Below are 72,089 nucleotides of genomic sequence, written 5' to 3' on the forward strand. Positions count from 1 at the left end.
CCAGACCCTCTTTCAAAAGGGACCCTTGTTGCCCCTGAGGGTTGAGAGTTGAAAAGGAAAGATTTGGAAAGCCATCAGAAAGTGAAAAGCAACCTAAGTGCATCCATGGTAGTGCAAGAGTGTCAGAATTCATAATTAGGGCTCATAAATCTTTTTGCAACGGAGCAAAAATAAATAAACTCTCGCGAGCACAAATCTAAAGGCGGCGGGCGTACACACGCTCCAAGCGTCAGCTTTAATTTATTTCTCCACTTGGAAAGGGGAGACTCTGAAAGCTGGCTGCCACTCTGGAGGGAGCCTCCTCGACTCTTCTTCTGGCCCAGACGAAGGTTTGAATGTTGGAGGGAGAAACCCAAAGAATAACACAGGAAGCTTTTGACTTCTTACGTTGAAAAGGAGTTCTTTGCGGGCGGGAGGGTTGGGGGGAGAGAAGAGACGGAGAACAAACCTTTTCTATAGTCATCGCTTTTGTATAATATAAAATGCCTGGCACGTTCAAACCAAATACCGACCAACAAACAAAAGAAAAGTCTGACTTTACAGTATGCTGGTGACACATCTGGAGGGGGTTTAGGAAAGATATTCACAAACCACTTTAACTGCATGGAGAACTTTGCTAGGGCAACAAAGATACGTATATAAATATGTACATATGTATTCACAACTCAGAGTGTACATAATCATTTCCCTTGTGAATGGAAACAGCATCATTACAGCATTAAAACTGGAGGGGATCAATAGTAATGGAATTTCCTGAGAGCACCATGTGGAAAAAAGGTCAATGAAAAAGGTACCTGCGGAACTGATTACTTGTCATTAGACGCAGCAGCATGGAAATAAACTTTTCCCCCTCTCTGCGGTCGCTCACTTTAAGGCCTCCGAACAGAAAGCTTCCAATTAGCTAAGTAAAAGAGGCGCTACGGGAAGATTCTGGTGCTCTGGGGAGATGTCATCCGCCGCAATCTCCCAACAGTAGAGCCAAGTGAAGAAGTTTAGGATCTGAGTCAACATCGCATGTACAAGCTGTCTGTCTGTGGGTCATACAGGAATCGGGCTGGGTGTTAGTCACCAGACTCCTGAGGTCACCCCTGAGATTCTGCGTCTCAGTTTCCCAAGTCTGTAGAGTATGAAAAGACCTTTGTTTTCCTAGTGAATCATTTTGATGTTTAAGATAAAATGAGTTAAGATACGAAAGCACGTTTAAAGCATGAAGTGCCCTAAGCATATAAGAAATGTCTTGTTCCCAAACTATGTTAGGCAGCCCAAGCAGAGGGTAGAGGGCGGAGGGCACTGGAGAGTAGGCTTCTCCAGTTTCTCTTGAAGGCCAGTATGGGAGGGAAGGTGGCAGGTGAAAAGAGGGGCTGATGACCCTGTTCTGCATTTTGCATGCGCCTAGCTGCTCTGAAAGGACTGGAGATGGGGGGGGGGGTGTCAGTGGGCTTGCCCCATAGCAGCCTGCCCCCTCCACGGAGGACACTCAGAAAAAGCCTGACTTGCTAGAATGGCAGTCTCAGTGTTCAGACCCATGTATCTTCCATTGTCAAGAAAAGCTAGAGAAATTGGAATAATTCTTTGTGGAAGAAAATACCTGATCTTTTTGCCACTTTCCGTCATTTCAGAAGCCAGATCCCATCGCCTTATAGGAGACCGGTGCCCATAAAGAAGGAGGCACTTGTGACCTTCCGTGACCATGCTAAGGTGTGGCTCCCCTGAAGAGGCTCCCAGGTGCTGAGCGTCAGTGGAAAGAACCCTCTTGGCCTCTCGTGACGCACCTGTTGGCGACGGAACAGGGACTCTGCACACGGGCTTCGGGTTTAGCCGGTCCTCCCGCCCGCCACCACCCTTCGCACCTGCAGCCTGTCAGGAAACCAGCAGATTGGCCGCCGTGGAATAAATACTCTGCTATTCCAGCAGTGTATCGTTATTAGCCAGTTGAGGGGCATGATCGAACTAACGAATTCACTTCTTTTCCGCCCCTGTCCTCCTTTGCAGGCTAGTCCCCACAGCCACCCAACGCCACCAGGAAGTGAAGACGGTTCCCTCGGTTCCGCAGGCTCATTTCTTAACCGAGCCCCACCACGGCTTCCAGATCCCTCCAGTGCACGAAGCCACAGCGTCATAGAATAATGGGCATTTTGCTCCTGAGTTCTATGGGTTCCCCTGGGCAGTTCTGCCAACCTGGGCAGGCTCGGCTGATTTCGGCCAGGTTCTTGGGGTCTGCTGGCCGGGCAGCTGGGGGGTAGCAGGGAGGAGCCACTACTGCCCCCGCCCCCCCCGGCGGTCTCCGCCCCCCGCCTCTCCGCCCAACCCACACCCCCGGGCGGGCCGAGGCAGGGCTCGCTCCGTGGCCCGCGGGGCAGGGTCCCGAAGGACCGCGGAAGCACACAAAGCCTCGTTAGGCTTAGATTCATAAACCGCACGGTATTCTTCGAGAGCGTTCTCTTGGCCAAAACAGATCACATGGTTGGCCCAGATTTGAAAGGTGGAGAAACAGGCTCCACCTCTTGGTGCGAGGAAATTCTTCTAAATCGCAGGACAAAGGGTGTGGATCCAGGGGGAGGTGGAGAACCGGGGGCCATTTTTCACCATCAGCCTACCACAGTTTTTCCCTAAATGGACGGGACAAACAAGTCTTCTGTTCTGCATTAGAAGAGAATGTTGTTTCTACACTTTTAAGCCCAGAGGCTTGTCCTGTCCTTACTCAAAGGTAAGAAGTTATCAGATAAGGAATCCTTGAACAGCAAGGCCCCTAAGGAAAATCACGATTTTTTTTTTTTTTTTTTGAGGAGGGTTTTCTGAGGGGGGGTTAGCTTCCTGGTGACTAAGAATCTTTTCATTAACTGGGAAAGATTGTAGAAGCAAAAAAAAAATTATATATATAAATTCACCTTAATTCGGGTTTAAAGTCTGGGGCCTTTTCCTATCTGGCCCTAATGAAAGCAACATGACCAGAGGAGAGCGGACTTCTCACAACGTCTGTTAACAGAGGCTAAGCTTTCAGGCTTCTTGGTACACGTAAGCTGGTCCGTTCCAACTTCATACAGCTTCCTGACAGACCTGGTGGGGTTTCACATATATAAATATAAATAATATAAATATAAATCCAGCCTATTAATATACTTATTTATCCCTTAGATGTCTGGATTCAATTTGACAGCCTCTGGGATTTTATATAGTATAACCATCCAGTCCCTGACATAATAATTTTAGGAGATTTGAGAGCGAGGGTTAGAAATAGTCTCACCAAAGCCAAGGGAAATCTGGATTGGGGAGACAGCTTCCCATGGGCCCCTCTGTCGGGAGACGAGCCTGTAACAGAGGTCTGGCTCACTTTAAATACTCAGGGAAAGTAACCTTTCTCTTTATTGGAGGTGGAAAAACCAATGGACTGGCCCTATGGTAAAGAGATTATTGACCACCCCCTCTCCGGTCCCTGTGCCATGGGACTTGGTAATTCTTCCCTCTGGTGCAATGTTCTCCTCCTCCCCTTGACTTTGGGCTTCACTGGGTGACTTGCTTTGCCCAACAGGATATTAGCAACATGATGCAAGCAGGGCCTTGCCCTTTTGAGCCTCTCTCGTGAGAAGAGCATGCCCTGGGGAGCTCAACAAGCCCAGGAAAATGAGAAGCACTTAACACACGCCTGAACATGCTGAGATCATCAGAGCTCCCCCAGTCAGCCTGTAGTTTGAAGCTGGCCTGCCCCAGCAGACATGTGAGCCCAAATAAAAGTTTATTTTTTTTATGCCACCACGTTTTGGGAGGGTGTGTTATGCAGCAGTCTGTGGCAAGAGCTGACATTGATATGAGTCCCCACGGAAAGTAGAACAGATTATAAATTACAAGAGAAAGCCTGACATTTGGTGTATAATAAGGGACTTTTTTACAGCTGCAAAATTTGGGGATTGTTTTTTTATCAATGTGACTTCATTGGTCCTCATCGGTATTCAGTTGGCAACCCAGATTCCCTCGATAACAGAGACACCAAATGTAAATGAATAGAAGAGAATTTGATATTTAAATGTTTCCATTTTCTGCTACAGAAAATTTCATACCCAAAAGAAAGTATATTAATGCACCCTGCTACAACCATCACCCAACTTTATTAATAATCAGCATCTTACAGAATTTGCTGTTCTCCAGTGTTTTCTTGAAAAATTAGATACTTTAAATTCCAGATCCCCCAGAATATAGCTGTAGGGAGTTCTTGGAGTCAATTAAAGTAGAAAAGATTTTCTGTCTCTAGTGGGGGTGTTTGAGTTCATAGAGTCCATGTATTTTCAGGAATTTCTGCACAGGTCTGTGTGGGTACGTGTTTCTATGGAGGAGGTGCACAGTTTCCACTAGGTTCAGAAGAGAAGACCTACAGCCCCGCCCAAAGAACATCAGCCGTTCTTGCCTCTTCTTTCCCAGCTTTGCCAGATGCCAGCATCTGGCACCTTCCATAAGCCAAAGGAAGCACGTAAGTATGAAGGATCAAATCACCTCAGCCCAAGGAGCACCAATAACTCTCCAGATGGCCAGAATCACTGATTTGCTTTTGTCAACACAGAAACAAGACAAAGTGTCAGCTTTAATTAGCAGTATCAGAAGTTATAAAATATTAACATACTATATTAGCAGTATTAGAAGTCATCATCCTTTCAATGATCAGGAAGGACAAACTCTCGTCTTTCAGTGGGAATGTCTTGGGGCGCTTACAGGCTCAATTTCTAAATCGTAGCTGTCTCACCATTTCAGGTGCACCTGCCAGCCTGCCTTCTCAGCAGAGAAGCACTGCCCCCAGGTAGGTGGACTGAGCCTAGCCACTGGTTCTTACATCATAGAGAATGTACAAATCGCCGGGAGGACTTTAAAATCCAGATTTCCGGGTCTACTTTCAGACCTGTTGAATTGGAATCTCTGTGAAATTTGCATTTTTTTAAAGATTTTATTTATTTATTTGACAGAGAGAGCATGAGCAGAGGGGAGGAGAAATGGGAGAGGGGAAGCAGGCTCCCTGCTGAGCAAGAGCCCGATGTAGGACTCCACCCCAGGACCCTGGGATCATGACCTGAGCTGAAGGCAGATGCTTAACCATCTGAGCCACTCAGGCGCCTGAAATCTGCATTTTTAACAAGCTCCTGGGAGAATTGGAGCAACTTGTCCACAGACCACACTCCGAGAAGCACTGGCTGAGGGACACCCAGGTCCGGAGCAACTATCTGAAGCTTGAAGTCTTCTTTTCTTGAAATCCAATTTCCTTTCAGTCTGTAAATCGGGGTGGATTTAAACACACACACACACACACACACACACACACACACACACACACACACCCCTCTAAAGTTTCTACCAGTCTAGAAATAATGTAATTTCTAAGATTTCCAATTTCCTTCAGGCCCTGTGCACCTCTACTAATTTGTAGGACTGCTGCTGTTCTTCTGGGCAGATTTTAAAGGTTTAGGCTCTGGGGGGAATTCTCATCAACCCAAACTGAGGAGAGCAGGCCAGAGGCCCCCCCTCCCCCTGCAAAGTTATTCAGGCTGAGCAGGTGGTAATGTCAGGCATGGAACATAGAGTCAAGCATTGCTTGAATTTCTAAGCCAGTTCTTCCCAGGAGAAATGTCAGAGGCCACGGGCACCCCAGAAGTTACCTTCGAGAACAAAAAGGAACATGGACGTAATGAGGAGTGCAGAGGCAAAGGACAGTGAATGCAGTGGCCCGCCCCCACCGTGTGCAACATCAAGGCCCCTGGTGCAATGTGGGTTTCATTAATGGCTCAAAGACAATATTCCAGAGTTATAAGTTCAAGATGTTATTGAAAAACCCATATTGTGTTTTTTATCCCCACCTACCCCCTTCCCCAGGGTTTTCTGAAATCATTTTTAAAAAAACTTTTTTAATGTGGTTCCATCCAAGGGGTCATATTTCTAAGGGTCTGGGGCAATGCACACCGGGCCAGTGAAACCCAAAACGGTTTGGTAGAAGGATGATGCGATTTCCTCTGCCTCTCAGGGGGAGATGGGAGAAAGTTGTGAACCTGTTAAGCACATAAGCAGGATGGTGTGGGTGGCCCCAGAGAGGGACACCTGTTTTGCTACTAAATGCAAGATCACAAACACAATTTTTCCGTAACACTATCTTACCTGAAGCTCAGCCAGAGCTGCAAAGCCTAGAGAATTTCTAGAGAAACTCAGAGCAAGATCTCACAGGGTCTTAAAGATACCATCTTGGGAAAAAGCCACCGCATGAAAAGAAAGTCTATTGCATCCTTTTTCACAGATGCGGACTGTCCCATGATCTGGCTACACTCGTATTTGGTAGACACTCTGAATGTTTCCATTTTTTTCCTGTTATAAACAGTGCTGCAGTAGATGAATAAGATGAATATATGTGAATATATATTAAAATGGTGCTTTGATTTCTAGAGGATGGGTTCCTACACATACTGTTGATGGGTTGAGTATTTACAGGCACGGACATCGGGCATTTAATAAATATTGGTGTATCGTTTTCCAAAAATTATGCTAACAAGTCTTATTTCCAATAGAAGTAGATACAAATGCCTATTTCCCCACAGTTTTTGAGCCCAGTGCTTTCCCACCTTCCCCCCAAACTCTATGGGGGGAAGATGATCTTATTGTTATTTCTGTTGGCACTTCTCTGTTTCACGCTGAGCATATCTGTGTATGTTGATTGGTCACTCGGGGTGGGGGGGCCTCTTCTCTCCTGAGAATGTTCACACACCCTTTGTCATAGTACGTTCCTTTTCTTATGAATTGGTAGAAGCTGAATTACATTAACACTTGGTCTTTCACATGGGTTAATAATGCTTTTTCCCAGGCTTGTTTGTCTTTTAACTTTGTTCTTAATCTTGTCCTTTGACACACAGAGATTTTTAATTTTTAGGTAGTCAACTCTTTATGGATTCTCGGTTTCCTAAAGGCCGATGCCACCCACGGTGATAAAACCCGCGTCTTGAATTTTCTTTAAAATTTCTACAGCTAAAAAGATCAAGAACTATAGCTCATCCATTTGAAATGCATTTTTGGGTATATCATGTGAGGTTCGGGTCTCAGTCTTTTCTTTCAGTATGTAAAGAGAGTCATGACAACGCCAGCTATAAAATATCACCCTATCCTCTAATGAACAGAAATGGCATGTGCTCATTTAGGACAGTGCCGTGGATCTATTTCTAAGTTCTCTCTCTCTCTCTCTCTCTTTTTTTTTACCACTATGCCTGTGCTACACAGTTTTCTTAACAATACTTTCATAGTAAATTTTATATTCTCTATTTTTTCTAAAAACATTTTGGGCAACTCTTACATATCTATTTTTACACAAAAACTTTATAATGCTTTGTCTTAAAAAAAAAATTGGTGCCTGGGTGCCTCATTCAGTTAAGCGTCTGACTCTTGATTTTGGCTCAGGTCATGATCTCAGGGTCATGAAATCAAGCCCTGCATCAGGCTGCGCCCTGGGCATGGAGTCTGCTTAAGTTTCTCTTTTTCCCTCTCCCTCTGTCCCTTCACAACGCCCCCCCACTCATGCGCCCTCTCTCTCTCTCTCAAAAAATTAATAATAATAATAATATAAATAAATAAATAAAAAAAACTACCCAATGTAATTTTGTCTACATCTTATATGATTAAGTCTTCCCATCCAGAAATATAGTGGGTCTAGCCATCTACTCAGGGTATATCATTGTCTAATGCCCTTTAATACTCTCTTACAATTGTCTTCATTTGGGTTCTTAGTCCACAGTTAGAACTGTGTTGCTACTATGAATGCAGTTTTGCCAAGCAGGCAATGCTCAGTATTCACAGATTCTGTATCCTGGCGGAAACGCATCACCAGGCTAACCCATCCCCACCCCCCCTCCCCTCTAGAACCCTCAGTCTGTTTCTCGGAGTCCATAGTCTCTCATGGATCATCTCCCCTCCGATTTCCCCCCCTTCATTTTTCCCTTCCTTCTCCTAATGTCCTCCCTGCTATTCCTTATGTGCCACAAATAAGTGAAACTGTATGATAATTGACTTTCTCTGCTTGACTTATTTCACTTAGCATAATCTCCTCCAGTCCCAACCATGTGGATGTAAAAGTTGGGTATTCATCCCTTCTGATGGCTGAGTAGTATTTCATTGTATATATGGACGACATCTTTACCCATCCATCTGTTGAAAGGCATCTCAGCTCCTTCCACAGCTTGGCTATTGTGGACATTGCTGCTACGAACACTGGGGTGCATATGGCCCTTTTTTCACTACATCTGTGTCTTTGGGGTAAATACCCAGTAGTGCAATTGCTGGGTCATAGGGTAGCTCTATTTTTAATTTTTTGAGGAATCTCCACACTGTTTTCCAAAGTGGCTCTACCAACTTGCATTCCCACCAACAGTGTAAGAGGGTTCCCCTTTCTCCACAACCTCTCCAACATTTGTTGTTTCTTGCCTTGTCAATTTTTGTCATTCTAACTGGCGTAAGATGGTATCTCAATATGGTTTTGATTGGAATTTCCCTCATGGCTAATGATGACGAACATTTTTTCATGTGTCTGTTAGCCATTTGTATGTCTTCTTCAGGAAGTGTCTGTTCATGTCTTCTGCTCATTTTTTGACTTATTTGTTTTTTGGATGTTGAGTTTGAGAAGTTCTCAAACTCATTTCAATTTTCATACTGTAAACAAGTGTCCAGTTTGTGGTGGTGGCTATGTTTTTTGCACTTTTGTGCTTTTTGTTGGTGATTTCAATGTTTAAAATGGCCCATAACCATAGTGCTGAAGTATTGTCCGGGATGCCTATGTGTAAAAAGACTGTGATGTGCCTTTGGGAGAAAATATGTGTCTTAGGAAAGCTTCATTCAGGCATGACTTGTAGGCATGGGTTGGCCATGTGTTCAGTGTTAATAAAGAACAATATATAATAAACAAGGTGTCTCTAAACAGAAACACACATAAAACAAGGTTATGCATTAATTGGTTGATGAAAATATTATGCCCGGAGGCTTACAGGAACCTAACTGTGTATTTGCCCTAAGAGCGATGGGTCAGTGTTCACTAATTCAGGGTCTGTGGCAATTGTATGGAACATAACTCTCAGGAATGACATGAACTAGCTGTACAGTAGTCCCCCTTATTCATGGTTTCACTGTCCACTGTTTCAGTTACCCATGGTCAACCATGGTCCAGAAGTAGATGACCCTCATTCTGAGCGGCATCTGGGTGGCTGAGTCAGTTAGGCATCTACCTTCGGCTCAGGTTATGATCCCAGGTCCTGGGATCGAGTTCCATATCGGGCTCCCTGCTCTGAGGGCAGCCAGCTTCTCCCTCTGCCTGCTGCCCCCCGCCCCGGCTTGTGCTCTCTCTCTCTTTCTGACAAATAAAGTCTTAAAAAAAAAAGAAGATTGACAGCAGCCTAACGCTATATCACATGCCTATATCACTCACCGAACCTCGTCTCGTCACCTAGACATTTCATCATCTCGTATCATCACAATTAGAAGGATGAATGAGTACAGTAGAATTAAGATAACTTGAGAGACCACATTCACATAACTTTTATTACAGTACATTGTTATAATTGCTCTACTTTATTATTGTTGTTGTTAATCTCTGACTGCACCTAATTTATAAATTAAACTTTACCATAGGTACGTATGTGTAGGAAAAAACATAGTATATATAGGGTTAAGTACTATCCAGTTTTAGGCATCCACTGGGGGTCTCAGAACATATCCCCCTGGATAAAGGACCCCTGTATATTTGTATCTGTTATCTTAATATCAGACTTTGATATTAAGATTATGCTAGCTTCATAAAATTAATTAGCAAGCTTTGCATCTTTTAATATGGTCTGGAATAGTGCAAATACATTAATTTCTTTCTTTGGGCCAATCTGTAATCAAGGCTAAACGCTCCCTATTCTATTTTCCAACCTAATTACATCCAGTCATATTGTCAGAGGTTCTTCATGGTATTTAGATAATCCAATAACTGTTTATATCAAATCCTTTATTATTTAAATTAATAATAAAATTTCAATAATATAAAGTTACTTCACATTTGAATGAAAACCTTTTCCCATTATGAACTTCCTCCTGAGAAATTGAAATTTGATGATTAAATTTTAAAGAGATCAAAATCTGATTCCTCAAAAGTTAAAAATAGAACTACTCTATAATCCAGCAATTGCACTACTAGGTATTTACCCAAAGGATACAAAAATACAGATTTGAAGGGGCACATGCACCCCAGTGTTTATAGCAGCATTGTCAACAATAGCCAAATTATGGAAAAAGCCCAAATGTCCATTGACTGATGAATGGATAAAGAAGATGTGGTGTGTGTGTGGGTGTGTGTGTGGGTGTGTGTGTGTGTGTATACACACACACAATGGAATATTATGCAGCCATCAAAAAGAATGAAATCTTGGGTGCCTGGGTGGCTCAGTCATTAAGCATCTACCTTCAGCTCAGGTCATGATCCCAGGGTCCTGGGATCGAGCCCCGCATCCAGCTCCCTGCTCCGCGGGGAGTCTGCTTCTCCCTCTCCCACTCTCCCTGCTTGTGTTCCCTCTCTTGCTATCTCTCTCACTGTCTAATAAATAAAATCTTTAAAAAAAAAAAAGAATGAAATCTTACCATTTGCAACAATGTGGATGGAGCTAGAGCGTATTATGCTAAGCGAAATAAGTCAGAGAAAGACAAATACCATATGATCTCACTCATATGTGGAATTTAAGAAAGAAAACAGATGAACATATGGGAAGGGGGCAAAAAGAGAGAGGGAAATAAACCATAAGAGACTTTAATTATAGAGAACACACTGAGGCTTGATGGAAGGAAGAGGCTAAGGGATGCCCTAGATGGGTGATGGGCATTAAAGAGGGCACGTGTTGTGATGAGCACTGGGGGTGATCACTGAATTCTACTTAAGAAACCAGTATTGTACCAATATGTTAACTAACTAGAATTTAAATTAAAAAATAAATATTTAAAAATTTAAAAAAGAATCGGAACTATTCCAACACAACAAATCAATCAATCAATCAATCAAAATCCAAAATTCTTAAGCTACAGTCCAAAGGATATAATATCCAAAAGCTTCCACCCTGGTGAGTTAAAAACCCAAAGAAATTGAGGTTTAATATCCCTCCTCCCCCGTCATGTCTGATTTTGACCAGATTTTGCTCTGATTATGTGCAGTATCTCTAGACATCCCTCGATGCTTGGGTGGAGTGAGTGTCGCTCAGCAGCAGTAGACTGGGCTGATCTCTGGAAAGGTGTAATTCATTCTGGACCAGAGAAGTTGAACTTCCAACCTCTCATACACTCTGCCTTTAACAATTCCAATGTGTTCAAAGAAAGGTAAGAATATCATAACATTGGCTTTACAGCTACCAAATTTAGGAAGCAAGCCAATTGGCAGACCCTATTTGCAATTATCCCAGATAAAATTATGTTCTCAGAACCCAGTGCTTACAGTTGCCAAAGTGCAAGGCAAAAAGTCATTGGTGTCTGAAGGAGAGAATGGAGAAGATCTTGACTCAATTCACCAAGATACTGGTTAGTCTCCATCAGTTGTCCAGAGTCCACAACCTGGGAATTTAAACTCCATTTGGAAGAAATCTTCCACCAAGAGGTTAAATTGGGCACCACGCATTAACACACGGGAGAAAGCTACCTATACGTACTGTAGCCCCCTTCAGAATGCGGCATTCTTAAAAATGCTATGTTCTTGCTAATATTTCTGCAGTGATGCAGTTCCAGGCACTAAGCCTTCATTTCCCATTCGCCATATTCAGTCAGCTGAATTACTCTTTTCCTTTGGGTCTCGTGTTTCTGGCAACTCGCTGCGGAGAGTGTGGCTCTGCCCTGGGAAATACGGAGCTCTCTTGCATGAACCGGCATTTTCAATGCCGTGGGTGGTGGCTTCTCTGTGGAGAAACTTACCTGCCAGGGATGCATTCTCTTTCATTCTCCAAGTCTGTTTCCGCTGGAAGATCAAAGCTGCTCTTGCTAATTGTGAAGTTTGCGCTCCTAGAGCCCTAGCGGAAACCATTCTTCTACCACGGGGCTGCTCCATAATACAACATACACTGTACAATTTGGATCCTGGGCACCGGGAGCTATGTTCAAGGTAATTCATCGATCTAGTAGAGGGTAGCCAGATACAATTCAGCATACTCGGTGAAATACGAATTGCAGATAAACAACAAATACCTTTTAGTATATCCTAAATATTGCAGAGAATATACTTCAGTACTAAAATTTGTTTTGTAGGGGCGCCTGGGTGGCTCAGTCAGTTGAGCCCTGCCTTCCACTCCGGTGGTGATCCCCCAAGTCCCCAGATGGAGCCCCATGTCGGACTCCCTGCTCAGCGGGGAGTCTGCTTCTACCTCTCCCTCTGCCTCTCCCCTTGCTCATGCTCTGTCTCTCTCAAATAAATAAAATCTTTAAAAAATTTTTGTTTTGTTTATCTGAAATTCAAATTTAATGGGGCATATTATGTATTTATTCGCTCAGTCTGGCAACCCTTTTCTGGAGCTAACTGGAAGCCACATGAGGGCGGTGGCTTAATTCAAGGGCAGCCACTTAAATTCAAGATCAGCCCCTGCACAATTCCTTCCTCGCCCTGAACGAAAAATGACATTTGGAGCCAATTGATCTGGTGCCGCCTATCTACGCCTGGCAGCCACATTAAGCTGGAGCCTTACTAGGGTAGGGCTCTCTTGAGCAGGCAGAACTCAGCTTCCTTGCAGTTCAGAGCAGTAAATACTATTCTCACCACCAATGGCCAAAGAGGTCTAATCCCACCCCGATCTTTCCTGAAGACTCTGAAAATCAAGGTCATGCAGCAAAACCTTAGTCTTAAACCCTTCCCCTCATTGCAGCCTGCACACCCGCTGTCTGGGCCAGGCCCTCTGGCCACACTCCAGTTGCACTAAGTAATCTCAGCCCCCACACACATTGTGCAATTGCTCATCTATAGAAAAAGTATCCCTTGTCAGTAGATAACTCCACACTAAGTACAGTTACCTGCCAGGAGGTAATGCCACGACAGGCTCTTGAAAAGCTTGAGCTTTACCCATCCTGTGCAGTCTATACTAACATTGACCTAATGGCTGTCCATAGTCAAAGCTAAAAGATAGGAGAATATAAAGTATCAATTCGCTATAGAAGAAATAAAAGTTAAATAAGTTGAAAAGTTAATACACATAGGTAAAAATGTTCAATTTCACATAACATATTTTTTCAAACTAAAGGAAGGAGATACAGTTTAGAGCCTATATATTTGACAAAAATTAAAAAGATTTATTGCACCTGCTCTTATCAAGGGTGTATGGGTATTGTCATACAGTCTTGGTGAGTGTAAATTTGTATGACCCGGTTGGACAGTAAAATCACATAAAAGAAGTATGTTTATGGGGCACCTGGGTGGCTTAGTCGTTAAGTGTCTGCCTTCAGCTCAGGTCATGATCCCAGGGTCCTGGAATCGAGCCCTGTATCAGGCTCCCTGCTCCGCAGGAAGCCTGCTTCTCCCTCTCCCACTCCCTCTGCTTGTGTTCCCTCTCTCGCTGTGTCTCTCTCTGTCAAATAAATAAATAAAATCTTTAAAAAAAAGTATGTTTATAATAAGGAAAAATTAGAATAATCTAAATGTCAATTAATTGGGACAAAAATTATCATACACTATGAGATAGATTTATACAGAGAGACAAGGAAATGCCTATAATATATTAAGAAGAAAATTGAAGAATTATGTGTATGCTTCCACTTCATTTTTTTAAAGTATCTATGTTGATAGACCAGGTAGATTGACAGAGATATGTGTCCCATTGGCCACGGAGTTACCTAGAATAATGAGGGCAAAACACACTTCCGCAAATTTTAACTTAATATATGTCCCAATCAATTGGAGCCCTGAAAGCCAGTTTCTTAAAATAAGACAAACTGGGGGGTCAGGGCCTACCCATCGCATTTTATTCTCCTACCTTTGGTGTTCCTTAAATAGTCAGAGAGAAGTTTCTCCCAGGAGATGGGATAACCGGGTTTTGTGGGACTTAAGTATATACAATTGGAAGGCTCCCTTTAATTTAAAAAAAAAAAAATTAAAATCTATTACCTGAGCAAATGTTGAAAATCAGATGACCAGGCGGACTGACTGCGGGGGCGTCTCCCAGGCCTGGGCAGAGAACAAAGCAGTGAGAGGCCCCAGCTCCAGTTCAGCAGGGTGTGGCTGGTGCTTAGTCAAAGGGGAAAGGTGGCGGGGCGGGGGGGGGGGCGCCACGGGGGGGGGGGGGGCCGCCGGCTTCCCAGCTGGAAGAATCTGAGGGCAGGAGGCGCTCTCGAGCTGCCCTCAGGGCGCTAGAGAACAGAGGCTGCAGGGGGCAGTCGTCCAGCCATCTGTACTTGCACCGTTTGAGAAGGAGGGGGCCCGTGAGCCCGCGCTCCATGGGCTAAGGGTGCTGTGGCAGGTGACTGAGCATGAGCGAGCTTCAAAGGACCCCCCCACCCCCGCCACCAAGGGGGCTCCCAGTCAGGATGAAGAGACCGTGAAGAAAGAGTGGGGGGAGAGTTATGACAGGCGAGCAGGAAGTAGGGTGAAGGTGGGAGGGGTCAGGAGAGTGCGGGGCGGAGCTCCCCATTGGGCTTCTCTGAAGGATCCGCTAATATGCCCCCCAAAAGAGCCAGCATTTGGAGGTCCGTATGACAGAGGGCGATTTGACGCTGCGGAGAGGACTATAAACAGCGCCACCCCTCTGAAGAGAACTTTGCCCCTTTTCCTCTCTCCCCTTCTTCCCGCTCCTTGTCCCACCTCCACCTAGGAAAACAGTAGTTAATGGAGAAGTGTGAGATCAAGGTGGAGCATTCATGAAAGCACAGAGCTGTTGGAGGAGGTCATCAAGAAGATGTGACCGTGTACATCCTGGCAATACAGTCGATAACACTGTATTAACTTTGTAAGGTGACAGAGGGTAACTTTGTAAAGTGACAGACACTACGGTGACCACTTTGCAATGTATACAAATATCAAATCACGATGTTGTACACCTGAAACTAATATAATATTGTATGTCAATTATCTCTCAATAAGTTAAAAAAAGAATAAAACATTCTGTAATATGCCCCTCCACTCCCCCCCCCAAAAAAAGATGCGATGCCAGTTGACCCTTGAGCTGGACCCAGGCAATCGGAGGCTCCCCAGCCCCTGTCCCGTCTGCTGCTCCAAAGATACAGCGTTGAGACAGAAATGTGGTGTTGAGACAGAAGTCCGGACTGGACACCCGACTGAACCCAGTTATAGGTTCCATATAAACTTAAGATTCTGGCAGGCAGGTGCGGAGATCTACTCCACTTGCCACCGCCAAGACAAGCCTCCTAAGTTCCCTTGCTTACTAATACGGAGTGGCTTTCCTTTTTCTTCCGTCTCTCTCTCTGCCTTCCCCTGCCTCCCATGTCCGGGGCCAGTTTCAGGATACTGAAATGTCAATTAATTGGGACAAAATTATAGGTTCCAAAGAGATTGCAAACTCACCTGACCCCACAGCAGATCCGTGAACCACAGCTTCCAGGCAGAAGGGGGAGGAGAGGAGTGGCTGGTATTGGAGCCGAGGGGCTGTTTTGGGTGGACTTGTAACATCTGAAAACCTGACAGCTCTCACCACTGAAAGTAGACATGCTGCCAGTGGGGACCAGGGAAAGGGACACCAGAAAGAGCTTGTCTAAAGGCAGCGCGAGAGAAAAACAGTGCCTTTTCGGATGGTACCCTGACTCTGTTCAGCCCACTCAATAAGCCAGTCACACAGAATATATTTCTCACCTGATTTTTTTTTTTTTAAGTTTGTAAGACTGCTCACAGGGGAGAACTACCTGCTTTATCATGGCGACACGATGCAGTGAGACATGGTGATTTGTAATCGAATCTGCAGGTCACAGACATGACGCATGAGCCCCTCAGCTCACATCCATCAGCAATGGTTTCTATACCTTCCATGGCTTCCTAACAGAGGCAACTGAGATTTGTAATCATGACTGACACTGATCTCTTTGCACTTTGCTTTCAGCTGAATGACATGGTCAAGACTCAGGATCTCTGGGGCAACAGAACCATCTGATTAGAGATTCCAGAGCTAGCCAAAACTTAGGGATAAGAGTCTCATTTTTCTTTATCAACCTATATAATTTCCAAATCTCTACAAACAAAATTTAAAACTCATGAATAGATTACCCCTGCCTTTTAGCTGAATTTACATAAACTTCCCCTTTGAGTAATAATACGCTTTGACTCTTAAAAATTCTCTTCCGTTTTACTTTTTGCAACAACAGGACATGTTTCACCACTCACCCAAGTAGAGGCTGCTTTCTTGAGCTAACATGTGTCCCCTTCAGTGCCATCCCACAAACCTAAAGGCAACACGGCTCCCCCAGCGAGATACTTTCACTCAGCAAATATCGTTTGTATAATTTTTAAGGGCCTGCCTGACCACCAGGGATATAATAACAAACGAAACAAAGCCCTTCCCTTTATGGAACGTTCGTAATAGTAGGGAGTTTGTCAACAATAAATTGAGAGATATAGTAGTCAGGATGCTCCAGAGAAATGGAACCAGTTGGACAGATAGATGACAGATTCATCGATAGAGTCGATGAAAGAGAGATGATAGATTTGTTATAAGGAACTGATTCACATAATTAAGTCCAAAATCTGCAGGGCCCATGTCCCAGTTTGAATCTGAAGACCGGTAGGCTGCCATAGAACCAGGGAGAGCCGGTGTTACAGTTTGAAGGTCATCAGACAGGAGAAGGTTGGGGAAGTTTCGTCCTTATTCAGGCCTTCACCTGATTAGATGGGGCCCACCCATGTTATGGAGAACAATCTTCTTTACTCAGCCTACCAATTAAAATGTTAATCTCATCCAAAAATTTCACAGAGACGGGACACAGTCATGTTTGACCAAATATCTGGGCACGTCATGGCTCAGTCAGATTGATACATAAAACTAACCATCACCAGAGATTTTAAAAAAACAAACTGAAAAATAAATATTTAGGATAATTAGGCTCTAAAGAAAATAAGCCTGATGGTCTTATGACATGGTGCTATGAGAAAAAGTGACCAGGGGAGGGAAGAGGTTGAGACAAGCATGTGTTTAAGTCACAATACGGTCCCAAACTTTAAATACATCAGTATTCAAATGCCATCTTGTGGCTGATTATTTACATTAGGTTTCATTTATCTGGTGCCATTCATCACACATCTGTAAAATCTGTTAAAACGTATTTTTAGCGTCAACAGTGTTGCCTTCTTAAGGCTCCAGCGTTTTATGCCCCTATTTCCTTGTATTATTAGTAGTAATTTCATGCCTGTTGGGTTCAGGACACCGGCAGCCATGCCAGCTTCACTCCAAGTTCAAATGCCTTCTTTGATTGTAATGGATTTAATTCAAGCACACCATAAAATATTCATGGTCGGTGGGCATACGGATGCCATAACAGAAATATTTACACATTTAGACCAACACACAGAATCACTTTACAACCCCTATGTTTAGTGCAACAATAACATCATTACACGGAATAAACAGGCCTGAATCATTTCCCAAATTCTGGGCCTCCATAAATAGTAGTCTGCATTCTTAGCCCAGCCTCGTAATCTTTGCTTGGTAACTTTATGCGGTCTACTAAAAGACATCATAAAAAAGGGCCCATGACCCATGATTTATCTGGAAGACATATTGTCATTATCGCATGGGTCAGATTTTTTTTCACAGACCACCCCCCCACCTCGTCAACATCTGCACTGTTGAAGGCACACTGAAGTCAAGAGAATTCATTGCTGACTTTCTCTTTAATATATAAATGTATCAAGTCAACACATTTGTACACCTTCAACTTACACAACGTTATTTGTCAATTACATCTCATTAAAAATAAATTTCAAAAATATTCTGCAAACAACAAAAAAGTTTATTAAATAATGAAATCACCCCAAAGACTATCTACAGCATATATAAAAATGTACAACTACAACAATATAAATAACCCATGTATATCAGTTTCCTATTGCTCCGGAACACATTACCACAAACCTAGCTGCTTAAGACAACATCCATTCATTAGTTCACGGCTCCGTGTGCCGGAAGTCCAGCGTGGTGGGACGGGGTTTTCTGCTGAGCTTATAGCACAAGGGTGAAGTGAAGATGATGGCCAGCTTGGGACACCTGGGTGGCTCAGTCAATTAAGCATCTGCCTTCAGCTCAGGTCATGATCCCAGGGTCCTGGGATCAAGTGCTACATTGGGCTCTCTGCTCAGCAGGGAGCCTGCTTCTCCCTCTCCCTCTGCCCTTCCCCCCTGGTCATGCTCTCTCTCTCTCTCAAATAAATGAATAAAATCTTAAAAAAAAAAAAAAGATGATGGCCAGCTTGAATTCTCATTTGACGCTCTAGGGAAGAATCAGCATCCAAGCTAGTCTTGCTGGCAGAATTCAGTTCCTTGCCATTGAAGAATTTAAGTCCTGAGTTTTTGACATACACGGCCCCTCTATCTTCAAGCCAGCAATGGCATGCCAGTCACAGCCTTCTCCTGCTTTGAATCTCTGGCTTCCTATTCTGCAACTAGCTGGAAAAAAGTCTGCTTTTAAAGAGTTTCTCTGATCAGGTTAGACCCACCCAGACAACCTCCCTTTGGATTAACTGGAAATCAACTGATAAATTACCTTGATTACATCTGTAAAACCCCTTTTGCAATATTAAGTGACATAGTTGCAGGCGTAACACTAGGGGACGGAGATCATTGGGTCCATGTTAGAATTCTTACTACACCCTGTAGCCTGCCCCCAGGTAAAAAGATGGAAATAGGGACACCTGGGTAGCTCAGTTGGTTAAGCATCTGCTTTTGGCTCAGGTCATGATCCCAGGGGATCATGGGATCAAGCCCCCCATCAGGCTCCCTCTCCCTCTGCTGCTCCCCGTGCTTGTGCTCTCTTACTCTGTCAAATAAAAATAAAAATCATTTTTTAAAAAAGATGGAAACATGATTAATCCTCTGATCTCATCCCTTTCCTACAATCCCAAATTCTGGGTCTAGCCCCGCCCCTGCTTTTCTTGACCACTTCCCACATTGTCATGCAATGCGAAGCAGTATATTATTCCATAGTACATAATTTTCAAACTAGTCTAGATGAAATAACATGAAAATTAGCCTTTTGAGATTTGCATCTACATTGATGCATACACGTGTAGATTATAACTGTTTATCGCTGGTTATAAGAATAGACCACAATTGTTTTTAACCTAATTTTTGTAGGTGAACTTCTGTTTCCAGACAAACTGTTTCCAACCATTTTTTTTTTTAACAGACAGAGTTTCTATGACGTTTTTGTACATATTCCCCTGGTTCACACATGCCAGATTTTTTTTGAGGGTGGAAACCCAAGAGTGTAATTACAAAGTTATGGGAGAGCCACATCTTTATAGCTTTATGTTTCCTACAGTTTTAGTTTTGATTTCTAACTTCATAGCACTGTGGTCAGAAAACATTGTCCATGTGATATTAATCCTTAGATTTCATGTGTGTGTTTACTTTAGAGCCCAGCTTATCGTCAGTTTCTTATAAATGTTTTGCATGTGATTTAAAATAATGTTCTGGATGTGTCCATTGGATGAACATTGTTTATTGTGCTGTTCAAATCTTCTCTGTCCTTACTAATTTGAGGATTATTTGATCTAATCTCAGAATCACAGTTCCTTGAGCTTAGGGATTTTTGCCTCTTTTATTCACTGTTGGATTCTCAAAAGGACATGTAGTACATAGTTGGTGCTTGATAAGTGTTCATTGAAGGAATGCACCAATTACTGAGAAATGAGTACCAGAACCTCCACTACCATGTTGGATTTATTCCTATTGTGCTTCTCAATACATGTTTCCCATGTCTGAAACGGTGGTACTAAGTGCGTAAGAGCAGATGGAGTGTTCTGGTTTCCTAGTTAACCGTTCTGGTAGCACCGTGCAGGAACCCTCCTATCACTAATAACGCATCTTCCTTTAAAATATTTTGTATCTGGTATGAACACAGCACCACCACCTTTCTTTTGGTTAGTATAGATTTTTCTCACCGATTTACATTGTTAGGCACGGACCACTCAGTCGTCTGAGGCACACGGGAGGAATGTGGGTCTCGTGGGCAAACCCAGAACAGGAGCTGCGGCTTTGGCAACCTAATTTGTTTTTGACGTATTATTTGTTTGTTACTTCAGTATAGGGTTTTTTTTTTTTAAGATTTTATTTATTTATTTATTTATTTATTTATTTATTTATTTGAGGGAGAGTGAGCGGGAGCTGGGGGTAGGGAGCGGCAGGGGCAGAGGGAGAAGCTGGCCTCCTGCAGAGCAGGGAGCCCGATTCGGGACTTGATCCCAGGACTCTGGGATCATGACCTGAGCCAAGGCAGACGCTTAACCGGCTGAGCCACCCAGGCGCCCCTGTTACTGCAGTATAGTTGACATACAATAGTTTCAGGTGTCGATATTGTTTGTTCTCATTTGTTGGGTTTCCTGTAACCACGTTCCTGGGGGCACAATAGCGTCCTAGAGGTATACATGGCCTTACCAGGGGCTGTTTCTTCTCTGATCTATTTTTTTTTTTTATCTTAATAATTCACAGCCCCTAAAGATTAGGAACATCCCCAAGTTGTAAGGAGTCTGCATCCTTTGAAGAAGCCACCAGATCACAGGAAAATAGTAGGGGAGAGCCTCTTGCTTCTCTATCATCAGCCTCATTTATAGACTCTTTTTTTTTTTTTTTTTTTTACTTCTCCATGATCTGCAGCAGGGAGATGGGGCCACATCATGCCAGGCACTCCTGACCCCCCAGTGCTTTCAGACCTGGTATTTCCAGTGTTGTCCCCACCCCCACCCACCAGAATGTCCTTTTCTTGCCTCCAAAAATGCTGCACTGCTCTCTCAGAAAAAGAAGAGACCCATAACTCCATGGCTTCCTTCCCTGAGTCCGACCTGTAATATATGCGGCAGGAATTCCGTGATATTTGTACAATGTAGTGGGCATTTTCCTAAATTCAAGACTTGTCTTATTTTTTATTTTATTTCTTTAGATTTTCTTTTGAGAGGGGTTTTGGGATCAAGAACAGGAATAAGTAATATGTAAGCTTGTTCTTATATATCCATATTCTTTGGTATCTAAATTTTCTAATGTTCCTAAAATGACCTCATATTGTTTGTGTAATTCAAAAATACATTTCACCTAAATTTATTTTAAAATAAATGTCATTAAATTTCATCTCAGTATATTCCAATCAATCAATTCTTGCAACAAACATTTCAGCTTATATAATGTGCGAGGATAACATGAGCTAAGTTGGAATTGTCTGTTTAAATAGAGCCTCTTTCACTATGAGGATGACAATTATATGAGCCAACCAGGACTCACCTCTGCTCAGGAGGATATAGGTGAAAATAATACCACTAATAAGTTTAATTCTACTCTAAGGCATTCTCTTCAAGTCTTCTCAATCCAAAGCTATTAGAAACAGCATAAAAACATCAGCATTTAGATTAACAGCTGGATTTTGTTTAAAATATTTCCTTAATTATAATCTATTTAATTTTTTTGCAGCTTAAGGGATTTTTGTTGTTATTGTTACTGGTTTCCAGAGAAAATCCCTTACTTGTGTTTCTTACACGACAATCTTGTGTTTCGGGGTTGCAAAGCTGAAAAATGTGGTGGTTTCTCTGAAAAGCTCGCTTTCTTACTTTGCTCTTCGAAATTTTGCACTCCAGCAATAGTTCTCTTTTAGGAATAGGTCTTCCCAAAAAAGTCAAATCTCACGAAATCGTGCAGAAATAGAAGTTGCCAAAAGTGCAAGAAGCTCAGTGAAACTTGGGGGAAAGTTTCAAAACAAGGCAAATACTCACAGGGTGTTTTCTTCCTCTTGACACTTAGAAAGACCTGAGCATTGTAAGAGCTGCATGAACCCAAGATGCTGGTTTTTCTCACTTTTCTGCTTTTTGAGAGACTCGAGACAGAACCCACCTACTACTGCATAGCAGCAAGAATCAGGGAGGTAGGGTGGAGCTCCATCATTGTAATACAGACCAATTTTGATTTTAGACTTGTGGAACTGAGCCCTTAACCTGTGGGTTCTGTTGCTAACTCCAGGTAGTGCCAGAACTGGATGATAGGATGCCCCACTGGAGTCACAGAATTGCTTGATGCGGGAAAATCACGCTGGCATCTATCTAGTCACAGAAGTGTTGAGTGTGACTAGGCTTGAGAAGAGACACAGGGGAATTTTCCCCACACAAAGGGCAAGGACAAGATAGATAGAGTAAATTTTTCAAAATAGGCAAAAACAGCAGAAATTAATAAACTAGAAAACAAACACACATACAAACATACACAAAAACAAGAAAAGCAAAACCTGTGGTTGTTGCAGCCCCCGCGCCTTTTTTTGAAATAACAAAACAGTGGAACAATTTCATTATGTGTCAATAAGAGAAGAGGCAGATAAAATGTGGTGTGTTAATACAGTGGGACAGAATGACATCATTTAAATGCAGTTACTAGAGCCACATGTATCTTTGGGAATAAATCTCAAAAGCGATGTTGAAGGATCAAGTTGCAAAATGATAGGTGTGCTATACCACTTATATAAAGTTTCAAACACATCAAACAAAAATGTGTATTTTATGACTACCTCTTACAAGAAACCTTGTAAGAACCAAAAGGCTGAATGAGAAAGGTATTTACCAACCTGAGGAGAGTGGCTAGCTTCGTGGAGGCAGGAAGGAAAGAGGAAGAATGAGGTCAGGGAAAGGCTTGAAATGGGGTTTTGACTATATCTGTTCTATATATTTTTTAAAATATTTATTTATTTATTTATTTATTTATTTATTAAGATTTTATTTATTTATTTGAGAGAGAGAGAGCATGAGCAGGGGGAGGAGCAGGGGAAGGAGGAGGGGGAGAAGCAGACTCCCCCGCTGACTTGGGGCTCGATCCAGGGACTCTGGGATCATGACTTGAGCCAAAGGCAGATGCTTAACTGACTGAGCCCCCAGGTACCCCTCTATTTTTTTCACTATCTAAAAGAGTAAATGAAGTAAATGTTACTGGATCTTAAATGCATATTTTGTTCTCTGTTTTCTGTGTGTCTGAAGTATTTCATGATTTAAAAAATACTTGTAAGGGAAAAAATTATGTTTCAACCAGGAGTTTTGTGAAATAATGTTTATTCTGTTAAATTGTTTATTATATACTATCTTCTTAAGTATCACAAAATTGAACTTTAGATGGCCTCCAGGTCCTCATTAATTGTGATTAATGACTTTGCTAGGTCTTGACACCACTTCCTACTGCCCTGTGCTTTATCTGTTCTTTTGCTTGTCTGCCCTTTCTTGGGAGCACAGCGTTCAACAATAACAAATACTCTGTTTCAGACAAAGAGAAAGAATGGCATCCTCAGCCGAAAAGTGTTTAGTTCTACCAACAGCTCAAGTCCAATATATTAAATATGGGCTCTATTATCAAATTTCACTGTTTCAGAAAGATGCATCTGTTACATACACGGAAGAGCGGGCCATCCATCAAACACGAAAGCTACACAGGATGCATTGTGCGGGCAGAGGGCTTACCCCGTTCTACAGCTTAGCAGGAAATCTCCGCCATGTGGTTCTCATCAAAGGCCTCAAAAGTGCATTTCACATCATAATCTAAAGAGACGATCCGAGATTAAATGCAGGCCCAATACATATACACTTCAGGATTTGGTAGAGGTATTTCAACTATATAACATATGTAGTGATTTCTGGTACATAAATTGGATTTTTACAGGCCCTTACAGAATCCATAAAGAATCCTTCCCTACTTTTTATACCCTTCTGACAATATTTTGTATAAATGTTGACATTTATCCTTTGAATTGTGTTAATTGGGTGGCATGGCTTCCGCATCCCTGTAGGATGACTGAATTATCCATGTTGAGGAGTGGGAAGGAGTAGGAAAGAGAGGAGATGGGGCTTGGTAGGGAGTGGGGGTACTAAGAGGGAAAGGGCAGAAGGGCTGCTAGGGAAGTGACCCCAAACCAAGGATGCCTTCTCCTTATCTTCTCTGAGACCACCCACTGCTATGCCTCACCAAAGAGAGGCACAAACCTCTTAGTCTCTTAAGGGAGGCAGAATAATGGTCCCCCATGTCCACATTCTAATTTCCAGAACCATGAATATATCATCTTACATGGCAAAGAGGACTTGGCAAAATTGATTCATTTAAGGATCTTGGGATGGAAAGATAATCTGAGTGAGTCCGATGTAATCACAAGGGTCTTTATAAGAGAGAGGCAGGAATGTCAGACTCACAGAAGGCAATGTGATGACAGAAGCAGGGTCAGAGAGCAAGAGAGAGAGAGATGGAGGGAGAGAGAGAGAGAGAGATTTGAAGACACGGGACTGTTGGCTCTACAGATGGAAGAGGGGCCATGAGCGAAGGGATGCAGGCAGCCTCTAGAAGCCAGAAAAAAGTGAGGAAATGGATTCCTCTTACAGCCTCCAGAAGGAATGCAGCCCTGTTGACAACTTGATTTTAGGACTTCTGGCCTCTAAAATTGTAAAATAACAAATCTATGTTGTTTTAAGCCACTAAATTTGCAGTAATTTGTTATGGCAATAATAAAAAATCAATACATCTCACTACCCTAGTGAAAACTTACTGGTGGATGACTCTGTTCATTCTGATCTTGATAGCCCTTCCAGTGTTGAAGGCTCGAGTTCCATAGGTGACTATGATGAAAGTCTGTGGCTTTTTTAATATGCTGAGAGTACATTGGACTAAATAAACTATGAATTCTGATATGAAAGGCTCTCTGAGCACCACAGAAATGTAGTAGTATCCCACACACATCAGCTGATAAGAAGGACGGGAGCCCTGCACCTGCAAGACAAGGTAACCACTTACAGTAAGAAAAACCCTCCTACACGTACATCCTCCTTGACTTTCCTGCACAACCTTGGGAATGCGTATTCACTTCCAGGAAAATAATGCTCAACTTGCTGAAGGAATACCTTTCATCTAAAAGTGCTGGAATAAAAATCTCTCCTCATAAATTTAAACATATTTCCAAGAACAACCAGACACCTGAGGAAAATCAACATGAAAAGAACTAACATGAGGAAACAGAATTTGCAAAGAAGACCAGAGGAAACTGCAAAATAACCATTAGTATCCTCAGAGAGATGAGAGGCTATCACAAGCCAAGGTTTGTAGAAAAAAGTGATCAGACTGGTTGAAACAATTGTCATCCCCCGACTCCACAAATAAATTTCAGTATGTGAGTTGGAAATAAGTAATTAAATTGGTAACCTGGAAATGCAAGCTGGGGGATTCTTCTGGAATAGAGTGCAAAACAAAAAGTCATGGATGGTGGGAAAAATATTAAGCAGCAAGGAAAATAAACGTAAGAGCCCACTGAAAGTCTAGGGGGAGTTGTGGGGGCAGAGAGCATACCAGATACAGCTAATTGAAAATTTTGATGAGGATAAAGTTATTTAGGTGTGACAGAAGAAAAAAGAAGGAAGGAAGGGAGGGAGGAAAAGGAAGAAGAGAAGAGGGAGGGAGGGAGGGCAAACAAACAAAGTGCAAAACAGGTTACCTACTAAAATATATAAGTAGGTTTGCCTATGACCATACATCTACAAGAAATCAGTAAAACAATATTATCTCTGTAGTAAAATAATTTTAAATTTAGAATTCAAATACAAAACCAAACCATCATACAATTCTGCAACTACAAGTTCACGGAAAGTAAATTCAGTGGGTAGGCAAAGAGGGGTATTGAACTATGCTAAGATCCCTGACTGTTCAGGCTATAAAAGAGGCAGGTAAAAAAGATGGCTCAACAATGTTGATAGAAAAATATAAGGTTACCAATTTGAAGAAGATATATAACTTTGAAATCACAAAAATATATATATATTTAAAGATTTTATTTATTTGACAGAGAGAGACACAGCGAGAGAGGGAACACAAGCAGGGGGAGTGGGAGAGGGAGAAGCAGGCTTCCGCGGAGCAGGGAGCCCGATGCGGGGCTCGATCCCAGGACCCTGGGATCAAGACCTGAGCCGAAGGCAGACGCTTAACGACTGGGCCACCCAGGCGCCCCCCAATCACAAAAATATTTTAAAAGGAATGGATAAGAGGGATGAAGGGATGGGGGAGAGGGAAAAAGAAGACAGGATAAGAAATCAGAGCACTTGATAGGTTAAAAAGAAAGTACAATAAATGGGAAACATACACCAAGGTTAGAGCTATAAGATTATATCAATTACTGCAGTAAAAATAAATGGGTTAAATCCAGCAAAAAAAAAAAAAAGATTCTTAGACTGACCTAAAAACAGAAACAAATTAAATTCAGCTGTATGCTGTTTACAGAAAGCACACACAAATCAAAATGACACAAAAACAGAAGATAATGGAGTTATCTGATAAATGAGGTGAAGGCTAACACGTTGGCACTATTAATGTCAGCCTAAACATAACCAAAGCAGAAAACACATTTTGTTTAAAAGATACAAATAAAGAGAAGGGCCTTCTGTGTAATAGGGAGAGTCATAAACTAAAAAGCATGGAGGCCTTATAAAACAAGTTACCAGAGCGAAGGAGGACAAAAAAGTGAGAGGAGTTATCAGAACACCAGTCTGGCACACTAAGAAGGTTCTCACTGAGCTGGGGAGGTGGCTGAAAGGGTACAGGCAGATAATTACAGACTATGCCCTACTAAGGAATTTAGGCTAAGCAGTTTTACGTGAGAAAAGAGAGACGTCACTTTTTTATTGAGGTCCTACCGATTTCTGTCTTTCTTCTATTTCGATCTGAGAACATAGTCTGTAAGAATTCATTCTCTTGAAATCCACTGAGACTTGTTTCATGGCCCAGGATTTGACCCATTTTGGTGAATATTCCACATGTGTTTCTTTTTTAAAGATTGTATTTACTTATTTATTTTGGAAAGAGAGAGTGTGCGTGCGTGGGGGGAGGGACGGAGGCAGAGGGAGAGAGAGAATCTCAAGCAGAATCCATGCTCAGTGCAGAGCTTGGTGCAGGGCTCCATCTCATAACCCTGAGATCATGACCTGAGCTGAAATCAAGAGGCAGATATTTAACAAACTGAGCCATCCAGGTGTCCCTATTCCAGGTGTTTTTTATCTTTTTTTTTTTTTTAAGATTTTATTTATTTATTTGACAGAGAGAGAGACAGCGAGAGAGGGAACCCAAGCAGGGGGAGTGGGAGAGGGAGAAGCAGGCTTCCCGCGGAGCAGGGAGCCCGACGTGGGGCTGGATCCCAAGACACTGGGAACATGACCTGAGCCGAAAGCAGACCCTTAATGACTGAGCCACCCAGGCAGCCCTTCCATGTGCTTTTTAAAAGACTGTAGATTCATGGGGCACCTGAGTGGTTCAGGCAGTTAAGCTTCTGGCTTCAGCTCAGGTCATGATCTCAAGGTCCTGGGATCCAGCCCACATCGGGCTCCCTGCTCAGCAGGGAGCCTGCTTCTCCCTCTCCCTCTGCCCTTCCTTCCCACTTGTGCTTGCTCTCTTTCTCTCTCAAATAAATAAAATCTTTTAAAAAAATGTATATTCTGCAGTTATTGAAACAGTGTCTTCTAAAAGAGGTTGACTATGTTCAATATTTATGTCATTCTTAATTTCGTAAACTTAAAATAATTTCTGAGAGAGGGGTGCAATGGCACATCCTACAAAACACCTGACCAGGACTCCTCAAAACTGTTAGGATCATCAAACACAAGGAAAGTCAGAGACACTGCCACAGCCAAGGGAAGCCTGGGGAGACACAACAACTCGATGTACTGTGGTACCCTTGATGGGACATTAGAACAGAAAAAGGACATTAGGTAAAAACTAAAAACTATGGACTTTGATCAATAATAATGCATCAATAATGGTTCATTTATTGTACCATGTACCATGGTAATGTAAGATGTTAATAATAGGGAAATTGTGTGCAAGGTACCTGAGAAAACTCTATACTATTTTCTCTATTTTTCCTGTAAATCTAAAACTATTTCAAAAGTACAAGTTCATAGAAAGAAGTTAATGTGAGGACCTAGGACCACAATTCCCTGACATCACCAGAGTTAATCACAGGGGTGCACATATGTTAGAGTAGACCCAGTCAGGACCCCTGGTCTTCTGCCGCTCTATTGTATTGCCATCACAATAATTAGGGGAGTATTCCAAGATGACTCTGAGATCGAAGAACTAAAGGTAAATTTGGAAACTGCTTCAGGAGATCTCTAAGTGTTTAGAGTCAAAAAGTCTTAGGCTGGAAATTCACTTCTGCTCCTTTCTAACTGTGGGTTATATAGATTATAATCATCTCCATTTTTTCAAATGTAAAATGGGAAAGATATCCACTTTATAGGTTTGTTGTGAGAATTAAGTGAATTACTACACATAAAAGGACATAATAATATTGGTCAATAAACAATAGCTGTTATTTTGCTATTAGAAAATAGTTCATTGTCTTTTTAAGAAAGAGAAATTTTAAAAAAGGTCTTCTTTGACATTTACCCACATATTTACCATTTGGTGCTCTTCCATCTTGTAGTTCCAAGTTTCCACCTGTTAGTACATCAACCGGGAGTACTTTCTTTAGACTCAAGGGGCCAGTATGCCGGCAAAAAAATTCTGCCAGTTTTCACTTACCCCAAAATTTCCTCATCCCAAGTTCAGTTTTGAAGGATTTTCTAGACCGATATAAAATTCTGAGTTAACAGACTTTTTTTTTCAACATTTTATATGTTGTTTCATTATCTCTGGCTCCCTTTGTTCTGATGAGGAATAAAACATCATTTGTATCCTTTTTCTCCAGTTTTAGAGATACTCTCTCCAGCTTTTAATGAAGACCTGGACTAGGAATAAGCAGTGAGGATTAATGAAGAGAAAAGATTAGAAATGTTAATGAAGTAGCATCTACTGTAAGTTGTCAAAGGATGAAAAGTAAGTGGAAGGGATCTAAGCCTTCTTCTCAGCTTTCCAGCTTGGGTCATTTATGTGGAGACAGGGAATGTGCAAGGAGGGAAATTGTTGGGTTAGGTGGGTGGAGAATAGTCAACTGATTTTTAGAAACATTGGGTTCAAGGATCCTGTGAAATGTTTAAAAGTTGGCTTATGATTCGAGCCTCAGAAAAGGGCCTATGTGAGAGAGACTTTTGGATCAAAAGTTGCAGGCATAAGTGCAGATGAGATAATTCAACTAGAAGACGAAGGTCAGGACACTTTCACCCCAGACTCTTAAAGATGTATACAAAGTTAACATGATATATAGGATGGAATATAAGAGGGAATATAAGATGAATGACAGTTTGAAGAAAATATTTGTAAAAATTGTCCTAAATTGCAAAAGACTCGTACAAATCAAGGGGAAAAATCCTTTATCTGAAGAAAGATGGACCAAAAAAAGCAATTCAAGAAGCTGACATTCAAGTCAAATAAGCATATAAATAAATGTTCAATCTCAGTAATAACAAAAATGCAAATTAATCAGGTGCTTCTTGCCATTGTGATAAAAACTAAAAAGATGATAATACCATGTGTTGGTGAGGATGTAAATAAACAGATTCTCACATACAGTAAGGTAAATTTCTATAGACTCTTTGGGGGGCAATCCAGAAGTATCTATGAACACAGAATGTGCCCACCATATTTCTTTCCCAATATATACTCATGGCCCATCATTTGAACCTAGTAAACAGAGAATTTATTTCTTTTCAAACACACATGGAACATTTACAAAATCAACCATGGATTAGGCCACAGAGGAAAATATAAAAAAAAAAATGGCAAAATCAAGAAAACATTAAGTCCATGGTTTGACCTCAGTGCAATAATATCAAAAATTAATAGCAAAGTAAAGCCCCCTTCTCTCCCACCAAAATTTTATCCCAAGTTAAACTAAACATTCTTAGGGGCACCTGGGTGGCTCAGTCACTTAAGCATCCAACACTTGATTTTGGCTCTGGTCATGATCTCAGGGTCATGGGCTCCATGGATCTCAGGATCGTCAGGCTCTGCGCCCAGTGCAGAATCTGCTTGAGATTCTCTCTCCCTCTGCCCCACCCCTGCTTGCACTCTCTCTCTTCCTCTAAAATAAATAAGTCTTTAAACTAAACATTCTTGGGGTGCCTGAGTGGTTCAGTCAGTTAAGCATCTGCCTTTGGCTCAAGTCATGATGCCAGGGTCCTGGGATCAAGCCCCACATCAGGCTCCTTGCTCGGCAGGGAGCCTGCTTCTCCCTCTCCCTCTGCCCCCCCCCCACTTGTGCTTGCTCTCTCTCTCTCTGTCTCAAATAAATAAAATCTTAAAAAAAAATAAACATTCTTAGAATAAAAAGTTTTAAGTCCGAAAGGATAAGAAAATGTGAAATTACAAATTATTTGAAAATGAATGACACATATCAAAAACTATGGAATACAGAAATAGAACTAGTAAAAAAATATAATCTTAAATGCAAGAAACAATGAAAGATATTGACAAACCATTCAAACAAAAAGTTAAAAAAAAAAAACGTAAAGGGTTCTGTTCTAGCACGTAAGGAGCTTGGAGGTTACCACTCTGTCCTAACAAGTACAAAGCTAAACAAATGGAAAAATCAACAACTCTTCTTAGATATGGCAGAGAGGTAAGGTCACAGGGCAAACCACTGCCCCCAAAATTGGAAAGACAAGTAAATAGAATTGCAATGTACTGATCCAAAGACGCAAATAGATTGAAAGTAAACAGATAGAAAGGCAAGGGTGGTTATACTATTATTAGAAGATATAGACTTTAAAATGTTACAAAATACAGGGCGCCTGGGTGGCTCCGTTGGTTAAGCGACTGCCTTCGGCTCAGGTCATGATCCTGGAGTCCCGGGATCAAGTCCCACATCTGGCTCCCTGCTCAGCGGGGAGTCTGCTTCTCCCTCTGACCCTCCCCCCCTCATGCTCTCTCTCTCAAATAAATAAATACATAAAATCTTTAAAAAAATTGTTACAAAATACAAAGGACATTGTATGTTAATAAAAGTTTCAATATAGTAAGAAGATATAATATTAAACATCTTGCATCTTAATAACAGACCATCAAAGTATATGAGGCAAAAACTGACAGAATTGGTGAGAGAAATATGCAGTTTTACAATAATAGTTGGAGACTTCAATACCACATTCTCAATAATGCATAGAACAACCAGACAGATCAGTAAGCAAACAGAAAACTTAAACAACACAATGAACCGACTAGATCTAACACACATATACAGAACAACAACAGAATACACATTGTTTTCAAGTACACATGGGACATTTTCTAGGACAGACCATAGGTTAGCCACCAGTCAAGTGTCAATAGTTTTAAAAAGATAGATATCATACAACATGTCTTCACCAATCACATGGGATAAAGTTAGAAATCAATAACAGAAGTAAAACTAGAAAATTCACAAATTTGTGGCAATTAAACAATGAACTCTTAAACAACTAATGAATCCAAGAAAATCAGAAAATCCTTAGAGACAAATGTAAATGAAAACACAACATACCAAAATGTATGTGACACAGTGAAAGAGTGCTAAGGGGGAATATATAGGTTATAAATGCTAACATTAAAACATACAAGAAAGATCTCAAATCAATAATCTAATTTTACAGTTTAAGGAACTAGATAAAGAAGAAAAAACTAAACACAGAGCTAGCAGAAAGAAATAAATATTGGACCAGAGATAAACAAAATAGAGAATAGAAAAACACTAGAGGAAGTCAACGTAACAAAAAGTCAGTTCTTTGAAAAAAATAAAAATTGACAAATCTTTGGCTAGATGGGCTAAGAAAAAAGAGGGAAGACTCAAATTACTAAAATCAGAAATGAAAGTGAGGCCATCACTACTAATTCTACAGAGAGTACTATGAACGACTGTACAACAATAAAATGGATAACCTAAATAGACAAATTCCTAGAAACATAAAACTTACCAAGTCTACCTTATGAGACATAGGAAATCTGAATAGACCTAGTACTAGTAAAAAGATTGACTCAGAAATCAAAAATCTTCTGCCAAGGAAAAGCCCTGGCTTCACTGGTGAATTCTACCAATATTTAAAGAACAAATAACATCAATACTTCTCAAACTTCTCCAAAAAAGTGAAAACACTTCCAAGCTCATTCTGTAAAGCCAGCAATACTCTGATACCAAAGTCAGACAAAGACACTGTAAGAAAACTACAGACCCACATCCCTTATAAACATTGATGTGCCTATCCCCCTAAAACACTAGCAAACCAAATTCAGCAGTACAGTAAGAGGATTATACACCATAACCAAGTGGTATTTATTCTTGGGTGTAAGAATGTTCAGAATACAAAAATCAATCAATATAATACACTACATCAACAAAATGAAAGACAAAACTCATAGGACCATCTCAATTGATGCAGCAAAAGCTTTTGACAAAATTCAATACCCTTTCATGATAAGACACACATACACACACACACTCAACAAACGAGGAATGGAAGGAAACTATCTCAACATGATAAAAGCCATCTGTGCAAAATCCATAGTGAATATCATACTCACTGTTGAAAGGCTGAAAGCTTTTCCTCTAAGATCAGGAACAAGGCAAGGATGCCCATTTTTACCACTTCTATTTTACATGGTATTGTAAGTTCTAGTCAGACCAATCAGGCAAAAGTAAATAAGTAAGTAAGTAAGTAAGTAAGTAAATAAATAAATAAATAGTATTCATATTGAAAGAAAAGTATTTCTGTTCACAGATGATATGATCTTCTATGTAGAAGATCCTAAAGATTTTACACACAAAACAAACTATTAAAACTAATAAATGAATTCAGTAAATAGCTGAATAGATATATAGAGTTAACACAAAAATAAGTTGCATTCTATATTAGCAATGAAAAATCTGAAAAGGAAATTACAAAAACTATTCCATTTTCAAACATCAAGAAAAATAAAATTCTTAGGAATTAACCAAGAAAATGAAAGACTTGTACAATCAAAACTATAAAACATTGTTGAAAGAAATTAAAGACATAAATAATGGAAATATATTCCATGTTCACAGATTATAAAACCTAATATTATTAAGATGTCAATACCACCCAAAGCAATCTACAGATTCAATGCAATCCCCATTAAAAGACCAAAGTCATTTTTTGTAGAAACAGAGAAACTTATCCTAAAATTCCTATAACAACTCAAGGGACCTCACATAGGCAAAACAATCATTTAAAAGAACAGAGCTATAGGACTTACACTTCCTGATTTCAAAGCTTACTACAAAGTTACAGTAATCAAAGCAGCCTGGTATCAGCATAAAAACAGACATATAGACAAATGAAATAGAATAGAGAGCCCAAAAATAAACCCTTGCATATATGATCAAATTATTTTTGACACAGCTGCCAAGAACATTCAATGGGGAAAAGACAGTCTTTTTTTTTTTTAAGATTTTATTTATTTATTTATTTATTTATTTATTTATTTATTTGAGAGAGAGAGAGAGAGAAAGACTGTGCGCACAAACCGGGGGAGGAGCAGAGGGGGGAGAAGGGGGAGGGAGACTCTCAAGCAGACTCCAACTCACAATCCTGAGATATGGGACCTGAGCCAAAACCAAGAGTCAGATGCTTAACTGAGCCATCCAGGTGCCCCAAGACAGTCTTTTTAATAAATGATGCTGGAAAAACTGTATATCCACATGCAAAAGAATAGTTAGACCCTTATCTAAGATCATATACAAAACTTAACTCAAAATGGATCAAAGACCTAAATGAAGACCTAATACTATAAAACTCTGAGGGAGGGGCGCCTGGGTGGCTCAGTCGTTGAGCGTCTGCCTTCGGCTCAGGTCATGATCCCAGGGTCCTGGGATCAAGCCCCACATCAAACTCCCTGCTCAGCAGGAAGCCTGCTTCTCCCTCTCCCCCTCCCCCTGCTTGTGTTCCCTCTCTCGTTGTGTCTCTCTCTGTCAAATAAATAAAAATCTTAAAAAAAAAAAAAACACTCTGAGGCAAAAAAATATAGGGCAAAACCTTCACAACACTGGATCTGGCAATGATTTCTTGAATATGACACCAAAGGCATGGGCAACAAAAGAAAATATATAAATTGAACTTCAGGAAAAATTTAAAAATTTATGCATCAAAAGACATTACCAATAGACTAAAAAGACAACTGGCAGAATGAGAGGAAATATTTGCAAGTCAAATATCTGGTAAGGAATTAATATCCAGAATACATTCTGGAACTCCTAAAGCCCAACAATATAAAAACAAACAACTTTATTCAACAATGGGCAAAAGACTTGAATAGACATTTCTCCAAAGAAGATATACAAATAACCAACAAACATATGAAAATATGCTCAACATCACTAATCATTGAATGCAAATCAAAACTAAAATGAGATGCCACTTCATACCCATTAAGATGACTACTATCCAAAAAACAGGAAATAAGTGTTGACAATGATATGGAGACATTGAAACCCTTGTGCATGGATAATGGAGAACAGCCACAGTAGAAAACAATATGGTGGTCCCTCAAAAATTAAAAATAGAATTACCATATTTTCTAGCAATTCCAGCTCTCGGTATATACCCAAAAGAATTGAAAGTAGGGTCTTTAAGAGATATTTGTACACTCATGTTAATAGCAACATTATTTACAATAACCTAAAACTTGGAAGCAACCCATGTGTTCATTGGCAAATAAGTGAATAAGTATAATGTGGTATATCCACATGATTGAATATTATTCAGACTTAACAAGGAAGGAAATTCTGCAATGTGCTCCAACATGAATGAACCTTGAGGACATTATGCTAAGTAAAATAAGCCAGTCAAAAAAAGACAAATACTGTATGATTCAACTTATGTTAATTACTTAAAATAGTCAAAATCATGGAGACAGAAATTAGAATGGTGGTTGCAGGAATGGGGAGTTATTGTTTAATGTATTATAAGATAAAAAGTGTTATGGGGATAAATCGTGGTGATAATTTCACAACATTATGAATGTACTTAATACCACTAAACTCTATGTTTAAAAATGCTTACGATAGTAAATTTTATGTTATGTATGATTTACCACAATGAAATTGAAAAAAAATTTTAAAAGATGCTCAATTTCCTTTATAATTAATCAAATAAAAATTGAAATAACAAAAACAAAAAAGTAGAGATCAAAACCACTGTAGTAGAAATAAATAATGCCTTTGATGTGCTCATTAGTAGACTAGACAGTAAGACTAGATTCTGAGAAAAGAATCACTGACCTTGAGGATATGTCAATAGAAACTTCCAAAACACAAAAACAGAGAGAAAAAAGAATGAAAAAAACTGGAACAGAATATCCAAGAACTGTGGGACAAATAAGCATAACATTTACATAGTGGAAATACTGTAGGAGAAGAGAAAGAAAAAGGTACAGAAGAAATATCTGAAACAATAATGACAGAAATTTTTCCCAAATTAAAGTCAGACACCACCACAGATCCAAGAAACTCAGGAACACCAGACAGAATAAATGCAAAAACAAAACAAAACAACAATAACAACAAAGCTAACGATACGTAAGCATATCATTTTCAACCTGCAGAAAATAAAAAATACAAAATCTTGAAAGAAATCAGAGGAAAAAACCTTACCTATAAAGGAGCAAAGATAAGAATTATATCAACTTCTCACAAACCACGCAAGCAAGAAGATAATAGAGTGAAATGTTTATAAAGTGTTGAAAGAAAAAAACACCACACAGAATTGTGTACCCTGCAAAATCATCCTTTAAAAGTGATGGGAAAATAGAAACTTTTTCAAACAAAAATCAAGAGACTCTGTTGCCAGTAGACCTGCCTTGCCAGAAATGTTAAAAGCCGTTCTTTAGAAAGAAAGAAAATATTATGGGTTAAAAACAGATCTACAGGAATGCCTGGCTGGCTCAGTCAATAGAGCATGCCACTCTTGATCTTGGGGTCATGAGTTCAAGCCCCACGTTGAGCATAGAGCTGAAATAAGATTAACTAACTAAGATCTACATCAAGAAAGGAAGAGCATCAGAGAATGAATAAGTGCAGGTAAAATAAGAGCTTTTATTTTTTTATTCTTATTTGTTCTAATAGAAACGTTTGTTCAAAATAATAATAGCAACAATCTATTTGATTATGTATGCGTCTGTATATACTTGTGTTTAAGTGAAATGGATGACAGCAATGACACAGGGATAAGAGCAAAGAATTAGGAATATTTTGTTTTTATAAAATACTTGTACTACTCATAAGTGGTACAGCATTATTCGAAGGTGGACTTGGATTAGTTGTAAGTGTATATTACAAACTCTAGGGCAAACACTAAAACAATTTTTTTTTAAAAAAGCATAATTGGGGCACCTGGCTCAGTCAGTAGAACATGTGACTCTTGATCTCAGGGTTGTGAGTTTGAGCCCAGCATTGGGCATGGAGCTCACCTAAAAACAATAACAACATCAAAACGAGCATACTTATCATGAGGAGCACTAAGTAATGTATAGAATTGCTGAATCTCTATATTGTACACCTGAAACTAACATAACACTGTATGTTAATTAGAATGGAATTTAAAATAAAATAATCTTTTTTTTTTAAGATATTATTTATTTGACAGAGAGAGAGACAGCCAGAGAGGGAACACAAGCAGGGGAAGTGGGAGAGGGAGAAGCAGGCTTCCCGTCGAGCAGGGAGCCTGATGTGGGGCTCGATCTCAGGATCCTGGGATCATGACCTGAGCCGAAGGCAGACGCTTAATGACTGAGCCACCCAGCGTCCCTAAAATAAAATAATCTTTAAAAAAAAAGTATAATTGAAAGTTTAAGAAAGGTGAGAAAATGGAATTATATAAAATGCTCAATTAAGCCCACAAAAGGCAGAAAAAGAGCAAAAGAAAAATAAGAATAAAGAGCAAGGGCAACAAATAGAAAACAGTAACAAATATAATAAACATTAAACTATATCAATAATTGCTTTGAATGCCAGTAATCTAAATGTATCAATCAATACACAGAAATTGTCAGAGTGGATCAAAAACAAAACCCAACTATATGTTGTCTACAAGTAACCCTCTTTCAATATAAAGACAACAGGGGTGCCTGCTGACTTAGTTGGTAGAACATATGACTCTTGATCTTGGGGTTGAATTTGAGCTCCATGTTGGGTGTAGAGATTACTTAAAAATAAAATCTTTTTTTTTAAGATTTTATTTATTTATTTATTTGAGAGAGAGAGAATGAGAGAGCGAGCACATGAGATGGGGGAGGGTCAGAGGGCGAAGCAGACTCCTGCCGAGCAGGGAGCCCGACGGCGAGACTTGATCCAGGGACTCCAGGATCATGACCTGAGCCGAAGGCAGTCGCCTAACCAACTGAGCCGCCCAGGCGCCCCTAAAAATAAAATCTTTTTTTTTTTAAGATTTTATTTTTTTATTTGAGAGAGAGAATGAGATAGAGAGCATGAGAGGGGAGAGGGTCAGAGGGAGAAGCAGACTCCCCGCTGAGCAGGGAGCCCAATGTGGGACTCGATCCCAGGACTCCAGGATCATGACCTGAGCCGAAGGCAGTCGCTCAACCAACTGAGCCACCCAGGCGCCCCTAAAAATAAAATCTTAAAAAAAGAGAGACAGGTTAAAAAGGATAGAAAAAGATATACCACACTAACACTAATCAAAAAGAAAATGGGACTAGCTATCTTAATTTCAGACAGATCAGTCTTCCCAGAGTAAGGAAAGTTATTATGGATAAATATGGGCATTAAATAATAACAAAGAAGTCAATTCGCTAAAAAGACATAACAATTCTTAATGTGTATGTACCTAACAACACAGCATTGAAATGCATAAGGCAAAAACTGATAGATTTGCAAGGAGAAATAGATGAACCCACAATTATAGTTGGAGCCTTCAACATCCCTGTATCAGAAATGGACAGATCCAGCAGGCAGAACATAACAAAAAACACAGTTGAACTCAACAGAACCATCAATCAACTGGTTATAATTGACAACAGACCACTTTACCCAACAATAGAATATAAATTCTCCTAAAACTTAAGTGGAGCATTCACCAAGATAGATTTTCTGACCCACAAAGAGACCATAACAAATTTGAGAGAATAGAATTCATATATGCTCTCAGATGACATTGGAACTAAACTAGAAATCAATAATGGGAAGGGCACCAGGGTGGCTCAGTCAGTTAAGCGTATGCCTTTGGCTCAGGTCATGATCCCGGGGTCCTGGGATCAAGCCCCACATCCTCTCTGCTCAGCAGGAAGCCTGCTTCTCCCTCTCCCTCTGCTGCTCCCCATGCTTGTGCTCACTCATGCTCTCTGTCAAATAAATTAATAAAATCTTAAAAAAAAAGAACTCAATAATGGGAAAATAGCTGGTGTGAGATGCTGATAGTGGGGGTGGCTGTCTATATGTATGACAGGGCCTATATGGGAATGCTGTTCTTTTACTAAATTTTGCTCTGAACCTACGAGTACTATAAAAAACAAAGTCTATTTTTTAAAAGTAGAGGGAAGAATTAATATAGAAGCAAAAAATAAAGAAATAGAAATGTTACCAATAAAAATGTAGACGTTATCAATAAAACCAACACCTTTAAAGTGGCAAGTGTGATCAAGAACATTAGTGGAATAAAGACTTCTGAAGCTTCTAAAAATGACTCTACCATTATGAACACATTTATATCAAGCATGTCTGTCATTACTCAGACCAGAAATAGTTGTCATTTGAGCAAAGTAAGCAGAGAACGAGAGGTAGTGCCAGATTCTGATGAAGAATACAATGACAGAATTGTCTTATAATTTGAAACATTTGGGGAAGGAAACCTATTAGAATTAAATGTATTCAATATACTGTAGTCGAAATCATCAAACAATTTAGTTTTAAAAGTTTGGTGGCAAATGAAGTGCAATTTTAAATCCTTTATTTTAACTTGAGTGTTTCCAGAAAACAGTTCCCTCCTCACAAAGAGAAGACTAATATAATCTCATCTTTAATCTCTAAAATGATTTTAAAGCAAATATAAAAGTAAATAAATCATTTTAAAGCCTTAAATTAACTGTTTTACAAAACAATGGTGGCATCCACTTTTTATCTGTGATGCCTCTATTCCATCCCCTGAAAGTTCTCTTTAAAAAGATAAATACATATCCTAGGAAGGAAGCAATCCTCTCCTCTAAAATGTGAGATCAGTTATGTTTCCATTTTCTCAGTCTCCAGCCAAGTCAGCCTCTGTGGATGCTGAACTGTAATTTGGCCCTGAGGACTGTTGTGAAGTCAGCCTGTTGACTTCAGCGTTAAGTAGGCCATTTCAGAAAAGGAAGGCTCAGATCTAATAAAAAGGTGATCCATGGCTGAACTTTGCAAAAAAAAAAAAAAAAAAAAAAAAGACAGCAAGAATGAGAAAGAGAGACAGAGCAAAGGACAAGAAAAGAAATCTGGCAACAACAAAAAAGCACAACCTGTAAAAATTCTCAGTTGGACAGTCTCTTAAGGGTTTGAAGGTGACCTTCACGACAGGATTTCTCAGGTAACTGAAGGACTGCTGCCACCTCATGGAGAATGGCGAGATCTCATTTAGAGATCTTGATGCTGCCATCACACATTTATACCTTGCCTCTTCTCTTTCAATGAGCTATTTTTTAAAAAAGCAACCACCACAAACATTTCTTATAGAAAATGCCCATTCTTCTTGGTATATAACTATCCTTTAAAAATAACTGGTTCCAGGGGCACCTGGGTGGCTCAGTCAGTTGGGCGTCTGCCTTTGGCTCAGGTCATGATCCCAGGGTCCAGGGATTGAGTCCCGCATCGGGCTCCCTGTTCAGCAGGAAGTCTGCTTCTCCTTCTCCACTCCCCCTGCTTGTGCTCTCTCTAATAAATAAACAAAATCTTAAATAAACAAACATACAAACGGAGGCTCAGTTGGTTACGAGTCTGACTTTGGCTCAGATCATGGTCTTGAGGTCCTGGGGTCCAGCCCCCTGCTCAGCAAGGAGTCTGCTTCTCCCTCTCCCACTCTCTCTCTGACACTCCCCTGGCTCATACTCTAATAAATAAAATCTTTTAAAAATTTTTTTAAAAATAAAAATAACTGGTTCAATTTTTGATGACCATAGTTACATGGTATATACATATGAAAGGAATAAAATGCTGAATCTCACTTTAAGTTGTTACTTGGATTTAGATGTATCATCAGTCAAATTCTGTTCTTCAAACACAACTATGCAGAAAAATTGTCTGACATGACAGGCTACAATTTTGCCCTGCACACACACTTTACAAACCTTAATAGCTAAATTTCAAAATTTAGAGAATAGTAAAATCGAAGTTATCTTGGTGCTCCAGGCCCACCCTCCCTGCAACATCCTCACTGAAAATCGACAATCTTTACTTATTTTTTGTATTCTGTCTCTCCAATTTTGGTCTTATCTCAAGCCATGTGATCCTAGCAATAGAAATGGTCAGGCTCAAGAGTTAACATACAATAATGAATTCATTTCCAAGAAACTTTCATGCTTTAGTGGCAGAGCAAAACAGTGTGCCCTTTTTTGCAGGAGAACATGCTATAGTGTGGATTTTGATATAGAAAAACATGACATCAAAGTCTAAATGTAGTTTTTTTTATTGTTTATCTTGTCCCACAAGGATATAAATTCCACGAATGTAGAGAACTTGTCTGTCTTGTTCTAGGTTGTAGGCAATTAAAAATATTTCTTAAAAAAATTTTTTTAAATAAAAAAATAAAAAATATTTCTTATATGAGTGAGAAAATTAAAACTGGTTTACACAAGAACAGCTGCTAATTTTTCCACCAGCAACTGTATCTTCCTCGCATTTCCATGTTTATCAAAACATTTCATGCTATGTGGATGGAAATTTCTCTACCCATCCAAAATATAAGATTGGCTGTCTTTTACATTCAAAAAGATCTAGAATTCAAGATAGCTTTAGAATCTATTGAATTTACTTCAACTGTTTTCAAATACTAACCTAGGAACTATAATACCTATCCTTTATAAGTCAAGACCCATTCTTGAAAAAAAGAAAAGCTTTTTTTACCCCATTTTATTGAGGTATAATTGGCAAATAAAATTATAAGATATTTAAAGCATACATCATGATGAGTTGGTATACATATACATTGTGAAGTATTCCTCATCTAGTTAATTGACACATCTAAGATATAATTTATACAAATTATATTCATCTGTGGAGAATGAAATGGGATTTCCAACAGTTGCATCTTAATCATTTGGAACTAAGTGAGTTTTCGTATCTCCATGTCCTTCCCTTTGAATGTTTTAACCAGTTCCTTTTCCCTATTAAATCTGTATATAAAAGTAAGGTTTTTTATAATTTGTTCACCTATCTTTGACCTCACCGCCTGCCCCATACTCTTTTGAGCTCATTTAGACCTGAAAACAGTTGGAAAACAAATCCGAATTCCTGTATTTTGCATGTTCAAGTTTTTCCACACTTGGAAGCAGAAATCTAAAGGTAAATTCCTGCTTTCGATTTTATCACCAAGGCTGATTTATACAGAAATTGGAATTTCCAAAATTAAATTATACTATATGCCTACTCCCACACACACAAATAGGACTTCAATGTGCATTCATCATATTATTCTTTGTAACATATCTACATTATCTAGATTCTTTATTATAAAGATGGGAAAAAATGTAATGAAATAAACATATAAGAATAATATATGGTTGCAACAGTATCATCAGATTAGCCAAAATTCAAGACCCCAACTAACTAAACAAGACAAAGAGGGAGTATTATGCAATGATAAAAGATAGAATCATAAAGAATAAATACATTGTGTTTCCTTACAGACTACACACAAAGCTAAAACTTCTAGAGTTAGTTATAGGAACTTGATAAAATCATCTATCATGATAATATACGTAATACAACTCTTTTGGAATCTGACAGCTCAAGTAGACAAAATAACAACAATGCCACAGAAGATGTGAATGATACATGTTTTACTTAATAGATGCATATGTATACAACTTTGTTTTCTATAAATTATACTAAATTTCTTATATCCATGAAATATGTTTAAAAATCAAAATCCCAACTCTCTTATTAGCTTTGTGACCTTGGAAGTTACTTAATCTGTTTCCATTTCCCTTTCTGTAAAATAAAAATTTTCACATCTACTCACCAGATTTTAAGTGTAAGGATTTGTTTTTCTAGTGCCCTTATAAACATCTTTAATACATGTACTTTAACATAATATATTCCATACAGTACAGTGTGGTGAACACGTTTAAAGGTTTAATGATTAATACGAGTGAAAGCCAAGCACAGGAGCTGGTATCTATGAGACAGTAAATAGTAGTGTTTTTTCTTTCTGTAATTATGTTTCTTCTTGGTCTCCATCTTCCCTGACTTCAGTACTAAGTACCTTTTGGTCCTCTTCCTAGGACAGCTCTCCTCTACTTAGAAAAACTTCAGATGCCCCAAACTGAACAACCCCAGCATACTGCATCATTGCAGCCTGCCAGATGAGCTAACTGCTCTTGCCCTTGGCTGCTCTGGCCTATCCAACTGCAAGTTTAAAATAGTACTGATAAGGGCACCTGGGTGGCTCAGTTGGTTAAGCGACTGCCTTCGGCTCAGGTCCTGATCCCGGAGTCCTGGGATCGAGTCCCGCATCGGGCTCCCTGCTCAGTGGGGAGTCTGCTTCTCCCTCTGACCCTCCCCCATCTTGTGCTCTCTCTCTCTCAAATAAATAAAAAAATAAAATAAAATAAAATAAAATAGTACTGATAAAATATAAACCAAGCAGAAAAAAAGAAATCAAATTCTTGGCCATCGAGAAAACCCTAATGAATTCCAAAAAGTAGAGAGATTTTATGTTCCACATTCTCTAACCATAATTGAATTGTAAACTAGAAGTTTACAAGAAGGTGAAAAAATAACCTACAGGGAAAGAAAGAAAACAAAGGCCTTAAATATGAAATTAAGTCACATGCCTTGAAATAGCTCTTACCCAAAGACATAATTAAAACTGATATTAGAAATAAAAAGAATACCTGATAATCAAAATAAACCATCTACAGTAGAAAAGGGCTTAAATGTTTCTATTAATTAGAGATTGCCAATAAAATAAGTATACAACTAAAGAACAATTTTAAATATTATAATAAAACAGAGAATTACGAATCAAGGACAATGACAGAGCACCCACACTCCTTGACACTTCCATCCATACACAGTGTAAACAATTGTTCACAGCAGCATAGCCCGAAACTGAAAACAATTAAAATGCCTACTATAAGTTAATAGATAAACAAACTGTGCACACCCATACTATTACTACTCAGCAAGAAAAATGAAAGAACTGCTGATATCCACAACAACTTAGATGGATGAAGGACATCGGCAGAGTGAAAAAAAAGCTAATCTTAAAAGATCACATACTACATGAGTCCATTTATATAACATTCTTGAAATGACAAAATTATATAGATGGAGAACAAAGTACTGGTTGCAAGGGGTCAGGGATGGTGGGGGAAAGGGGGCAACCGTGACATAAATGGATAGAACAAGAGAGATCTTTGTAGTGATGGAATTGTCCATATCTTGGATATGGTGGTTACACCAATTCACACAGGATAATGTAGCATAGAAATATGTGCACATGCATTGCACCAATGTAGATCTCCTAGTTTTGATATTGTATTATAGTTATGTGAGATGTAACCACTGGGGGGAAACTAGGTGAAGGTGTAAGGGCCCGTCTGCACTATCTTTGCAACTACTTGCAAATCTGTGATTATTCCAAAACAAAAAGTGTAAAAAAAAAAAAAAAAGGATGAAATTTTAAAATAGAAAGAATAAAATAAATTCTTGTTCTCTGAAAATACAAATAAAATAGATTAAATACTCAAGTCTGACCAAGGGGGAAAAAGGAAGTAAATAAAAATATGCAATTAGGAATAAGAAGAAAGAATAAGAAAAAAGAAATAAGGTATACCCCCAACTACAGAAGAAATTAAGAATCTTAATTAGCAATTAATTTGAAAATTTAGGGCAAAATGATCTACTATCAGTCACTTTTCTACAGAGGGTCTCCCTGGATGGCCACAGAGTTTGCGCTCCCTGAATCCATTCCCATAAAACACAATGGAACACCTAGAGGTCTACAGGACAGAGGGGAGAAGCATAATTGTATGTACGAACATACATTTTCAATTTTCTACAGACAGATAAATTCACAAGCTTTGCCCATGCCTTCATGTAACTTATAGATGCAAAAGTTATAAGTAAACATACAAGTTGAATCCAGTAGGATATTATTTAACAATACACTTCAGACAAGTAATATATATTCCAAGACTATAAGGATGGTTTTGCAACAGGAAATCTTCAACATAATTCATTATATTAAACCAAGCAACAAAGTATTTACTTATATTAACAGGTGGTGAAAAGAACAATAAAAAGAATTTGAAAAAAATTCAGCTGCCATTCCAAATAAGACTGAAGTAAAATATTAAAAGAATGAAGCCGCATCAACATTCTAAAATAGACTGTTTCTTGAAGTAAAAAAAGCAAACAGTACATTAAAAGGCAAAACAGTAAAGCTATTGTCATAAAATCGGGAACAAACAAAATTATCTTTACTCACACATATAATTATGAACCTAGAAATAAAAAAAACACTAAAGAGATGAGTATTAATAACAAATTTGGTAAGATGCTATTTATAAGAAATATATGCACTAATTTTTATTTATTGAGAACAATTAATTAAAAATGAAAAATATTAAAAACTCTTGATTGGGGCGCCTGAGTGGCTCAGTCGGTTAAGCATCTTCAGCTCAGGTCATGATCCCAGGGCCCTGGGATCAAGCCCTGTATCGAGCTCTCAGCTCAGCGGAGCCGGCTTCTCCCTCTACCTGCCACTCTGCCTATCTGTGCTCTCTCTCTGTCAAATAAGTAAATAAAATCTTTAAAAAAATAAAAAATAAAAACCCTTGATACACTGTATTAACAAAAAAAATGATAAAATGCCCAGGAATATATTAACAAATGTAGCTAGAGGATATATACAAAGGAGATTCTAAAATTTTACTGAAGGATATTAATTAATAACTGAAACAATGGAAAGATAAGCCATGTGTCTGGGTAGGAAGACTTTAAAATGTCAGTTTACAAATTAATACATATACTTAATGCAGCTCCTGTCAGAATTCCAAAGGATTTTATTTTGTAACTGGATATAATGATTGGCAAAATAAGTTGTTAAAAAAAGCAGTGAGGGGGAGAACTTAATTTATAAATATTCTGTAAATCTAAATGGTTGATTTTGGCATTTTGATAAAATGCATGCAAAACAAAAAAGGAAAATACACACAAACGAGAAACTGTAGCTTTAGAAAAATAATTTTTAAATGAGTATGTCCAATTTTGTTCCAGAAAATCTTTAAGCCTCAAAAGAAAAAAAAATGTATTGTTTTCTCTCTGGGAATTATAAAAATTGATTTAAGAAACAATAGAAAAGCTGAGGCAGCTAAAAACCAGGATATGCTAATAGTAACAGCTAACACTTACTGAAGCACACTGTGTCAGGCTTTACACTCTCTTATGCATTTAATGCTCACAACCTGACAAAGTTGTGGAGACTATTATCCCATTTTCTTTCTTTCTTTTTTTTTTGTCAGAGAGAGCCCACACATGCTGGGGAGGGGCAAAGGGAGAGAGAATCCCAAGCAGACTCCACACCCAGTGCAGAGCTCAATGTGGGGTTCGATCTCACAACCCTAAGATCATGACCTGAGCAGAAATCAAGAGTCAGATGCTTAACCAGCTGAGCCACCCAGGTGCCCCATCCCATTTTCAGTATGAAAAAACTGAGACCCAAAAAGGTTAAGTAACTGGCCCAAGATCATACCGCAGTAAAATGACTGAGCTGGAATATGAGCATACTCTGATGCCAAGTGGCCACACTCTTAGCCAGTATGCTGTACTGACTTTTAGGAAACCTGCAATGAACAAACAATCCCCCTTTTCAAAACTGAGTATTTCAGCATGTATGAAAAAGAATCTTCCCAATTTTATGAATCTCACAAGACACAAAGTAATCAACAACAGAAGTAATAGACCAGTTTCGCTATTAAGACATTAGAAAAGAGTCAGAAACTGGTGGATGCCAGGGACAGCATGGCCAATGGAAGGTACCTAAGAGGTACTGGGGCCTGGAGACAGCACGGGAGTGGCCTCCACAGAAGGCTGGGGGACGCAGGCCTTAACAGCCGGTGTGAAATGGGAGGGTTCCTCTAACCACTTTGTCAGGGCAAAGTATCAAAAGATGCCTGCAGCTTCCTCAAAATAATATACTTTTTAAAATAAATTAATTTGTTTTTTTACCTAAAAAACATAGACGCTCTAGTTTAAACCAAAGTATCAAGCTGATTTGGCACCTGGATAGACCGAAAAGCAACTACACAGATTCTGAAATGAGAAAAACCAATTCTATTCACACTAATGAAAACAGGATTCCTGAGAATAACTTTTAATAAAGTTCAGGACCTATGCAAAGAAAACTATCCATTTTTAAAATGGTAAAAAAAATCTGGACAGAAAGATATCCTATGTTTCTTAATGGCAAGTAAAAACATGTGATTCCAATTAGATTCCCAGTTTTAAAACACTGATGAAAATGACTAAATTTTTGGTTTAAAATGTTTTAATTATGCAATATTTCAAACAAATCCAAAGGAGAAATCGCTAACTGGGAGAAGACTTAATGGTAAAGGATTAGTATCCATATCATATTTTAGGAAAAACTCATTAAAAAAAAGGAACTATAAAAAGGAAAAATGGGCAAAGAATAAAGTGATCTTTAAGAATCGTAAGTAAAAAACAAATTGAAAAAGAGTGAGAAAGGACTCACCAGCCAAAAAACATATTATAGAGCCACTAACATCAAAACTATTTTCACCAGGCCCCTGGACAGTCTGATGAAAGCTGCAAAGCCCTTCTAAGAATGTTTTTTAAAGCATAAAAACAATATACACAGGATTAAAGAAAACCAATTGAAACTGGTTTACATTACACACAACTGAAATACATTACCTTCCAAGGTTAAGAGACTCTAAAATAGAAGATCAAAGAAGATTCCAGTACTTAGCGGAATTTAATCTGGGACAAAAGTGGTATTTCAGCTCAGTGGGGAAAAAAATGTATTTAATGTGTAGTGCAGGCACACTGGATATCCATATGGAGAAGAATAAGATGGCTCCCTATCTTGTGACATAAGCAAAAGTAATTCCAAGTTATTAGTGGTTCAGAAAGAAAAAAAGAAAACAATGATCTCAGAAGAGGCTAAGGAGACTGCATGTACAACCTGAGAGTTGCAGAACACAGAAAGTATAAAATATTAAAAAAATAACTTGTATGAAAAACCACAGCATCATCAGAGTGAAAAAACAAACACAGGTCAGAAAAAAATGCTTAAAACATACACATATGGGTTAATATCTGTACTACACAAAGAGCTTATGTAAGATAAAACCACAAAAACTGACAGAAAAACTGGCAAAGAATATGAATCATTTCAAAAAAGAGCAACTCCAAATGGCCCACAAACACAAAAAAATGCTCTACAGAAAATGTGAACTAAAATAAGTTACACCTTGCAAATATGAGTTAACAAAAATTAAAATTTGAGAACACTTCCTGCGGCTGATGGGGAATGCTGGTGGATATGTTCATTATTACACATTTTTGGAAAGCCATCTATGAAATATATCAAAACTAAAAAATACACATTTTTTTGACCCATGGATCCAACTCTTAGATACATATCCCACAGAAACAAAAAGATCTCCGTACAGAATATTTATTGCAGTACCATCTGCAAAAGCAAAAAATGGAAAACAATGTGAGTGCCCGTCACTATAGAAATAGTTAAACTGTGGTAATCCATACCCCATACCATGGAATATTAATACTACACAATCACTAAAACAGATGTTAGATGCATGGTTTAGAGGGATTTTCACAATCTATTGTCAGGTAAGAAAGGAAACAGGATGATCCCATTTGTTGTATGACAATGTATATATACATATTGCATATGATTTTGGAGGTGACTATGGAAGCATGGAGAAATGCAAAAGGAGATACATGCCAGGTTGTAACACTGATTATTTCAGGGAGGAGAGTGGTAAGAGCTGAGTATTCATGTGACAAAAAACATAAGACCCTAAAAGCCAAGAGGTCCCTTAAAATCACATGTATGAATTCAACTCATTTACATGTATGTCTATAAAGAAATATATGAAAGTAACCTCACTAACATATTAAGAGTAATGGCTTTTCAAGTGATTTCCTTTTTTCTTCCCTATGCAAATACATATCAACATACTGAACTCAATGCACAAAGAACCCTTACAGAATAAGAACATATATACTCATGTAGCATACATTTCATTGCAAGAAAAAAGAAAATCCAACTCTGGCTTAAACAAAAATGGAATTTATTGGCTCACATCAGTAAAAAGTCCGTAAGTAGGGCTGATTTCAGGTCCAACTTGATCCAAATGTTCCAGATTGCATCAGGGCTCCAACTTAGACTCCCTCTCATTTTTTTTGGTACAGACCCAAGGCTGGCTTCTTTGTATTAGAAGAACTAGTTGCAGCAAGTTCAGAACATATCTCCAAGGTGTCTTCTTTCAGCCTTCCTAAGTAAGCCTCACCAAACATCTTGTATCTAAGCAGCCTGAGCTGGGTCAGGTGACTATCCTTGAACCATTTATTTTGGGGGCTGGGGGAAGAGGAAGAGTTAGTAGCAATGGTTAGAGGTAACCAGGCCAACCCTACGAAGAGCTGGGGGTGTGACAATCCCATCTAAACCACATATGTGAAGGAAGTTGGTTATCCAAAGAAAATGCGGGTGGAAGTGAATGCTGTATGGGCAACCACAACATACCTGAGCAAGGAATTAAAGAAAACAATACAAATATCCAATAAAATATTAAAAATGCCAATCTCACTAGTAATCAAAGAAATACAAATAAAATTACATAATCTGTCACTTACCAGGTTAATTAAAAAAAAGTATTATGTGTGAGAGATGTGGGGGTGCAGGACTGAGAACAGGTGCACACACAACTGGAAATGTATGTGTTAACACACCACCTCTAAGAGGCACTTAAGCAAACTTTATACCACAATCAGAAACAACATGGATTTCTAAATATGAAACTTAAAAAGCTAACAACAAATAGTAAAATTTAAAGCCCCAAGAGAAATTGACTCCTTTTTTTTTTTTTTTTTTTTTGTTCAAACTGGTAAAATGCTCCCATTTTGGAGGGGAAAAAAATCAGAAATCCCTCGGTAAATCTGCATTTATATTCCTTAGCTCCAAGTCTTGACTTAGGCTGTATCTTTCTATTCACTTCTTTCAACATTCTTAGACAAAACCCAAGATGGAGTCTCTAGTTAATTACCCAAGCAATAGCTGGGCTCAGAACTAGGGTAATGTCTTCTAGAAACTGATTAAAGGCTTTTTCCCAGGGCTCCTGGGTGGCTCAGTCATTAAGCATCTGCCTTCGGCTCAGGTCATGATCCCAGGGTCCTGGGATCGAGCCCCGCATCGGGCTCCCTGCTCCGCGGGAAGCCTGCTTCTCCCTCTGCCACTCCCCCTGCTTGTGTTCCCTCTCTTGCTGTGTCTCTCTCTGTCAAATAAATAAATAAAATAAAGGATTCTCCCTCTACCTAAACAGACAAAAAACTTTCAAAGTATGACTAGTGAAATGGAACCCAAGATATAGAAGCATAATACTTAAATATTGAGAAGAACTACAATCCAGAGTACCTAGAGGATTATCCCAGTTCACCTGAAAATACGAAAAACTATACACTAAATTGTGTTTAAAGGTATTATGGATATGAGGTAGGTCTGTGCCATCCCACAGATAGAAAAGGTAGTGGTATAAGGATTCTTTTATGAGCTATGGGGTCAGTTCCACACTTGTACAGAATCATATATATTTCTTGAGTATGCTAAGTACAATGAATCAAAATCAAGTTCAATTCCACTGTGTTCAATTATAAAGTCAACTCCAAGTGTGAATCTGTAGATAACGGCAATTAAGCATTTGAAACGAGAACATTCCCCCAGATTTCAATTTTGAGCAAAAGACTATTCCCAGATTTAATTCCTTTTCTCAGGTCCAGTTACAAAGTTAAGGTCCCATACATCTCCTGATTTTATATCTTTCCTAAGTCAGGGATTTTCATTCCATCCAAAGAAGGAAAAGGACTAAAGAGACCAACCACTCTACTACCTTAACTTTTAGATCAAATGACTTACCTGGTTAGTTTACATCAATGGAATTTACTTTATAACCAAGAAATCTGACCTACTTCTATTACACATAACAAAAAAATGATTTAGAAAACATGAGGGAATGCCTTTAATCCTGCTGTGTTAAAACAAAAGACCTAGTAACAAAGGAGTGGTGGTTGAGACCACGCACGGACTTAATGAAAAATGCCTTCACTGGAAGCCAACTCCATCACTGATGAAGCTTTGTGATCTTTGGGGAGTTACCTAGAAAACCTATGTTTCATTATCCTCATCTTTAAAATGGGCATAATAGCTTTACCAGGCAGTCTCTTAAGGTTGCTGTGAGGTTTAATGAAATAAATAAACCAGCTCTTAGCACACCTGGTACCAAGGAAGCTTTCAATAAAAGTTGACTATCACTCTTAATATAAATTGAGTATTTATTTGTTTAGGTCTGTGTCAGTACTCCTAGAATGCAAAGCACTATATTCTAATATTTCTAATTTGCACCATCTGCAAAAGGCACTTTTAAACTACTTCAAATGATGTGGAAATGAAGAATTAACAAAATCCTCAGCTATTTAAGTGACTAATTTCAGATATCATAACTACTACACTTAGGAAAACTCCACTAGGAAATAAGCTTGCAACAAAATAGTAAAGTGAAAGCCATATATTAGAAACTGAGGACCACTATATTCAGATGTTCCTCAGCCCATGAGAGTAAGAGGGAAATGTAGAATACCTCCTCCACAAATGCATCTAGGGAAAGCAGGCTATATTTATTTCAAAAACTATAAAAGGTTACAATATAAATCTATCAAACAAAATTAGTTTTTAAAAGTGACTCATATGTATCCAAATTTTGATCAAATCAACACAACAATCCAATGCACAAGATTTATATAGCTCAAGGAGCAAAAAGCAGTAACAGAAATAAATGTCTTGTCAGTACAGACACTACATAAATATACAAATCTACAGCTTTAAGGTAACACAAACAAATCGTAAGTACATGTGTTAGCTACCTTTCTCCAACAGCAAACGAGTAAATGTTTTATATTTAGTAAATACATATATAATGTATAAAACCTTTAATCACATGTAATGTGGTCTCACAAGTGTGAACCAAGTAGAATGTAAGGTTTTCTTATGTGAAGATGTACAGTTCAGAAAGAACCCAACCTGAAGTAAATCCACTATCACAAGTTATTGCAAAGGCGACCCAGGAAAAAATCTATCATTTGCAACTGTATACAAAGAACAAACTGACCAGAAATTAATATCAGAAATCTTACTGAGGGGTATCATGGTGACCTGCTTGAAAGGACAAATAACTTACTTGGGGGCTTAATATAGCAGATAACAACGTTAAATTAAGTAACATGCGAGTGAAAAAAATAAGCAATGTATAATAGCAAGAGGTTAGAAAACTGAATACTGTGGAAAATATTTATTAGTCTGTACAAGTTGGTTTTGATAAACTATTGGCTACGTGTTACAGTAAATTACCAAGATTTTCATTGCAACAATATTTTCCCACACACATCAAAATCTGGAAGCAATATGTCTTTCTCATATTGTCATTTAGTGTTCTATTTTTCCCAACCCTCAAAACACATATAGGTTTCTGAATATCAACTAGTCATTTAGGGAAGTCATAAGATACAGATGTTCATAAACAGGACACAAGCTACAATTGAGGTACCTGGACAAACCCCACCACCATCTATGGAAAAAGGTGTTGGTTTTTAAAGTGGTAAGGAAAGTACTACATGAGTTACATAAACACACTATTCTCGTCCTTCCAAAACCAAAATGGGGGAAAACCTTATTGTCATTCTGCCAAACACCACATAACTAAAAACGCTGCACAAAGGGTTAGAATCCAATGTACATATCACAGAGTTAAAACTCCAGTTAAGCAACTGAGCTACTCATTGAAGAAAATTTAAAAGCAAGACCAAACTTCTTAACACATCAATGCTACTTTAGAAGCATCATCAGAACAGAGATTTAATTATAAATTGGCCTGGATTGCATCCTGTAGAGAATTTTGCTTAGTACTAAAAGAGAATCTGTCAGCAAACATCCTACAAAAGCTGTGGAATCATGCTCTGTGTTATTCCTGAAAGGAAATTTGCCAGGTTTGATGATACCTGAATATCTCCCAGTGGTTCTGGGAGTTCTACATACCAATTAATTCAGTAATTGATAGAGGAGTATTTAAGCAAAGAAGAGACCAAAAGTAGACCTTGTATCAACAAAGACTAGATAGGTGGATTTTTTTAATCACATGATAAATGTAAATCATAAAATCAAATGTACTTAAAAAAGTACACCTATTTTATGTTACATAAAAAACTGTAGACTGCAAACTGTGCATGCTTACCATAACATTGTACCTGGGAAAGCCGATGAGTGGGATTTCTTGCAAATATTTACTGCCATGATACAAAACAAATATGTGCAAACTGCAAGGTCCCTAAAATAGCAGTTAAAGTTTATATACAGAAAGATGTCACTATCTGATCAAATATGCAAGAGATGGAGTTTCCCAGAGTTTATAACATAGAACAGTAACCGCCACAGGCTCCTCCTCCAGGGCCTTCTTCCCTGTGTGTCAGTTTGACTCCTTTATTCTGGTTCTCACTTTCCCACAGTCCAGGCGTCTGAATGATCTTTTCAACAAGTTCCTCAAAGGCACACTGTACACCATCACAGGTTTTTGCACTTGCCTCTAAAATTCAAGAAAAAAATGTCAGAGTCTATTCGTTTCTGGTCATATTCCGATATTTTCCTGGGAAATTATTATGGCATAAATATCAGCCGGCAGTATATGCAGAGGCAAATGAGCAGTTTCTCCCCAGAGGTTTAAAATTCGTGAATTTCCCCCAACTCTCAAAGCTGAGCTATTCAAATTCTATCCACAAGAAGAGGAGTATATAAGCCCAGGATTTTGTGATAGAATTGTACACTGTAAAGTCCTACTCAAATATTATGCCAAAGTTCCTTCTCAATTTTTCAGTTAGTTCTTAAATCAACCCCCAAAACAGATTATTATTCCCATTCCCATTACAGAATAAGAAAATCCAGGCTCCAAGCTCAACAGTCGGGCTGTTCTGTGCCTCCAACCAAGCAGCTATAGGTGACTGGATAAATGATATACAACCATGGACACTGGTTTCCTTTGGCATTTATGCTCCCCATGAAACGCATGTGGACATTGAGCCCTGCTCACCAATCCTACCTTTCTCTAGTAATTACCTTTTTCACTATCTGAGATGACTCTCTTATTCCTTTATCATAAAACTCCTCTATCTCAGCTCATGACCTAACTTTATGCTGAGAAAAATAGAAACGATCTGACAGGAGCACAGATCATCCCACCAAGAGAGTCACCAACCTGTCTGCATTTGTGACCTTAGGCTCTGCCTTCGCTCCTGTGACAGTGGATGAACTGTCCCTGCTGCTATCTAGGAGCATCCCCTTTTCTACTTCTCGGATCCCATCCCTTCTCATTCACTGAAGAATCATGTGCCCTCACTACTGGATCACATCAGTCAGCTTTAAAAAGCCTGCCAAAATTACTGTCCATCTTACTAACCAACCAAGTAACCAACCACCCTGCCTTCCAGCCCACACACTCTTCTAGAAGCCACATGGGTTCTCTCCTCTCTTCAAAGCAAAACTGTCATCAAGCCTTACCTATGTAAGCTGTTTCTACTTCCTTATTTCACATTTTTTCTTCAGACTCTAACTGACCTTTGAACAACACCAGTGTGAACTGTGCGGTTCCACTTACACATGGATATTTTTCAATAAACACAGGACAGTACCGTAAAGGTATTTTCTCTTCCTTATGATTTTAATAACATTTTCTTTTCTCTAGCTTTACTGTAAGAATACAGTATGTAATACACACAACATACAGAACATGTGTTAACTGACTTTATCAGTAAGACTTCAGGTCAATAGGCAATTAGCAGTTCAGTTTTGGTGGAGTCAAAAGTTATAAGCAGATTTCCGACTTGCGGCGGGGGGGGTGTCGGGACCGCTAACCCCACATGGTTCAAGGGTCAACTGTACTCTAACTAGGTTTTTGTTCTCACCACTCCGTGGAAACTTTTTTTTTTTTTTAAGATTTTATTTATTTATTTAACAGAGAGAGACACAGCGAGAGAGGGAACACAAGCAGGGCGAGTGGGAGAGGGAGAAGCAGGCTTCCCGCCGAGCAGGGAGCCCGATGAGGGGGCTTGATTCCAGGACCCTGGGATCATGACCTGAGCCGAAGGCAGACGCTTAATGACTGAGCCACCCCGGCGTCCCTGGTTGAAACTTTTCTTTTAAAAAATACCAGCATTCTCCATCTTGTCAAATCCAATGTCTTCATCCTAAATGCCAGAGACTCAGAGTTACCCGATTGCTCTCTTTCCTTAACCTCAATATCCAGAGCCCTGGGATCGAGCCCCACATCGGGCTCTCTGCTTGGCAGGAAGCCTGCTTCTCCCTCTCCCCCTGCTTGAGTTCTTTCTCTGTCAAATGAAAAAAATAAAATCTTTAAAAAAAATACCCAATCTATCAGCAGAGCCTGTCACCTTTACCATCCAAATATCTCCTAGATCTGCCAACCTTCCGGAAGCCACCCACAACCACTCCCATAGTCAAAGGCACCAGCATTATTCATCTCGGCCATGACAAGCCTCTTGCTTCTGCTTCTCATGGACCATTTTCTGTACTGTACAAACAGGTCTTTTTAGAAGAATATCAGATCACAGCACTACTCCCCTGCTTTCCACACTTAGAATAAAACCCATTTCTTTACCATACCCTACAAGGCCCAACATGACCTTTTAAATTTCACCTCCCACCGTCACCACCTTTGCCCCCAACATACACTATGCTCCCAGCCCACAAGCTTTCTTCCTATCCCTTAAACACATTAAACTCGTTCCTACCTCAGGAAATATATGCTATTCTGTCAGCCTGAGATGTTCTCCCTCTAGATCTTCATTTTATGGATTCTTGTTCCAATGGCACTACCTCAAAGAACTTCCCCTAATTACCTCTCATCCTCATCATACTCTCTCTCCTTCATAGCACTACTTACTTATTTAAGTCTATTTCCTCTACTAGAATGTAAGCTTCATGAGGGCAGGGACTTTGTCCATTTTGTTCATCTGTTTGTTATAGTCTCAGTGTTCAGTAAACGTTTACTGAACTAATGTATCAAAATGAAGGACACCCAGCAAGTAAACAGAAAAGGTAGTACTCAATTCCTTTCTAAAATTGCCTATTACCTTCCTCTTACAGCACCCTGCTTCTATCTATAGATGATGTTCTTTTATTTCCATTTCCTAATTCCTAAAAGATCCTAACAGCAGAATAGTTAAACCAGTAATTCCTAAAGCTGGCTTCACATCAGAATCAACTAGGATGGTTTTAGAAACTGTCTTCCAGGCCCAGTTTCAGACCTGTGACAAGGCCCAGGGAACCTGTAACATTAAAAAAGCTCCACAGTGATAGAGCTTGTCCACTTTTCTAGACAGGGGGTCAACAAACGTTTCCTGTAAAGGGCCAGATGGTAAATATCTTAGGCTTTCAATGCCATATGGTTTCTGCTGTAACCACTGAACTCTGCCATGAAGCACAAAAGCAGCCACACACAGCATGTAAATGCACAGGCAAGGTTGTGTTCCGACACAAATGGTGGAACCAGATTTGGTCCCATGCTATAGTCTGCCAAACCCTATTTTACCATGCTTCTCAAGTATTGATGTACATTCAAATCACATGAAGATTTTGTTAAAATACAGATTCCAGGGACGCCTGAGTGGCTCAGTCAGTTAAGCGTCTGCCTTCGGCTCAGGTCATGGTCCCAGGGTCCTGGGATCCAGTGCCGCATCGGGCTCCCTGCTCGGTGGGAAGCATGCTTCTCCCTCTGCCTGCCGCTCCCCCTGCTTGTGCTCTGTCTGGCAGGTAAAAAATTAAAATCTTAAAAAAAAAAAAAATGCAGATTCTAATTCAGAAAAGCTGGGTTGGGACTGAAATGAAGCATTTCTAACAAACTCCCAGGTGGCACCACTGCTGCCAGCACAAGGACCAGCAAGGTACAACACACACTGGGTGCCCGGCTTTGCCGAATGCTGCTGTATCCTGACAGGAATGATCTCTGTCCTATACAATTTCACATAATGAGATCCGATTCTTTTTTTTTTACAGAAAGAAAAATGAACCGGGCTCTACAGTTAGCACAAGAAAATGATGAACTAAGTACATACATTTTACTGTTCATAAAGAGAAAAATGTAGCAAAAACTCCATTTTAAAATTCCTCATTACTAATGAAAGGATAAATGTTCACACACCTACCTATAAATAACATGGAATGCTTTCGTGCAAATTTCAGGCCTTCGTTTCTATCGACTTCACGATTTTCCTAAAAGGTAAATATAAAGATTAAGAAAAGCTACCAAAATACAGTCAAAATGCCAAGTGTCTGACTTCTTACCTTATCAATTTTATTTCCAACTAGCATGTTTACTATGTCATTTCTCGTGCAGTATGTTTCCAATTCATTTAACCAATTATCCAATTTAACAAAGGTATCTCTTCTTGTGACATCATAAACTGAAATAAAAAGGGTCACTTATTAAATAAGCATTAAAAATAAGAAGCAATGGCATTATATTTCTGATATTTCACTACAAGCTAATATTTCTATATAGGCAAGTCTGTTTCTAAGCCTTCAAATGCTTAACAATCAGTATCTACTCAGCCAGATGGAAGAAACAAGTGTATTAAAAAATAATAATAAACATATACATACACACACTTCAATTTCATTAGGACACACCGTGAGAGAAATGAAATTATATCCTGTGTGATAACTGAAAATTAATTTAAGCAAAACAACAGCTGTTCCCGTTCTTAACAATAAAAGACATTTATCCAAAAACTAAAACATTCAGATCCAAATCTGTGGCAAAATACCAAACTTTTTCCCATGGATTCAAAGATCTATGACCCTGTTAATTTGTTTCTTACAAGGACCAGAATTTGCAACTTTGAAAAAGTATGTAAACTTAACGGATAAGATCCTGATTGTCTCCCTGTTATCACTTTCATCTTCCATCCCACTGCATTAAAATATATTAAGAGCTTATTAATATAAAGACCTTATTAATTTAAAGTGTTTTCTAGGGGCCCCTGGGTGGCTCAGTTGGTTAAGCAACTGCCTTCAGGGCAGGTCATGGTCCCAGGTCCTGGGATCGAGCCCCACCTCTGACTCCCTGCTCAGTGGGGAGCCTGCTTTTCCCTCACCCTCTGCTACTCCCCGGCCTGTGCTCTCCTGCTGTCAAATAAATAAATAAAATCTTTAAAAAAAAAAAAAAGGTTTTCTAAACTTAAAGATGCTAAACCAAAATAAGAGTTGCTGTTAAATTAATGAAATGAACCTAAAACCTCACTATTTATGACATAATATAAAAAGAAAATTTTCCCTAAAATTGACCAATATTTATTTTTAAAAGTTTCCCAGGAATATTAGTAAGAAGTACTTTTCAACAACTTACAATGAGAATCCACATTTGGTTTTTAAATTCTGTATGATTATGAATCAACGATGTTAAGTGCCTTGTTAGACTTTTTAGGACTCATAAAACAGATTCAACTAAGCAACTAGCATGCTTCTTCCTTTATAAACGCACAGCAAATGTTAATGCACTGCTGACTGAAGATCAGTTTCTGGTAACACTCTTCAGACAGACCAATTACATGTGGATTAATCCTCAATTATGTCTTCATCAACATGTGCTTTTAAACCAAATAAATTAATCTGATCTTTCTCTTTTAATTGCTAGACAAAGGACTGAAAAGAAATTTTGAAAGTTTAAATATTCATTAGTATTAAATGAAGCTAATATAACTTCAAGTTACATAAATACATACCTGAAGAAAAATAAAAACTCACTGACCTTCACAGATAAGGAAAATCAGAAATTGCAATAATAAAACAATATTTTTAAAGCAGTATCGTAAAGTAAAACCTTACCTAATATCACACCCTGTGCACCTCTATAATAGCTGGGAGTTAATGTTCTGAACCTCTCTTGACCAGCAGTATCCTAAAGGTGACAAACAATTATTACTAAATTTAAAAAGTATAAATAGTATTAAGAGTAGAAAGTTAAACAGCATTATTAAAAATATCCATGCGCAAGCTCATTTAAAACTTGAAATTTAAATTAGATGTGTTCTCTTACTGAAAAGTGTTACATAAAATAAAATTAATAAATACTGACTCATCTCTAGAAAAATGCATCTAAGTAAAGGGGTATCTCTTTAAGATTTTTATCACACATGAAACCCATTTCCTTGAAAGCCATGGTTCTCAACTTCAGAAGCACAGTGAAATTTCCTGGGAAATGAAAAATTCCAATGCCTGGGTCCAACCACCAGTGATTCTGGTTTAACTGGTCTATGGTAAGACAGAAGTTTTCAAAGTCTTCCCGGGTGATTCTAATGTAGAATCAAGGTTGAGAACCACTTATTTTTTTTTTTTTAAGAGAATTATAGGAGTGTCTTATTTTAGGTAAGCAATGGTTAGGTTGGACTCTTAAAAGTATTTTTCTTTTTATCTTCTTTTAGGAAAATGCATAAAACCAAACCACTTGCTATCACATGTTTCTGACACATATTGGGGGAGAGGAACATAAAAGATGCACACCAGCTAGGAAGTGCAAGTTTCATGAGGAAAGAGACCTCATCTGCTTAATCATCGGTTTAACCCCAGTGCCTAGAGCAATTCTTGCCACAGGACAGTTGCTCAACTTTCCTTGGAAACCAACCAACCAACCAACCCAAACTAATTAACAAGTCTGTACTTCTGGACCTGGTTCCTTCTGTCTTCTTTCTACCATCCTTGGACTGTGGCTTCAAGATACCTAAGATTATGCAAAGCAGCAGTTGACAAACGGCTCCCTCTGCCCAGCACCTGTTTTATTAACTAAAGTTTTACTGGAACACAGCCAGGCCTGTTCGATTATGCAATGCCACATGGCCTGTCTTAGGATTAGACTAAATATTTACTGCCCTCTAAGAAAAAGTTTCCAGTCTGCCAATATCAAATAACCTGAAGAAAAGTGAAGACATATGTCAAACATCAACTTAGCTGCCAGTCTCATGGTTGTAAATCCGAGTTTAGCTATGGGGCAAGCAGACGCTCCTTCAGATAGAAAACATGTTCATAACCTCTAAGAGGTTTATAAGATTGCAGAGGCATTTTAAACCAGCAGAGGCATTTTAAACCAGCAGTGACGGGCTCCAGCTACTTACTTTCCTACTTACCAACTTTCTGTCCCTGGCCAAAATAGAGACTGCTTTAATATAAGAGCAATAGGTAGAGAATATATGAGTAATTTATGGCCCCAGAAGAGAAACTTAAGAGAAAAATAACTTTCAAAGTAAACCACTTTGCAAATCTACTACTCTTCCCCAGCTACGCTTACATAAATGCAGAATGTCCTTGCTTCCAGATTCTCACCACTACAGAAACTGCCTCCAGCCCTGCCATCTTGAAGTGAAAAAATTAACAAAATTAAACTTTCTAAACAGATAAATTTATGATAAAAGTGATTTCTCTTTACAAAAATTCCCTTTGCTTCGAAGTTTCTTACAAAACCTCTGATATTTAAAATTATTCAATTTCCGTATTGACTCAACTTTTCAAAAAATAATATAAATTAAAGGTGCATCAAGTGAAGTGTACTTACTATCTAAAGCAGATTATAATTTGGATAATTTGATATAGGTTAGGGCAAGGACCAAGCAAGAAATATTTTAGTCACAAGACTTTTGGTTGTAACAGAAAAATTCTGTTTTCATATCAAAACCATATCCACACTATAATAAATTAATTTCCAGAAACAGTGGAAAGCATTTGAACATGAATTTTGTTTCCCTTGATATTCACTGAGATCAACTTAGTAACTGCTCTGATGAGACACAACATAAACATCAGAACTGTGGAGTGCCTTGGGCATCTGACTCCTGATTTCAGCCCAAGTCCTGATCTCAGGGGCCTGGGATAGAGCCCCATGTGGGGCTCTGCGCTCAGCGGGGAGTCTGCTTAAGGATTCCCTCTCTCCCCCTGCCCCTCCCCCTAAAATAAATAAATAAATCTTTTAAAACTCAGAACTCTTGATTCTAGTTAAAATATCCATAAAGCCCAGTGTTTTAAAAATAAGGACCAGAGCAGGGCGCCTGGGTGGTTCAGCTGGTTACGCATCTGACTTCAGCTCAGATCATGATCTCAGGGTCCTGGGACTGAGCCCCACTGTCAGGCTCCATGCTCAGTGTCGAGTCTGTTTCTCCACCTTTACCCCTCCCCCTGCTCAGGTTCTCTTGCTCTTTCTCATAAATAAAATCTTAAAAACAAAAAAAAAGACTAGAGCAAAAAAAAAAATATGTTTAATGTTAAAATACTACATGACTGACACTTTATACACAAATATTTAAATTAGTCCAGCTATTTAGAGTCTTGATTTTTTTGGATCCACTTATAAAAATGTTTAAGTAGGTATGATAATTTGAGCAAAGCACCCTATGCCACAATATTGGATCAGAATATATTACACCTATAAAATTTATAGGCTTACATAGTCAAAAGTTAAGATTTTTGCTTGTTTTTGTTTTCAAGATAGGAATTTGCAATAACTGTAATAGCATCCTTGTAAGACAAGAAAAGCAGAGCTTACTATCTGTGGTTTTCTTCTCTGATGGGAGAGGAGAAAAGAGATTATTAAAGATTAGAAATGGACAAAGGACAAGGAAGGATCTGGAAAGACTAAATATTAAAATGTGGGAGTGGAAGTGAGGGCAGGATATAGAGAAAAATAGCTTTAGAGGTGCCAAGTAGGCCGTGATGTGTGTGCGGCACTTTTGGGAGCAGTGAGGACAGGGCTGTACTTGATTATTCTATTTGACTGATCCTAGGAGAAGCATCGAAGCAGGAAGAGGAACTGAGAGGAAACAATGGACTCACGTATTTCTATTTATGAGTGAGGAGGCCTTCCTAAATATGACGTAACACCCAAATTCATGAAAAAAAAAACTGGTCTGACCACAAAAATACTAAAACCTTGGTATGGCAAGAACATCTCTCCCCACACCATCCATACCCCATACACACACTCACTCATCCTAAACAAGATTTGAAGGCAAATGACAAACAGGAAAAAAATATTTGCAGCACATGACAGAGTTAGTATTACAAACACACACACATACTCACACACAAGAACATTAACATTTGGGGCACCTGAGTGGCTGAGTCAGTTGAGCTTCTGACTCTTGATTTAAGCTCAGGTCATGAGGGTCTCAGGGTTCTGAGACTGAGCCTCTTATTTAAAAAATTATTTATACGCCTATGATAAAGATGTCACTTCAGTAATACCTGCCAACCTTTTTATTATACAGGAACTAAAAAGTAAATTTAAAAAAACCTCTTGCATAAAAGAAAGATCTCACGGAAACCACCAAGCCTTAGATCCTATTCTAACACGTATGTCTCACAAAACAGTAGCAAGGGCAGAAAGAAGTGATTAAATTCAACCATGAAAACTATATGGAAAATCAGGCTCCCACTTTTGTACAGGGAGAAGCTAGCATTCTTAAACTGTTTGATATATTTTATTATGGCCTAGTCCAACATTTTCCAAATTGTTTTCTGTTAGACATTACTATTCTTATCAATATCATAATTATATTTTGGGGAGGGGGCCAATAGGCTACTGATCGTGTAAAGTATTGTATGTTAGAAAAAAATTAACAGAAAAACATGAGACACACTTACACAGTTACTTGTTATTTGGGATGAAATGTGTATTAGAAATAATATGCCATTCGGAGAATGCCAGGAAAATGAATCAGATCATACAATACATAAACACGTGCTGTTTCAATCTGTAACTGATGCCCAGTTACTACTTCATCACCATGTTGAAGTACATCTCAGTGTGATGACCGCTAACCAGTTGCAATTCTCCCATGTAACAAAAACGTATTTATATATTTAGTTATCATAGTATATGTGGGAATCCGATATATAAGAGCATAGTTTTATAAATTATATATGTAATGTAATCTATTGGCAATCATTTAGATAGAGAGAGAGAAGTAGGTAGGTAGGTAGACAGGAGTGGGAGAGAGACGGGCAGACAGAGACAGACACTAAGCATCTTGGACGTCTTTGACAGTTATTGCTATTTTATTTGGTCAGCACTATCATGAAAAGGTCTTAGGAAAGCAACATGTATCAGAATGTTTGGGTTCACTGGCAAATGAAAGGAAAGTAAGTAAAGACTAGGCACTGATAGTAGAAAATAGATCCAAAGTTGGCAAATTCAAATTTCAGGAATATACGGACAGACTAACATGAAAAATACTTTTTTTCCTGAGCATCACTTCATCCCCTTCTCCCCAACAACTGCCTTCAGTGTTAGCTGAGTATACACTGTCTTCTTAAAACTTTAAAGAAACGTATTCAGTAACAATAATCCTGTCTGGCAGATAAGACGATTTTTCTATACTTTATTCTGCTTTTAAGTATTCTCAAGGGATTATATATTTTAAAATTTTGAGTAAGTGAAACAAGTCTCTGCCTCATTACCCAATATAAGACATAGCCATTTATTGTTTATCCATTACCCAACAAATTGTCCAAAAGTTATTTGATACAAATTGTTTCCCTCTAGAACTCTACACACATCAACTTCTACTTCTTTAAAAAATACAAGTTAAATGTTTATACAAAATACATTTTTAAAACTCTTACCCAAATTGCAAGTTTAGCCTTATTGCCATCCACTGAAATTGTTTTCACCTTAAAGTCAACACCTTGAAAAAAATGAAAATGTTGATAAGCATCCCAGTAAAATAATACTTTTAAAATCAATTTCCAAGAAAATAAGAACACAGAAAAGCCACTTTATCAAATACCCAAATTCACACCCTAAATTCTTGGAGTTATGGATGTGAAAATTAAAAAGTGTCACTATCACTTCAGCAGCTTAGGATTTAGTCAGGATAAATGAAAACCAAATGCTTGCAGAATCCAAACACTTACCTACCTGTACTTCCTTGAAAAAAATAAAAATTTTCATGGAAAAATAAATTTCAATGTAAGATGATTCATGATGCACATTAAAAGCCAAGCGCTGGAATTCACGGTGCTCATGTAGAGAAGACTATCTATGGCTGATTCTGGATCAGAGCAATTTTCTAAGGGGGTCCAAATGCATCGACACTCCATCATTAAGAGCTCTGTCCAAAGCCAGCCAATCCCCTGACTCAGATTCTGACCGTAAGCAGCTTGGTAAAAACATAAAAGGGCCACTTACTCCTTCTCTTATGAATTCTTTGTTTGTTTTTATCCTAAAAAACAGTATTCGTTCTATATAACTTTATCAATGATCCCTTGCTACTGCACAACTGCAAAAGAATTTACACACAAAAAAAATCTGTGCCCAATCCCCTAAGAATCTTCTTCATAAGTGAAAGGAGGAGCGCTTAAAGTGCTATGAAAATCTTCTGTAAGTACTAATTCATGTAAAGAGAAGAGCTCCATAAGAAGACATGTACTAATTTATTATGTAAAGAGTAGAGCTCCATAAGAAGACACGTAAGGTTTTACTACAGAGTTCCCCCCCCCCCCGCTCCAAAAAAACCTCTCCCTTTCCAGGAACAGGAGTTGACACATGCCATCTGGCTTAAATGAACAGTAACTGCGCACATGTCTTTAAAGAGTATCAAAATTAATGTGCAGTCTACCCCATTGGCCAGAGGCAAAACATTAGCTCAAGAAGCCTGGAAAGAAACTTTCAAAAGCTCTTATTAGCTTGTCACAATTAATTCAGAACAGTCACAAGTAAGATGAACAGCACCCTCATATACTAAATGCTTATGACAACACCTGTAACCATTATGGAAATACATGAGTAATTCTTGGATAATTTCTGGTGATCCACTACAAACACAAATTAGGTAATAAAAATGCACTTTACCAGGTCTTTCTGTATGCCAAAGATTAAAAAAAAAAAAAAAAGTTTGTGTTTTGGGCTGGAGTGATAAAGGAGCTGATAAAACCATACCTAGAATCAGGGGCAATTATGACAGTGCTAATAACATAGTCCCAGGAAAATTTAAGTTAATGTTTCTTCGCAGCTAAACAAACAAAAATCTCCTATTAAATAATCTTGTATTCACCAGGTCTAGGTAAATAAATATTATGCCACACCATTTATATAAAAGGATGAAGGGCGCCTGGATCGCTCAGTCAGGTAAGCATCTGCCTTTGGTTCAGGTCATGATGCCAGGGTCCAGGGATGGAGTCCCACATCGGGCTCCCTGCTCTGCGGGGAGCCTGCTTCTCCCTCTGCCTCTGCCTCTCTCTGTCTCTCATGAATAAAATAAAAGTAAAATCTTTTTTTAAAAAGTATGAAATTATTTACATTTTATTCATAATACTTTAAAAACAAAACAAAGCCTGAGAAAATTCAGATGAGGGAAATGGTTCTGACTTGGTGCAGGTACTAAATGAAGGCCAATGTAGACATTACATAGAAAAAACATGTCATACACACTCTCCAGTTGAATTCTCATACGTTTGTCACAGCATAAAGAACTTTTTTTTTCCTAATTACTCCAGACAACATGCTCAAGGGCAGACTGACTTTTTGCTAGCTACCCAAGAAAAGAAACTCACTGTTCCCAAAATGTTTGTTTACCTCCCTCTCCCAATCTTCTTCTTCTCTTTTACAATTTCCTGTTTTTCATGTTTCCTGACAGTCTAATGATGGTCTCTGTCATGTGTATCATTAAGTTACTCTTCTGAGATATTAGATCTGAAAGTGACAGAGAACATCCTCAGGAAACAATGCCCACTGGCATCCTACCACCAAAGTCAATACACACAGGTAGCCTGAAAGGGCACCCCATCTGGATCCAGACCCTGCAAGTCCCGGTTTCATCTTTCCTTGGTCCCTCTGGTGATTCTCCTAGGCAGACACTGAGTTCTTTAGCTTTCACCTGCTCAAACGGCTTCTTCACCAAGTCTGGTTCTTCTGTTTTCCCAGTGGCTCTTAACTTGCTTTTATAAAAAGGTGGCCACAGTAGGAATCTTTTTAATAAATCTGACTTTTCCAACTTCTTACTAGATTTGATTAATCTATCTTTTCAACCTCCTCATGTGGATGACAAGGAGCTCTTAACAGTTTGAAGCTGAACATCTTAGAAAAAAACACTCCTGTGTATCTCCTCTACTCTCCTACAACACTGAACACTTCTGTGACCAGATACTCTCTGACTGTCCAGGGACGGCCATCAGTGTCCTACAGTTCAATTCAGTCTGATACAGTCAGATCCCACAGGGTAAGGGCCAACTAATAAGAAGTCCTATAAGACTGCTGCACTCCCATTTCAGATGCCATCCCAAATCCAGGTTGTTACCTGTGCTTCCGACCACCCGGCTATTAATCAAAGGTTCCCACAATCTCCTCCCTTGATTGCTTTAATTTGTGGCTCACAGAACTCAGGAAGAGTTGCTTACTAGAGTATCATCTTATTATAAAAGGATAATAACCCAGGAACAGCCAGATGGAGGAGACAAATAAGGAAAAGTATGGGGGGAAGGGGCACAAAGCTCCCATGCCCTCTCCAAGCATGCCATCCTCCCAGAACTTCCATGTGTTTGCCAAAACCGAACTCTCAGAACCAGTAAATTCAGCATTTTTATGACGGTTTCATTACTCAGGCATGATTGATTAAATCACTGTCCTTCAGTGACTGGACAGAATCTCCCGTCCCTCTTCCCTCTCCCCTCTCCTGAGGTAGGAGAGAGTAGGACTGAAAATCCCAACCCTCTAATCACATGGGTGGTTCTCCAGGCAGCCAGCCTCCACCCTTAGAGGCTTTCCAGAAGTCAGAGTGCTAACATAAAGTCGGGTACAGTTGGAAGGGGCTAGTTATGAAAAGCAAAAGACGTCGTCACTGCTTTGATCAGTTAAGAAAGTCAAAGGGTTTTAAAAACTCTCTGCCAGGAACCAAATATGTATTTCTTATAAATCACAATATCCACAGAAGAACTGTCATTTTGGCTTTTTCTTGTTGTTCGTTTGGGCTTGCACTTTTAATACAATATTTAATTCAGTTTTTTTAAAGTAATCTTTTTTTAGGCATATCTGCTACTTTGTGAGGGGTAGTTCAGTTAAAACTAGACATTATGGTCAATAAAACCTTTAAAACAAGCAGTGAATGGAACATGAAAGTTTACCAAAGATTATTATCAAGTGTATCATAAAGAGATACTTGTCAGTGAGAAACCAGAACATATCAATGGAATCATCTGCCATGTCAGAAGTAAAGGGCAATCAACAGAAACTGACTGAGAACAAAGATGCTAGAATTAGCAAACAGGAAATTAAAAACTATTTTAAATGTATAGCACATGTTTAAAAAGTAGACATGAGATTAAAAAGACCCAAATCAAACATCTAGAGATAAAGTGACAATGTCTGAGACGTAAAATACATGGGATGAGATTAACAAAAATTAGACATCACAGAAGAAAACATAAGTGAGTATGAAGACACAATGGGCCCCTGGGTGGCTCAGTCAGCTTAATAGCCGCCTTTGGCTCAGGTCATGGTCCTGGGGTCCTGGGATAGAGCCCCTGTCAGGCTCCCAGCTCAGTGGGGAGCCTGCTTCTCCCTCTCTCTCTGCCCCACCGCCCAGCTTGTACTCTCTCTTACTCTCAAATAAATAAATAAAATCCTGAAAAATAGATAAAAATAAGTAAGTAAAATCAATGAAACAAAAACATTGGTTCTATAAGGAAAAATCAAGAAACTGATAAATTCTAGCCAAAGTGATCAAGAGAAACAAAGACAAAAATTACCATTATAAAGAATGAGAAAGATCACATCACTACAGATTATACAGAGGTGAAAAGGTAACTGAGGAAATGTTATAAACAAGTTCATGCCAAAAAACTTGACAATTCAGATGAAATGTCAATTTCCATCAAAGATTAAAAACTATCAGAAGTGACTCAAAAAGAAACAGACCACAAACAAAATACCTAAAGAATTTAAACAAAAGGAAATCAAAACATGTCACTGTAAGAAATCAACTAAACCCAAAGGCAGCAGTAATGGAGGAAATAAGCGACAAAAACTCTCTGAGACACACAGAAACACAGAAAACAAACAGCAAAATGTCAGTAGTAAATCCTCCCTTACCAGTAATTATATTAAAGGCGGTGTTGGCGGAATATATATAAAAATAATACCCAAGTATATAAATAAATCTATAAAAAAGATCCAAGTGTACATGCTGTCTCTTAAGAGACTCATACACCAAAGGACAGATCCCAGTATCTATGAAGCAACCATTCACATAACTGGAGGGACAAATACAGTATTAGTTGGAGATCTTAATGCACCACTTTCAATAATGGATCAAACAACCAGAGAGAGAACAGAGAAATAGGACAGCGCAACAACAGCACAGACCAGTAAGGCCCCGGAGAACATGCTACCCAACGACTTCAGAACACAGTTCTCTCAAGCGCCTATGAAACATTCTCCAGAACAGACCATATGTTGTCTACAAAACAAGTATGAATAAGTTTTAAAAGACTAAACTCAACTGAAGTATTTTTTATCATAACCTAATGAAACTAGAAATCGGTGATAGAAAGAAAACTGGAGAATTCACAAACATGTGCAAATTAAATCACACCCTTTTAAACAACAACTAATAGGCCAAAGAAGAAATCACAAGAAAATTAGAGAATACTTTGAGACAAATGAAAACACAATATGCCGAAATTTGAGATGTAGCAAAAGCAGTGCTGAGGGAAATTTACAGCTATAAACACATTATAAGAGAAGAAATATCTCAACTCAATAACCTAATTTTACACCTTAGGGGACTAGAAAAGAGCAAACTAAGGGCTATAAAAGGAAGGAAATAATGACGATCAGAACCAAATTAAAGGACAAAGCAAATTGATACACAATAGAGAAAAATCCATGCCCAAGGCCTGGTTTCTTTTCTTTTCTTTTCTCTCTTTCTCTCTTTCTCTCTCTCTCTCTTTCTTTCTTTTTGAAGATCGACAAAACTGACAAGCTTTTAACTAGACTAAGGAAAAAGAGAAGATTCCCATTACAAAACTCAGATATGAAGTGGGGACATTACCACTAATTTTACAGACAAAAAAATGATTATATATACCAACAAGCTGGATAACCTAGATGAAATGAACAAATTCCTGAAAACACACAATTGACAAAATCGACTTATCAAGAAAAAGAAAATCTGGGGCCCCTGGGTGGCTCAGTCGGTTAAGCCTTCAGCTCAGGTCATGATCCCAGAGTTCCGGGATAGAGCCCCACGTCGGTCTCCCCGCTCAGCGGGGTGTCTGCTTCTCTCTCTACCCCTCACCCTGCTTGTGCTCACTCTCTCTCACTCTGCCTCTCTCTCAAATAAATAAAATTAAAAAAAAAATCTGAAGAGACCGTAAGTAATCAACATCATCCCAACAAAGAAAAGCCCAGGACCAGATAGCTTCATTGGTAAATTCCACCAAACATTTAAAGAGGTAACACCAACCCTCCTCACTTTTCAAAAAACGGAAGAGAAGGGAACACTTCCAAGCTCATTCTAGGAGGCTAGCACTATTCTGATCCCAGAGCCAGACAAAGATGCTACAAATAAAGAAAACTATAGACCAATATCCCAGAGGAATACTGATGCAAAAATCCCCAGCAAAATACTAGCAAACGTAATTCAGCAGCCTCTTAAAAGGATTATACACCATGATAAAGTGAGTTTTACCTCCATAATACAAGATTGGTGGAATATGAGCAAATCACTCAAAATAATATATCCCATTAAAGAATGAATGGGGGGGAAAAACACATGATCATCTCAATTCATGCAGAAAAAGTATTTGACAAAACTCAGCATCCTTTTATGATAAACAAACACTCAACAAACTAGGAACAGAAGAAAATCTGATGTTTCCTCGAAAAGCTAAAAATACAATTACCATATCATGCAATTCCACTCTTATGTATATACCCAAAAGCAGTGGCAGCAGAAACCCCAACAGATACTTGCACAACAATGTTGACAGTAGTATTACAATAGAAGGCTGAAGCAACTCAAGTGCTCAGATGAACAGATAAACAAAATGTGGTTTATACATATCACGGAACATTATTCAGTCATAAAATGGAATGAAATTCTGAGATATGCTACAACATGTATGAACCTTGATCACATTAAGCTAAGTGAAATGAGCTACTCACAAAAGGGCAAACACTGTTATGATTCCACCTATGAGGTATATAAAACAGGCAAACTGATAAAAACAGAAGATAGAAGAGAGGTTACGATAGGCTCAGGGGAAAGCTATTGTTTAATTGGTACAGAGTTCCTGTTTGAGGTGATGAAAAAGTTCTGAAAACGGATAGTGGTGATGGTTGCAAAACAATGCAAATGTACTTATTGCCACTGAGCTGTAAACTTAAAAATGGTTAACATGGTCAATTTTATGTTTACTTTACCATGATTTAAAAATAAATAGATAGGGGGTAAGGGGATGGGTTAGCCTGGTGATGGGTATTGAGGAGGGCACGTTCTGCATGGAGCACTGGGTGTTATGAACAAACAATGAATCATGGAACACTGCACCAAAAACTAATGATGTAATATATGGTGATTAACATAACAATAAAAAATTTTTTAAAAATAAATAAATAAATAAATAGATAACTGGAGAGTCCTGCATCTATTAAAGAAATTGAATCTATGGTTAAAAACCTTTCCATGAAAACAATTCCAGGCCCAGAGTGAATTCTACTGAACATTTAAATAATAATCCATTCTAAACAAATTCCTCCAGGAACGTGAAGAAGAGTGAACACTTTCTTAGTCACTCTATGAGTTATACAGTACCCTGATACCAAAACCAAAGACATTATAATTAAAAGCTATAAATATCCTTCATGATTACATATGAAAATCCTCAACAAAATTTTATCATAACTAACACAAATATGTATAAGAGAACAACACATCACAACCAAGTGGGGTTATCCTAAACAATGAAAAAAATCAATGGGGAAACTAATGATGTAATGTATGGTGATTAACATAATAAAAAAATTTAAAGCAAAAAAAAAATCAATGGGGACTTTATTATATGATCATCAACAAATGCAGGAAATGCACTTAACAAAATCCAACATGCATTCCTGACAAAACCTCTCAGCAAATTAGAAATAGAAGGGAAATTCCTCAACCTGATAAAGGGCATCTATGAAAAACATACAGCTAACATCACACTTAATGGTAAAAAACTGAGTATTTTTTCCCTTCATACCAGGAACAAAAGATGGATATCAGCCCTCTTCACTTTTTTTAAGATTTCTTTTTTTTTTAAGCCAGGGCAATAAGACAAGAAATAAAAAGAACCCAGACTGGAAAGAAAAAATGTAGAAATTCAATGGAATCTACAGGATTTAAAAAAAAAAAAAAAAAAGCTCCCTGAACTAATTAGCAAGTTTAGCAAGGTTGGAGGATACAAACTAAACGTTTAAAAAAATCCATTGTATTTCTACATATCAGCAATGAACAAAGGATCTTCTCTTTAAATAACATTTTTTAATAAAAATCTATTAAATATTTAGGGCTAAATCTGACCAAATATGTAAAAGACATGTGAAAGAAATTTTGAAGGACCTAAATGGAGACACATAATTTGTTCTGTGATCGTTAAGATCAATATTGTTAAAAGGTCAATTCTCCCCAAATTGATCTATACAGAGTCAATGCAACCCCTATAAAAATCCTAGCAGGCTTTTATTTTTAAATCAACAAACGGATTCTAAAATTCACTGAGAAATACAAAAACTTTAGAGCCAAAATAATTTTGAAAAAAGTAACAAAATTGGTAGACTAACAATATATGACTTCCAGGCCTACTATAAAGCTATAGAAATCAAGGGTGCCTGGGTGGCTCAGTTGGTTAAGCGACTGCCTTCAGCTCAGGTCATGATCCTGGAGTCCATGGATGGAGTCCAGCATCTGGCTCCCTGCTCAGCAGGGAGTCCGTTTCTCCCTCTGACCTCCCCCCTCTCATTTGCTCTCTCTCTCTCAAATAAATAAAATCTTAAAAAAAAAAAAAAGCTATAGAAATCAAGACAGTGAAGCATCCTGACATAGACCAACAGATTAGTGGGCTAGAAGAGAGTCCAGAAATAGACTCACCATATATAAACAACTAAGTTTTTACAAAGGTGCAAAAGCTATGCACTACAGAAAGTACAGTCTTTTCAACAAATAGTTTTAGAATATATGAGAAAAAAAAAGAAAGGAACAGAACTTTGATTCATATGCTTCATACTGTATCCAAAAATTAATTCAGAATGAATCACAGACCTAATGTAACACATGAAACCATACAACTTCTAGAGGAAAACATAAAGAAAAATCACTGCAACCCTCTGTCAAGCAAAAGATGTAACACTGAAACTACCATTAATATGAAAAAATTGATACACCGGATTTCATCAAAATAAAAAACTTCTGCTTTTAGAA

At 38.7% G+C, this 72,089-nt stretch overlaps 1 protein-coding gene and 1 long non-coding RNA gene across 3 annotated transcripts in view; both read right to left on the minus strand.

Annotated features, from left to right (window-relative positions):
• Positions 1-719: 719 nt before the first annotated feature.
• On the minus strand, positions 720-14,215 carry LOC112834394 (uncharacterized). The gene is made up of 4 exons (XR_003210882.2): positions 14,105-14,215; positions 2,889-3,057; positions 1,589-1,772; positions 720-1,117 (listed from the first exon to the last, which is right to left on the minus strand). It is a non-coding gene; the product is annotated as an uncharacterized lncRNA (long non-coding RNA).
• A 36,970-nt stretch (positions 14,216-51,185) lies between these two features.
• RAB18 (RAB18, member RAS oncogene family) overlaps positions 51,186-72,089 on the minus strand; it is a 35,217-nt gene continuing 14,313 nt past the window's right edge. Inside the window, exons 3-7 of one of the 2 annotated variants that reach the window (XM_025885825.2) lie at positions 63,259-63,320; positions 58,477-58,549; positions 56,935-57,053; positions 56,796-56,862; positions 51,186-53,164 (exon numbers count right to left, since the gene is read on the minus strand). In XM_025885825.2, coding sequence (XP_025741610.1) covers positions 52,989-53,164; positions 56,796-56,862; positions 56,935-57,053; positions 58,477-58,549; positions 63,259-63,320 — 497 coding nt within the window. In that variant the 3' untranslated portion in view covers positions 51,186-52,988. The remainder of the gene's footprint in view (positions 53,165-56,795; positions 56,863-56,934; positions 57,054-58,476; positions 58,550-63,258; positions 63,321-72,089) is intronic. The other variant, XM_025885827.2, reaches the window with a different exon arrangement.

Source organism: Callorhinus ursinus, unplaced genomic scaffold (genome assembly GCF_003265705.2).
Source record: "Callorhinus ursinus isolate GAN/ISIS: 27379988/994484 unplaced genomic scaffold, GSC_fseal_2.0 scaffold62, whole genome shotgun sequence".
NCBI classification, from domain to species: Eukaryota; Metazoa; Chordata; class Mammalia; order Carnivora; family Otariidae; genus Callorhinus; species Callorhinus ursinus.